Below are 72,089 nucleotides of genomic sequence, written 5' to 3' on the forward strand. Positions count from 1 at the left end.
GACGTAGATGAAGGAAGCAATGGCGGCGAGTTCGAGTGAGCTTAGGGTCCAGAATGGAGGTCGAGTTTGGGAGGAGCTCCAGTTTGGGGTGAGTTCAGAATGAAGGAGTCGAGCGAGACTATGATTAGGGTTTTCTGTTTCAGTTTTGGGATCGGGCTTTAATTTTTCTAAGTGTGAAAGTTTTAAGTTTTAGTCCCCGCTCCTTCATTTCACTTAAAAGACTTAGCGCTTTTTGCAAAAGTAGGTTCCCGCAATTTTCAAACAAAACTTTTAACACCGGTCATTTTAAGACCCGATGTTAATGATATACATTTAAATCGGTATTTTCGTAAAACGATGTTAGATTACTTTTTTACATCGTGTGCAAGTCTGACCGATTTAAAACATGCGATGTCTATGAACAGATTTCTAGTAGTGAGACGGCTTTTCGTACACCATATGGAAATTTTTACTATACAGTCATGCCATTTGGCTTGAAGAACGCTGGCGCTACCTATCAAAGGGCAATGACGGCAGTGTTCCATGACATGATGGGAAAAGAAGTGGAGGATTACGTCGACGATCTGGTGGTGAAATCTAAGACTAGAAGTGAGCATTGGGGTACCTTGAGGAAAGTACTACAAATATGCAGAGAATATAAGCTGAAGATGAATCCAAAAAAATGTGGATTTGGGGTGTCTTCGGCGAGGTTTCTTGGTTTCGTGGTACATAGTAGAGGCATTGATGTTGATCCCAGCAAGGTCCGGGCCATTGCATCTCATCCACCACCCTCGAATCAGAAAGAATTGAAGAGTTTCCTAGGAAGATTGTCTTACATAAGACGCTTCATACCTGGTTTGGCTGCTGTAATCCAAGCATTCACACCCCTGTTGAAAAAGGGGAACAAATTTACGTGGGACGCTGAATGCAAGGAGGCTTACTTAAAGGTTCAGCAGCTTATCACCAAGCTCCCAACCATGAAAGCACCAATTCCAGGCGTCCCCTTAAAACTGTATTTGGCCTCCACCAATGCAGCAGTGGGAGCATTATTAGCACAGGACAGTGAAGCTGGGGAAGAATTTCCTATTTACAATGTGAGCAAGCTTTTGAGAGGGGCTGAAACACGCTACCCTAAGGCAGAAAGGCTTTGTTTAGCACTTGTCTATGCAGCACAAAGATTACGTCACTATTTTTTGGCCCACAAGCTTCAACTTATGGTGAAGACTGATTTGGTCAGATATTTGCTGACGAAACTAGTGCTATCAGGGCGGTTAGCAAGATGGCTGCTCCAGTTGTCTGAGTTCGACATTGTATGTACGACACCGAGGGCTATCAAGGGGCAGGCCGTCATCGACATGATCACCCTCTTCCCAGAAGAAGGAGGATTCGATGTTTCTCATGACATACTTGGAGAGTTACCTGGGATGACAGCAGTGGTTGAAGAAGAGGAGCCTTGGACCCTTCACTTCGACGGGTCAGCCACGGCTAACGGAGGAGGAGCTGGAATTGTACTTGTGGACCCTAAGGGGCATGCCAAGCCCCTTTCATTCAAGCTAAACTTCTCATGCACTAATAATGTGGCAGAGTATGAAGCTTTTATTGCTGGGCTTGCAACTGCACATGAATTGAGAGTCAAGAAAATCAGAGTCATCGGAGATTCAAACTTAGTCATCAGCCAATTGAAGGGAGATTTTGCGGTGAAAGAAGTGACCTTGGCACCCTATAGAACTTTGGCAGAAAGGTTAATCAAGAAGTTTGAGCAGATAACTCTTGAGCACATTCCCGGCAGCACTAACAGATATGCGGACGCTTTGGCTACCCTTGGTTCCAAGCTTTCATTCACAAGGGAGCAACCCAACATCACGGTAATTCAAAATAACAAGCCATGTGTAGAAGCTATGATTTTCTCAAGCCCATCAAGTGAGAAAGATTGGCGAGAAGGTGTCAAGGGCGAGATGGCTCAGTTAGACAAGGAAGATAGACTCAGAACACTAGGAGATTATAGTTTGATATTTGGGGAATTATACAAGCGCCTTCCTGGAGGAGTTTTAGCCCGCTGTGTAGATGAAGAAGAAGCTTGAAGGAGATTGCAAGAAGTACATGAGGCCATTTGTGGGGTTGAGCAGGTGGTCAGCCTATACCGGAGACTGCAACGTAGGGGTTATTATTGGCCAAACATGAAGAAACAAGCAGCAGAGACGCAACTCTCATGTTCTAAGTGCTCCTCAACTTTGTCAGAGCAGGAAGGGTTCACAGCAGCAATTACTGAAGACTGGAGGTCGCCGTACTTGGAATACCTCATAAGTGAAACGCTGCCGGAAGACCGTAAGCACGCATACAAGGTCAAGAAGACGGTGAAAAGGTATTTTGTGGATGGAAGCACGCTGTATAGAAAAGGATTTAATGGTGAGCCATTAAGGTGTCTTGGGGCTACTGAATATCAGCAGGTTCTACAAGAAGTGCATGCTGGGGAATGTGGAGAACATCAAGGAAGAAAGAAGCTTTACCGGCAGCTACTAGATTTGGGATACTACTGGCCCAACATGCGTGAAGATGCCTATAACACAGTCAAGAAGTGTCACACATGCCAAGCACATGGAAACTTGAGTCACAAGCCATCAACATTGTTACAAGACATGAAAACACCTTGGCCATTTCACACTTGGTGGTTGGACTTGGTAGGAACCATTCACCCACCTTCTGGGGGCTTCATATGGATTCTCACAGCAACTGAGTCTTTCACCAAGTGGGTAGAGGCAGTTCCACTTCGTAAGGCCACGGGAGCTGCAATTTCGAACTTCATAAGGGAGAACATTGTTTGCAGGTTTGGTATTCCTTACAAAATTGTGTCTGACAATGGAACACCATTTGTCAATCAAGAAGTAAGCAAGACACTCAAGGGATATGGAATCAAGCACAGAAGGTCAACACCTTATTATCCTCAAGGAAACGGCCAAGCTGAAGCCACAAACAAGACGCTCGTCAGAATCTTAAGTAAAATGGTACACGAATACAAGGGAGGATGGAGCACTCATCTACCGGATGCCTTGTGGGCTTATCGTACCTCACCTAGGAGTGCTACCGGGTTTTCCCCATATTCTCTAGTCTATGGGTCCGAAGCAGTTTTACCAGTGGAGCTTATGGTCCCGACGGCTAGAGTGCTAGCTGTTAATGATCTGGAGTGGGATAATGAATCCTGTACTAAGTGGAGAACAATGGACCTTGAAGCCGCGGATGAAAGGCGAAGACAAGCAGAAGCAAGGGCAGAAGCGTATTGGCAAAGGGTGACTAAAGCTTACAATAGAACAGTCAAAGAAAGAAGCTTCAAAGAAGGAGACTTAGTTCTCAGAACCGTTGACTGGGTAAGAAGACAGATGCTTGGCCCTTCTAAATTTGCAGCTCAGTGGGAAGGACCATTTGACGTTAAGGAGTCTCACAGCAGCGGTTATTATCGCCTCATTCATGCTAACAGCGGTAGGCTGACTGATCCTATCAATGGCAAATGGCTCAAGCCTTACTACTGCTAGACCTTGATACACGAAGGTCTCTATCTTATAGTCTAGTTTCCTTTCAAAAAAAAAAAAAATGTATATGCCTCTATCAATCTCTGTAATCACTTGCAAGGCACATCTTCTGTTTTGGCAGAAGCTTTTGTAAGGCACATCACCATGGCGCTGATGCCTAAATTTGTATTAAGAAGCTTGCAATGAGAAATGAAGGGGTGTTTCCAAACATATTGCCTTACCTTGTTTGCCAAAACTAAGATACTCTAATTGAAGGCTTCGCGAATCTATACAAGGGGGCTAGTGTGAACCTAAAAGAAAAGGAAAAGAAGGAAGGGTCAACACTAGTCTGGAATCCCAGCAGTAAGGCGATTCCGGCAGTAAACGAAATGCTATTCATTCAGCTGCAACCTTCTCAAAAAAAAAAAAAAAAAAAGAAGTAACGAGCATGCAAATAAAGATAAGCATTCATACATGCTGCAAAAGTTTAGTCCTACTGAGTGAGCTTCATACTCGAACGCCCAACTAAAAGCAAAAGCTGCATTCCTATTTCAAAACAGCATAAACCCAAATCCTAATACAGGTAATAAGAGAAACGACTGCCATCCTTCCAAGAAGATTCTAGTACGCACTCCATGGCAGGCACGGAAACATCACGCAGACTGGAACTCAGATCATCTTGAGCCTTGCGCAACTCTCCCTCAAGACGTGCAAGCTCCTTCTTGGTTTGCGAAACCATCTCCTGCAGACCTTGAACTTTAACATACTGGTTCTCTGATCCTTCAGACCTCATCATATAACCAAAGAAATGCTTTGCACCTTGTTTTAAGAAATCCAACAGGAAGCCAATGTTAAGACCTGCCCCCATGAAATCACGACAGGAGTCTCTCCAAATGAGGAATACTTCTCCATCTCTTATCTGGCAAACTTCCATGCTGAACAACATCATGCCAAATTCCTTAATCAACTCACACTTCTTCCTTGAAGTATAATCTCGATCAATCAAACTAAAGATATCTCCACCACTATATCTCTCAGCAAATCTAGTCAAGGGACCCACCAACTCTGAAGGAATTTTCATACCAGCAAAAGCAGCGATGTCTCCGCTCAACATTGGTGTAACATCAGCCATGCTTAAAGCAGACTCCTCTTTAGAAGCAAATCGAACCATGAAGTTGTCCATATGGGTCGCCCACTCACTAGTTGACCCTTTGGCTGGCAAGTTTGGGCCAAGGCTTTGAGTGTGAATGGCAGTCACCTTATCAATCCCTGGAATGTGCTTATCAGACTCAACTAAGGCATGACCAACCTCGTTGGTACTCTTACCAACTTCTGGAGGATGACCCTGCTCCTAAAAAAAAAAAAAAGGAGAGGAAGGAAATCGTAAGAAAAGGAAGATATCTGATTCTGCAAAATATTACACGCCTTTCACATTTCACATCATCAAAGGGGCAAAACTCATGTAACAGCAGCAGTATCAAAACAGTATCATCACTAACTACAGCGACTGGGAAAAGCATAAACACTTCAATATCATGCTGCATGATTATAAAAAAAAAAATAAAAAAGAATAATATGTCCTTAAAATACTCAAGCACACTTCGCAAGCGAGATAAAAAAAAACACAGACGCATGAGTAACGCAACGTACCACAAGTGATCTCCCGACCTATTACTCTAAGCAAATAATCAGAATCATAGCAAAAGGTGCATCTCATGCCAATTTTGCTCTCTTTCTTTTCTATTTTATTACATACGCATTGTTTTACTTGAAAACTTACTCATCCTACTTGCAAATTTATTTAATACTCATGACTCTTCATACCACACTTTTACTTTCTCATGAATACTACTCCTACTGCTGTCCCCGGCAGCAAATAACCCCTTTGAGCTTTCAGTTATACGTTCCCTCTATTCTTTTCATCACTCTTATGCCATTTTCCACACAAAGCTGCAGGCATTTTATCATCATTCTTAACACAAAAGTCATGCTTACCGCACTACATGATACACACTTCACATAACTAATACACACGTTATCAACTTGCATATTATGTCATTTAGTTTTACTGCTGTTAATTGTTTGACTGCATAATCTCATTATCTTGTTTCATGAATAATTTAGCAAACAAACACAATACTTTTACAATAACAAAATACATGGCGATTTGGAACCACCACGTATTGCATTCTTTTTAAACACCCTTTTTGTTGATCAGTAAATACACTTACGCATACTGCAATACGGATACACGCACATAAACTTATTTTAACCATCCAATCTCCATGTCAATATTACACATTTACCTACTCTTTCATACTATTATCTTAAGCCAAAGATTCGATGAGCATGCATGAAAGTGGCAGCAGGCAGGTGAAAAGCAAAAAAAAAAAAAACTCCAATTTAAAAAACACATCAGCATGCTAATGCAAAAAAAAAAAAAAATTTAATCCAAGCTTTCAGTTGCAAGTAAATGAGCTACCTGATCATTACCCTCACTCTCACCCGGAATATGTTGCAAAGGCTCAAATCCCGCATCAACCTAAGAAGAATGTACTTTGTGAACCAAAGAATCTCCATGCATGTGACAAATACAACAAAGAGGAAAAGAAATAGCTGGGGCATACCTAATTATCATTGCTCACACTGCCGTTTTTTAAGGGCTGCGGGAAAGCAACGTCATCAAAAAAAAAAAGAGAAGAAGACGATCTGGGCAATAAAAAAAAAAGAGCAGTAGATGAGTAAAAAGGATGTTGCGCACTTGCTTATCACCATCACTCATGCCTTCATCTTCTACGGCCTTATCGCCGTTACTCATGCCTTCATCTTCTACGGCCTTATCGCCGTTACTCATGCCTTCATCTTCGATAGCCTACAAAAGAGAAGCAGTTTTAGCTTCCTAAAAAAAAAAAAAAGAAAAAAAAAAAAGGGAGAAAAAGGAAGAAAAAGAAGCAACCTGATTGTCACTATCTTGGCTAACCATGGGGAGCATTTTAGGCAGATGATCAGAAGCCCCTTTTGAAGGATTAGTATGATCTTCTTTAGAAGAATCAGCTGGACCCCCTCGAGAACCCTCTCCATGATCAGAATCAGATAACTCAAGATAAGCTGGAGGACCACGAGGCGAAGGAGAACTCTTGGATTTCACACGGTTGCTTCGACGGAGAGGGACATCAAAATCTACACCAGCCTCCCTCTTCACCCTTTTCTTCACTTCGAAATTGGTAGCATTTGCTTGCTCTGTAAGGGAAGTACCACCTGCTCGGGGTGTTGAAGATCTTTTCTTCTTGACCTCCTTGTTCTTTTGAAGCGAAATGCTTGGGGGGATCATCAGCTTGACCCCGTGTTGGGTCGTATGCATAAACTTGTCAAAATCCACCTTGGGCTTGAAACGCCGAACAGGCTTCTGAGTGTTGTGCTCCCTCGCATCACCTTTATCACTTATTTTCTTATCGCACTTCTTTTCCTCTCCCTTCACCCTCTTAGCTTCAGAACCCTTTAAATAGCCGACAACCTTTCTGGTGCCATCGCTGTACACTTCGGTATACGTGAGGTTATGCTTCTCGGCATAAGTCAGTACAGCCTTGGGGCTAGCCAACCTGCTGCTGGTAATAGGTCCCAACTGTAGCTGAGGACCGCCGGCTTCCACAAAAAGCCTGAACCTGCACAACACTCCCCTCCAATAACAACTATAAGCAGGGGAGGCGTTAGCATTCGCGGCATCCCCTGGCAACTGAGATGGGAAGTCCGCAATTCTGCCAGAAAAGTCGAGTACACATCTACGCTCCATATGAGAAAAGCTTGTGATCTTAGAGTTAAGAGAGCGAGGTGGAGGTGAGGGAACGTCCTGAAGGCAACCAAGTTGTCGCATCACTCTGTCAGGAGAATAAACAACAGGGAAGATGTCCAAGTCTTCCTTATCCTCACTAATGGACGGGATGAAGTTTGGGCAGACAGTCATGTACAGTTCAACCCGACCTAGAGCTGTAGTACACTGCTCTTCTCTACCAGAAAACGAAAAAGTCTCGAACTCAGAAGACTGGAGATAGGGCTGCCAGATGAAATTATTTACGTTGTCTAACATGCTCGGAGCAAACACAGTCTTATCTTGTCTCCTTTTGAACCAACGGCACAGCAGAGGAAGTACCGGCGGCAAATACTCAGTCTGTGCTTGCTTGCTGCCTTCCTTGTCATTATTATACAATTCCAAAGAGAGACTCATGGTTAGAGGCTCCATCTTTAATCCTTTAAACCGTTCCCAGATGAATACTTGCAGAAAGGTGGTAGAGACCAATGTAGTGACTCCACACCGACCAACGCTCTCCAACTCGTCAACAACAATATAGTCAAGCATACGATAAACGTGACCAAGGAACATTGGTCCCAAAGGAAACCTACTGCCGGCTGCTATTGCAATTGCCAAGGGAAATAAGCGCTCTTCAACATACTCATAAGAGAACTCAATGAAGACAAACTTCGTCAGCCACAGGGATAGCATCGCTTCCAGACGGCAACCAGAATCAAAGCCTTTACCTGGGACAAATACCCCATTTTCGGTAACACCCCAAAAATGCTTCACCCAATTCGAGAAACGGCGCTTGCTTCCTTTAATACTGGAAGCCCCTTCCACAAGAACCTGCAACTTCTCTGAGTCAAAATCAAAGCCAAGAGGGTTGACGGACCAGTAATGGGAAGCCTCATAATGTTCAAGACATCCTCCAAGGTAGGGGTAAACTCTCCCCACTCGCAAACAAAGGTATGTGTGTGAGGATTCCACCTTCGAACTACATGACGGAGAGACTCCACATCCCTGTTGATATCACAACGGGCAGAGATGAATACGGAAGAAAGAACAGCAGCAGCTGAAAGTCTGATTCTCGTAGCCTCATCTCCTAGTTCATAGTCAACCCATTGCGGCCATCCCGTAACTAAACCACAGGGATACTCAAAGTTGATGGGAACTGCCGGATAATCCCCCCTCTCAATCAGTAGCCTGGAAATCTGCTCAAGACTGACATCTCTGGAAGTTTCATAATTGCCTCTAAACTCCTTCTTAAGGCCATCCTCAAGCATGAAATGGTGATCAACTAAACTACACACCTCAGGAGCCATGATGAGATTAGAAGAATACGGGGACCTGCACATGCAATAAGGTGTCTCTTAACAAGAGAAAGAAAGTATAAGCCATTGAATCACAGCACGCTATTCGCAAACAATCGGCCTTGAATCAACTAACCATTACAGATCAAGTAGGAAGCCGAGCTAAAAAAAAAAAAAAGAATGGTGAATGAAAGACGCAAAGCCAACGCATTCAATCCAAGCTAACAGGCACAATCTATGTGAAAAACTAAACTATGCGATACCAGGCTACATCATGCTCCATTGCAATCACAGCAGTAAGACTCCACGCATAATGAGCATAACGCAAAAAAAAAAAAAAAACAACAACAGCAATCCAAGCCACTCCATGCTCAGCCAATTCATAATCATACACCAAGCAAAGGGCTAAACTAGAAGTTTTGAATCCACATAGCCCCAACCAAGCTAATAAGCACGATGGACTAGGCAAACTAACAGCAAATCCCATCATAATTAATGGCAATCACAGTAGAAAAAAAAACCACGCACATGGCAAAAGATCAAGTTGCTCATACTGAATCAATATATTGTTGTATCAGGGGACTAATCAGAAACCAAGACTATTGAGTGCATGCAGCCAAGCCAAGCCAGGAAAAAAAATAATAATAATAATAATAAGCAAGCTAGGATGCGGAAGGGGGAGAAATACTTACAGATCAAAGCACGCGGTAACAGATCAAGCGCAATATGATCTCGACAGCAGATTAATATAGTCGAAGCCACAAACAATTGCAATAGCAGAGTCGATAACACCAGAATATGACATGCAACGAATCAATCACGGCAGCGAAACAACAATATCACACCAGCAATAGGCAATCACATTTGCAACCTGATATCGCATTGGCCAAATATGAGATCACAGCAACGGCGGGTTTTGAAAAAAAAAAAAGAGAAAGAAGAGAAGGAAGAAGAAAAGAGACAAAGATGGCAAAGGGTGAAGATGGTCAAGCAAAAGAGGATGCGACCTGGTAGGCTTACCAAACGTAGGAGAAAAATCACAGATCGTCTACTTAGTGAGTGCGGTGAGCTCGCTCCGTTCCTTGAGAGAATAAGGGAGCAGGAATGGATTCTCTCAAGCCAATTAGACTTAAAAGAAGATGAGGTTCTTTCCTTAGACCAAGAAACTGACTCCTGGAGAAAAGCGCCTCGTTCGAATCAAAACATGGGAGAAAACGAGGAGAAATGGAAACGACCTGCACGCCAATGCTGTTTTCCTAGAGGAAAAAGTAGCTAAAAAGTAGGATTCTTCTTTTCTAACTAGGAGTCCAATGACGGTGAAGGTCTACCGCCACGTGGGAAGCCTAATAAGTCATGAATCGTATCAATAAGATACGGGGGTAGATACAACTTAAAAAAAAAAAAAAAAAAAAAAAAAAAAAAGGGGAGGAGGATTATACAATCACTCGGTAAGTCTCCAAATTTTTGATTATGTAGCCCGTAACATGGTCGCACGAGCTACAAAATCAAGGGGGCTAATGTTGATACCCAAATTTCCACAAGTTCGAATTTGACTAAGTGACAGGCAAAAGGAACGAGTCATCAACCTCATTGGGTCTTCAAGCAAGCCCATTCTTCGGAGAGAGAATTCTTTATTCAACAAGCGATACGAGATGCCTAAACATTCAAACGATTGACAGGGATTTCTAAATCGACCAACACGCTTATTTATCACGCGATACACGTAGGCCCAAGCTACGTTTGGGGCTCATATGGTGGGATATGGTGTGGAAGGTAACGGATCATGCGAGGCCCATTATTGTGATAAGGCCCGTCGGTAATTTTGGACTTGGGAACCAAAATTCACGCTTCAAGGGCCAATATCCTAACGTGGGCTAGAAGAGAGATGAAAGCAAACCCAACAAAACTTAGAGCCCATTAGAGTCTTACCCAAAGTCCATTACATTAGGACCCGTAGCCCAAGAAGCACGTTGGAGTCGTCTTCTCCAAAACAGGAATGTCGTTCCGTCGAGTTGCTGCTGGGATGGCTACTCCATCCTTTTCGGGTAAGAACTCCAACTCTATACAAAAGCCCACCAATTCTCATCCTCCAAAATCCTGCCCCAATTTCCGATAATACTTAGAAGTTTACGATCACAGTTTACAATACCACAAATCAAGGGATTATGATCTCTCAAAAATCACGGCAGCACAAAATCTGGGATTTCCGTCGCCACCCTATGCCTGCATCACCGGTCTTTACCCACACGGCCAAAGCAGGTTTTCACTCTTTTGATTTCATAGGGAAAACAAGAGCTGAAGGTCTTAGAATGATCCCATCGAAACTAAGAATACTCTTTCAAAACCTCTGGTTCTCGATACAAACCCTTTCCCTCAATCGCCGCTATAAAAGGCGAGTTTGTTGCCGTAGAAAACCAAGCCACAACAGCCCAGAAATACAAGCAAGAGATCAAGCTTCATCTCTGATAATCTAGCCACCAATATTCAAACAGCTTTAACCCAAAACCCAGAATTATGTTGTTGCCGGAACTCTCTCTCTCTCTGCTAAACTCTCATGCATCCAGCTCCCACACCTTTCCTGCCTATGAGTCATGTTCTTATAAACTCAGGCTTAAATCGCTACCAAGTAGCTGCTGTTATCATCAGGCTAAGTAGCTGCTGTTATCATCAGGCTAAGTAGCTGCTGTTATCGTCAAGCCAAGTAGCTGCTGTTATCATCAGGCTAAGTAGCTGCTGTTATCGTCAAGCCAAGTAGCTGCTGTTACGTTTAACAGGTTACAACGAAGTTGTTCTTGGGACAACCATTGAACGACTTTGGGCCTAGTCTCGCACAACTAGGAGGGTCTTGCTGCAAAAAGTCAAAGTCACGAAATCACCCCTCACAATCTTCTACCCACACTGTTCTAAAGATGGTCATTCAGTTTTCAATCTTGCTTGGCATGCACTTGATGCAATTGTGTAGTGCCTTTGCTATCCTTGTGTTCACTCGCATTCTGAAGCATTGAGAAATAGACAAAATGTTGGTTAGTAACAATTATACACTACAAAGAAAAAAATAACAATTAAGAAACAAAATAAGTTCAATGCATCATCAGATGTCCAATCAAAGTCCTTTGGCCGTCACAGTAACAATTAAACAATACTCGCTCCTACTTATAATTTCAGACAGATGGAATATCATGAATGCAGTCTGCATACCATTTTAGGGAGATTTCTGAGTTGGGAACCAGCCTATGAATCAAGCCTTCCCAAGAATAACCATATTAATAATAGAAAGTGTACTTTTTAAGTGAGCTTAGGAACTTTAACGATGAAAGCATAAGAAATGGGTGTTGTATAGGGAGGCTGGGGCAAGAAGGGAATCCTTCCCTGTTTTGACAAAACCTCTTTGGTTTTGGCAAAGGAAGAAGGCCAAAGTGCTTCGCAGTTGCAGTGTGGTTGGCTGTAATTTTGGTGATCTGGATGACTGGATGCAAAGAAATAGAACGATCTTTGAAGCCTATTAATGTACAGGGTGAGCTCTTTGAGCTTCCGTTTCAGGGGATAAAAACTATAGCTTCTCTTGTATTATGGTATTATGCTAGATTGGAAAGAAGCAGTAGTATAAGCACATAATTACAAAAAAAAGAGAAAAATGAGAGCCCAATATGGGCAAAAGATGAAATGTTAAGATTGCAATCATATTTGCAAGAGGAATACCTGAGTTACTTTTTTAAGGAATACAATATCCAACGTGTGGATCCTAGAAGGAGCCTAGAGGGGGGGGGGGGTGAATAGGCTCACAGCCAATTTTTTTCGTTCAAAAACCTTTCTCAGGGATTGTAACAGGGTGATCAATCCTGAGAACTGATAATGAACAGATTGTATTGTAAATTCAACAAACCAACTAAAGCAATAAAGAACACATGTTTTGTTGACGCAGTAAAACCCTATCAAGGGAAAACATCTGCGTGGCCTTTACTCTTGAAAGACCAAAACCAAGTCACTAATGAAACAGATTACAAGTTTACAACACTTGGATTGCACTGACGCGGCAATCCTCCTAGACTAACTCACTAGACTGTTGTAATCACTCCTTGCTAATTGTTTACACAAGTGAACAACTCAGAAATCTCAACTATGACACAAGCTATGAACGCAGCAAGTTCGACTTGGAGATTTCACCTTTGAAGCTTACAATTCCCAACTGAACTCATGGGATGCAAGAGATGAATATGCATGAATGGTTTTGTGTTTTTCAAATTGTTTTCAACATGGAATATAACGTCACGAACCTGAATTTATCGATTTACTAGTCATTTGGACGGTAAACGACCTTTACTTTCACTTTTACTGTCATTTCGGTACTTTTAGGGATTCCTAAAATATGACTTTCTGTTCGGGTCAAAATTTGAGAAAATTTTCTTCATGAAAGTCGTAGAGGACGTTAAACCGAGTTCGTAGACATGTGGCACGTTAAAATCGGAGTTTGTATGCGAAAGTTTTGGGTATTTTCGTTTTGATGGCATTTTAGTCATTTCACCTTGTCCCTAACTTCATTAAATCAGCCATCTTCTTCTACTATTCATGTATTCACGTTCAGAACCAGAAAGGAAGGAAGAGAGAGAGAAAGAGAAGGAGAAAGAGAAAGAAAGAAGGAAAGAAAGAAAGAAAGAAAGGGAGATCCGTCCAAACCGTCGATATTTTGGAGAAACCTCAAGGTATAAAGTTGTTCTTTACCTCATAATCTTTCTCTTGAGTATAATTTTGCATATATATTGGAGGATTTTAGAGATTGAAAATCCGGCACTATTCACAAATTGGGGTTTACTGTTTTCTTAATTGTTGAGGTAGTTCTAGTTGTTTTCTGAACTTGGTGTAGTTGAGAAAAATGCTAGGAAGGTTGAGATGAAGCTGCTGCCAAAATTTGGTGACCATCGGAGATGTTGGCCTCCGCGTGAACAGTGGCGCCGCGTGAATAGTGCAGCGCGTGATTAGTGACTTAAACTCTGTTTTTATCTAATTAAATCACCTAATTGAGGTAGAGTTTGTATATGTGATTTTGGTGAAGATTGGAGGAGTTTTGAATCTATTATAAATTTCTGAAATTTAGAATTTCGATTATCGATTTTCGAGAATCCGACCGTCGGATTTCTCTCGAATTTGCCCTAGAACTTGTAAATTAATGGAATGTTGTTAGTGGTAAAGTTTGGGTTGGATCGGAGAAGGAAATAGAGATGTTGGCTTGAGAGGATTGATTTTGGGATTCGTATTTAATTGCCGAACCGTTATTCATGAATTATATTTATGTACAGGGCGACGTACCGAGCTATTGCTCGACGAAGAAACTCGTACGCTTGATCGCCTAAATAGTACTGTGAGTGGACTTTTGTTTTCAAAGAATGATGCATGCATTTATTTTTCCGAAATGATGATTGGTTTATTTAATTATTTATCGTTCTATTTATTAAGTATAATATTTGGCTTTGGACTATACTTTTGGGCATTGTTTTTCCGTATGAGTTTCGGAATTTAATTTTATTATACTCGGATTTGGATTTAAGATTTATTTTTCGGGAGTCTGATTTGATTTTCGGGAATTGATTAATCTATCTTGAGTATGAGTTGGGAAATGAATTTGTGAGTTATGTGATGATCGATGAAGATTTTTCTGAGGAGAACTCCAGAAATTTTATTACATCTTATTCGGCGATTTTGAGATTTTTCTACCATAATATCGTACTTGAGGTTTTCGGAAGGATTCTCTCCTATTTGATTATGTTTTCGAGAATATTTTGACGTGCGGGGTCACGTCATTGGAATATATATATTTTCTCGTGAGAGATTGGGGAAGCCTTTCGGATTTTATGGATTTTGAATGTTTTCCTTCACCATACCGGGGTCCAATTACTAGGTCTCCTCCTCACTTACTTTGTGTTTGTGAGTGGCAGTCGAGGTTTCTCCTCCTCACGTGAGTGGTAGTCGAGGTTATTAGTCTCCTCCTCACACAATCTATGTGTGGGTGGCAGTCGAGGTTAGGGGTTCCCTTACCGTATGGTGACATCCCTTCCCCATATCCTTTTATTTGTTACTTGACTAGCGGGGCTAGTCCGATTCTTTTAGCCAGCGGGGACTGGTATGTTTTCACGAGACTCCGAGTTTTAAACACATACGTTTTATAAACGTTGCATGCATCGAAGTTTTATGAATTTAAATTCATGGGAAAGTAATACAGCTTCTTTTCTTTAAAATTATTCATTTGTTTGTTTATTTTTGTCCACTCACTCTAACATGTTTTTCAATTACTTTCCCCTGGGCCATTCGGTTTCAAATGCCCAGTTTGCAGGCAAAATTAGTTGAGGTCGGGCGTACACTGGAGTTGAGGCATAGTCAACAGCATGGCTTCCGCGTTTTTCTCTTTGTTTTAGGTTTTCCTTGACTACCCTTGCTATTAGAGTTGCTCTGATCACCTGAGGAATTAATGTTATTTAAGTTGTGATTTGTGTTATGTGAATTGGGATGATGTTGATTTGGGGAGCAGGGTGGCTCCAAGAGAATAAGGATGGATGGTTTAGAAGTGTAAATGTTTTTCTACAGGTTTTGGGTAGTCCATTTTAGAGGAAGTTCTGCCAAATTTTTGGTAGAATTTCTTCTAAGGTGGGCCCCGCAGGGCTACTTCGGATTTCGGGGTAAAATCCGGGGCGGGTCCTGTCATGGAACAAGACATTTTGAAAAACACAAAACCAAAGAGATAAACTCTTGATAAACAAAGGGACTGAAACACAAAAGTATTTTCAATCACCGAAATGGAACAGAGAACACATATATATAGAGGAAGAAGAGAAGGGACAGTTCACTCAAAGAACCCTTAATCTCAATTGGAGTAGGTAAACCCATACCCATAATTTCAGATTGCCCATGTAAACCCATGCTCCTAATTTCAATTGGGAATACCAATTCAAGAACCCAAAACACTCAAGCTCCATAATCAAAACTGACACAAGAAGGGAACCCATGAAAAACCCATGGTTTAGTGAAAGAGATGCCATGCATGAGCTTACCGGAGCCAAGATGAAGATGGGTCTTCTTTTGATCTTCAAGATTTAAGCTTGATCTTGGACAAGACAACAAGGCAGCAAACTGAGATGAGGTTGCAAGTTGAAATTGAACTATATTCTTCAAAGATGGTCTTTGGCTTTCGAGAGCAAGGCAGCCACACAAAAGAAACAATTGCAATTATACAATTATGCTAAGATGGGGAAGCTGACAGCAAAACTGATCTTTCAGTCTTCACATGGGTCTTTGACAGCAAGACAACAAAGTCAACTACAACAAATGTATTTAAACATGTATGGGCTTGGGCTGCAACCTTGGGCTTCTTAAGGAGTAGAGATTTGTGAAGAAGGAATGCCAACACTATACTAACAATCTCCCCCTTTGGCATTCCTAAACAAAACACTACTTTGCAACACAAGACTAGCCTAATACTTAGACAGCAGCTGCAAACCGAGCCTGAAACAATTGAACAAGAAATACCAAGTGAAGCATGGGCAATTAAGGCACAAGAAAAACAATGCAGCTAAGCAAATCATTTTAAGATCACATGAAGCATTAGCAATAAGGAGCAGCCACAAAGGCACCTAATACTTCTCCTCCTTTTTGTCTAGGAATGACAAAGGGAAAAAGCTATCAACAAGAACAGAAAACATCCATTCAAGAGTACAAAATCTGCAGAAAAATGCAAATGGCCAACTTGGATAACATTTTTGAACTAACAACCTTCAATTTTGAAGAACACAAAGAAGACCACATGTATCAATGAATACTCCCCCTCAATATATGCAGCGGATTATTGAGAATTTAAAAATGCAAGCAAGCAAGGATGAAGGACATAGTCAATCCTAGATTTTTCTTGACAAGTCAGGCAAAGAGCCACAGAGGATTGCAAAGCACATTTGAATCCCTCCAGATCCCACAAAGAAACACAAGACAATTTGACAGTTCCTTTTTGTAAACACAGCTCAAAGATGACTTGTAGCATTTCATGATTCTTGAATTGTTGAGAAACTTGAGCTAAAACATCCAAGGGATAAGAATTGATACCCAAGAGATTACAAAGGAATGAGATGAAATCCTATTTGAGTTTATTGATCCTTATCACTCCAGATTTTTTTTTTTTCATTTATTTAGCTCATAATCATTGGCTTTGTTAAGCTTGAGCTTTCCGAAGTAAACCATATTTTTGACCCATGTAACAAGTCTTATGTCAATGGCTCTCAAACCAGTTGGTTTTAAGGCATTAAGTGTAACAAGGACACTCCTAAGGACATATCAACTCGAGTCAAAAAGAGGATATTAAACAAGAAAATACCACCGGGGTGACCAAACCATTCCATTTTCTTCCCAATCCTCATATCGTTCACCACGACCGAGGCCCGTTTACTTTGGGAATAGCCTGGCCAAGCTTCTCTAAACATTTTCATGAAGAAGCATAAACTACTCATCTCAAACCATCATAAAAACTGAGCACAAAATAAAACCCCACAAGAGATTTTGGTGCAAGAGTTTAAGATAATAGATTTTTCAAACAAAAATGAGCAGTGAACAATAGAAAGCTGATGCAAAGAGTCTTGAGAACTTTGAGTGACCAAGGAAGAAGAAATGATGAACAAACTATCCTCTGATCTTAGATCAAGACATGATCAGTATTTTCCAGGATTGAAACAATGCATGCAATCCCCAAAGGAAATTAAACACTTATTTTTCACAACCTATATTAAATGCAGCACACAAAATATACAACACACAACTTGCGTATATGAGTGAGAATATTCAGGCAGTAGGACATACACCAATAGACTTCCTAAGAGACTCAAAACGAAGGTTGTCTAAGGGTTTTGTAAACAAATCAGCCAATTGATTTTCAGTGGGAATGAATTCCAACTCAAGGATATTTGCATCAACAAGATCACGAATGAAATGATATCGAATATCAATATGCTTTGTGCGTGAGTGCTGAACAGGATTCTTAGAGATGTTAATGGCACTAGTGTTGTCACAAAAGATTGACAACTTACCTTGAGGGAAACCATAGTCATTCAACATTTGTTTCATCCATAACATTTGGGTGTAACAACTACCAGCTGCAATGTACTCGGCTTCGGCAGTTGAGAGAGACACACAGTTTTACTTCTTGCTATGCCATGAAACAAGATTGTTTCCCACAAGGAAACATCCACCCGAGGTGCTTCTTTGATCATCCACATTTCCTGCCCAATCTGAGTCAGTATAACCTGCAATCTCAACATTGGAATCAAAGGTGTACACCACCCCATAGTTAGAAGTTCCAGAAACATATCTAATGATGCATTTAACAGCCTTTAGATGTGATTCCTTAGGATTAGCTTGATATCTAGCACAAACACCAACACTAAAAGAAATATCGGGTCTACTAGCAGTAAGGTACAACAAGCTTCCTATCATGCTTCTATACAAGGTTTGATCAACACTAATTCCAGTCAAATCCACATCAAGTTTTGAACTAGTTCCCATGGGATTTCGGACAGCAGTAGCAGCATCCAAACCAAACTTTTTCACAAGGTCATTGGCATATTTGGTTTGAGAGATGTAGAGACCATCACTCCTTTGTTGGACTTGCAGACCAAGAAAATAATTCAATTTGCCACACAAACTCATTTCAAACTCATTTTTCATGATATTAGTGAATTCTTCAATCAATGAATCTGAAGTTGAACCAAAAACAATGTCATCCACATAGACTTGAGCAAGAATTAAATGATGAGAAGTTCTTTTTACAAACAAAGTTTTGTCAATTGAACCTCTAACATAGCCTTTATCCAAAAGATGAGAGGAAAGTCTCTCATACCAAGCTCTAGGTGCTTGTTTCAGCCCATAGAGAGCTTTCTTAAGTCTATACACATGGTTGGGATGGATAGGATCTATGAATCCTGCAGGTTGTTCAACATACACTTCTTCTTGAAGAACACCATTTAAAAACGCACTTTTCACATCCATTTGATAAAGAGTAAACCTCAAATGACATGCAATGGCAAAGAGAAGACGAACAGATTCAAGCCTTGCAACGGGGGCAAAGGTTTCATCAAAATCAAGACCTTCAACTTGAGAATACCCTTGAGCAACAAGCCTTGCTTTGTTGCGGGTAATCTGACCCTTTTCATCAGATTTGTTTTTGAAAATCCATTTTGTTCCAATGACATTTGAAGTGTCCGGTCTAGGAACCAAATACCACACATCATTTCTAGCAAATTGACTCAATTCATCTTGCATGGCATTTATCCAATTAACATCACACAAAGCTTCTTTAGCATTTTTAGGTTCTATAACAGAAACAAAACCATAAAATGTAATGATGCTAATATCTTCTTGATGCTTTGCAATGAAGCATGAAAGAATAGAGAGATTGCTTACAACCCTTCTTGCTTGTCTCCTTGTTTTTAAACCATCATTCAAATCACCAATGATGTTAGAAGAGGAATGATCCTTGTGCACTTGCTGCTGTCCAGTTCTGTAAACAGGCTGGATTGCAGAGGTATCATCAATCCCTACTGAAGCTTCCTCATCTTCTTGGCCTTCAACAACAACTTCATCATTCTTTTCCTTATCGAAAAGTACCTGATCAAAACTTATACAAGGAGTATGTGAGAGCACAATTGAGTCATCAATAGAGACATTAATGGTTTCCATCACAGAACAAGTTCTCTTGTTATACACCCTATAAGCTCTACTATTCAATGAGTAACCAAGAAAGACTCCTTTGTCACTTTTAGCATCAAATTTGGCAAGATATTCTCTATCCCTATAGATGTAACAAGGGCTACCAAACACTCTCAAATGGCTCACATTTGGTTTCTTTCCTTTCAAAATCTCATAAGGAGTTTTTTCAGTTCCCGGTCTAAAGATGACTCTATTGATGGTATAGCAAGCATTGCTAATCACTTCTGCCCAAAAAGTATGAGCAAGACCAGCAGAGTTTAACATAACTCTTCCCATTTCAATTAAAACCCTGTTTTTCCTTTCCACAACACCATTTTGTTGAGGAGTTATGGGAGCCGAGAACTCATGCTTAATTCCCATATCATTACAAAACTCATCAAATGAAGCATTTTCAAATTCAGTTCCATGATCAGTTCTAAGTCTTACAATGCATTTATTTGAAGAGTATTGCTCATTTGAAATCATTTTGCACAAGTTTTGAAAGTTGTCAAAAGCATCAGATTTTTCACTCAAGAATTTCACCCAAGTGAACCTAGAAAAATCATCGACTAGAACAAGCAAGTACTTCTTACCACCTAAGCTTTTGGTTTGAACCGGTCCAACCAGATCCATATGCATTAAATCCAAAGGATGTGAAGTAGACATAGAATTAATGATCCTATGTGAGGAACGAGTTTGCTTACCAAGCTTGCAACCCTCACACATACCGGTTGGTTTCCCACTCAATTTGGGCAAACCTCTTACCCCTTCTTTGGTGGAGAGCTTTACCAAGTCTTGGTAGTTCACATGGCAGAGCCGTCTATGCCAAAGATTGAGAGTATCTTCAGTCGAGGAGGAACTAAGACAAATCTGAGAAGAAGCAGAATCATTAGCATTAACACAATAACAATGATCTTTAGACCGTAGTCCACTCATAACACTCTTACCCTTACCATTAAGAACAAGACATCTCAGCTTATTGAATCTAACCTCTTCAAAGTCATCACTCAATTGACTCACACTAATAAGATTAGCTTGGAGTCCTTCAACATACAACACATTTTTTAAATTTGGGATACCTGGAGCAGTTACAATCCCTTTTCCCACAACCTTTGCTTTCTTTCCGTCACCAAAAGTGACAGAACCACTGATAGCCTCATCATAGAAGGATGAGAACCAGTTTTTATCACCTGTCATGTGCCTAGGGCACCCACTATCCAAATACCAAGTATCAGCTCTTCTAGACAAAAGAGCAGTAAGAGCAACCAAACATGTAGCAATGGAGTCATTTTCTTCAACGTGTGAGAAACAACAAGAGGATAGAAGACACATTTCAGAAGGTTCAAAATCAGTTCCACAAATGTCAAAGGGCTTAAAATCAACAGAGGCAAGTGGATGAAATGACTTATTTTTCTTTGCCCAAACAACTTTTTCTTTTCTCGGGATTGCAACAAGTTTAGCAATCCTTCCAAATTCTTTCAAAGATTTTTCCAAAGTTGACTGTAAAGAAAGAAACAAAGAGTTTTCATGAGACTTTGTAGACTTTTGAGGACCATTTCTGAGTTTATGACACCTTGGTCTAATGTGTCCAGAGATACCACAATGGTGACAAATGGGAATGAATCTTTTGGATGACTTAGGGACACTTTCTTTAGGCAACAATTTACTTTTCACAAAAATAGTTGGCCTTTTTGAGGAGCTTTCTCCAGAATGGAAACCAAGACCCTTTTTATCCCTATCAACTTTGCCCATTCCAATCATTTTGGAAACTTTTCTTGAGAATCACGGAAAGATTTTTCAAGAGAGATTTTTTCAGAAGTTAGAGAATTGACTAACCTGATTTGAGCATTCAAGTTCTCTTGCAGAGTCTCCACTTGACTTACCAAGGCATTTCTTTCAAATTCCCACTTCTTCTTGCAGGATTGCAACTTCTCTGCTATCCCAGTTTTTTCTTTTTCACAAGAAGCAAGTTGATCCTTCAATTCCTCAGTCTTTCCAATCATTATTTTTGAGGCTTTGTACAGCTGCTGGAACTTGTTAGTGGCTACCTCCTCAGAGTGCTCATCATCATCAGATTCATTTGAGGACTCATTTTGGGTGGTAGCAACAAGAGCAACATTCTCCTCTTCATGGTCGGACTGAGTTTCCGATTCACTATCACTCCAAGAGGTTTTAAAAGCTCTATTTGATTAAGACTTAAATTTTTTGTTTGCACAATGAGCAGCAAGATGACCATATCCTTGACACTCAAAACATTTTGGTTTTTCACCAAAAGACTTCTTTTGAAAAAACTTTGAGGACTTTGAGTATTTGTCATTTGAAACATCATCATTTTGATTTCTTTTGGAAGAAGTAGAACTAGAAAAATTTCTAGAGCTAGAAGAGGGTGACCTTCCGGATTTAAGAAATTTTTTGAACTATTTTGTGAGAACAGCAAATTCTTCTAGATTAAAATCAGAAGGGTCTTCTTCTTTTTTCAAAGTGCTTAAAGCAATTGATTTTTCTTTCTGACCCTTTCTCCTTTTTGACTCAAAGGTTTTCATATTTCCCACAAGCTCATCTAATGAGTATGAATCAAGATCTTGAGCTTCCTCAATGGCAATTTGCTTAGCCTCAAAACTAGGAGGAAGAGCATGAAGAAACTTTTTCACAATTCTATGCTCTAAAATAGGATCACCCAACCCATGACATTGATTGGTAACATTGATGAGGCGACTATGGAAGTCATCAACAGATTCATCCTCTCTCATAGTCATTTCTTCAAATTCAAGCACAAGGCTTTGAAGTTTTTGTGCCTTCACCTTTTTGTTACCCTCATGAGTGGTTTGAAGTAATTCCCAAGAAGCTTTAGCAGTTGGACAATTTGTAATTCTTTTTCTTTCCTTATCCGACAAGGCAGCGAAAAGGCTATAGCGAGCTTTAGTATCACATTTGTGATCAGATTGCTCAGCAACAGTCCACTCACCTCTTGGTTTAGGAATAGGATTTGAAGTTTCAGTTTCCTTTTTAGTTGGTTCTATCCAACCCTTCTCTATAATGCTCCATAACTTATCCTCTTGAGATTGCAGGAAAGCCATCATCATTACTTTCCATTGAGAGTAATCTTTCCCATCAAAATATGGAGGAGAGTTAATGGAACTAAAGACTCTATCACGGTCCATTCTAGGAGGCCAGAGGAACACACTAACACAGGTTAGTGACCCGCTCTGATACCAATTGTGGATCCTAGAAGGAGCCTAGAGGGGGGGGGGGGTGAATAGGCTCACAGCTAATTTTTTTCGTTCAAAAACCTTTCTCAGGGATTGCAACAGGGTGATCAATCCTGAGAACTGATAATGAACAGATTGTATTGTAAATTCAACAAACCAACTAAAGCAATAAAGAACACATGTTTTGTTGATGCAGTAAAACCCTATCAAGGGAAAACATCTGCGTGGCCTTTACTATTGAAAGACCAAAACCAAGTCACTAATGAAACAGATTACAAGTTTACAACACTTGGATTGCACTGACGCGGCAATCCTCCTAGACTAACTCACTAGACTGTTGTAATCACTCCTTGCTAATTGTTTACACAAGTGAACAACTCAGAAATCTCAACTATGACACAAGCTATGAACGCAGCAAGTTCGACTTGGAGATTTCACCTTTGAAGCTTACAATTCCCAACTGAACTCATGGGATGCAAGAGATGAATATGCATGAATGGTTTTGTGTTTTTCAAATTGTTTTCAACATGGAACAAGACATTTTGAAAAACAGAAAACCAAAGAGATAAACTCTTGATAAACAAAGGGACTGAAACACAAAAGTATTTTCAATCACCGAAATGGAACAGAGAACACATATATATAGAGGAAGAAGAGAAGGGACAGTTCACTCAAAGAACCCTTAATCTCAATTGGAGTAGGTAAACCCATACCCATAATTTCAGATTGCCCATGTAAACCCATGCTCCTAATTTCAATTGGGAATACCAATTCAAGAACCCAAAACACTCAAGCTCCATAATCAAAACTGACACAAGAAGGGAACCCATGAAAAACCCATGGTTTAGTGAAAGAGATGCCATGCATGAGCTTACCGGAGCCAAGATGAAGATGGGTCTTCTTTTGATCTTCAAGATTTAAGCTTGATCTTGGACAAGACAACAAGGCAGCAAACTGAGATGAGGTTGCAAGTTGAAATTGAACTATATTCTTCAAAGATGGTCTTTGGCTTTCGAGAGCAAGGCAGCCACACAAAAGAAACAATTGCAATTATACAATTATGCTAAGATGGGGAAGCTGACAGCAAAACTGATCTTCCAGTCTTCACATGGGTCTTTGACAGCAAGACAACAAAGTCAACTACAACAAATGTATTTAAACATGTATGGGCTTGGGCTGCAACCTTGGGCTTCTTAAGGAGTAGAGATTTGTGAAGAAGGAATGCCAACACTATACTAACACAACGGTGCATAGAGAGTGTTCTCACACACAATTTTTCCATCTCGAGAAGCCAAGACTACACCTCCAGAACTGAAAAATCAGAAATAACCATCAGCGAGTTCTATCATTTATGTTCTTTCAATCAGAACAGGAATTGTTTGAGAAGCTAGATATTAGCAAGCCAAATCAAATCCAGGCCTAAATGCAAGCTGCTTGAAAAATAATTGGAAACAAACAGAAATGCCAGTTGCAACTCACAGTCCTAATTCTATTATAATTGCAGCTAGAAGGCCCGCAACTTGGTACAAAATTAAGGCAGACCAAGAAACAAACCCGGAATTAACATGGGGATTTTGATGGGTGGGAGCAGGTGGAAGATAGACAGTGTGGTCAACTATGATCTCTGGTGCATGAACATCTCTTTTCTCCGCATATTCCTGTGCTGCTGCTTACAGAACAGACTCCACCTGATGCAGTTCATCTTTCCGACAATGCAACAAAATAGCAGGCTCTTTTAGACTGAGCAAACTATGCAAAAAAAAATAAATCATAAGTTTTGAGTAAAATAATAATGACTAATTTATCCATGAAAGCATGCATGAAGTTGGAGAAAATTAGAAATCATCCAGACTTGTCATTGAAATGATATGAAACATCACCATGAATAATACTTCAAACTCGAGTAATTGTTTCCATAAGAAAGTTATATGGATTCACAATATCAAATGTATTTTGGGATCAACTAGTAAACGCATTCAATTATGTAACAAACCAAGAACTTATTCTTGTTAGCAGGAAACGATTTGCTGAATACAATAGGATAATTCTTTACATATATTACCCAAAGTAGAAGGAACTCAAAGTCGAGCACTACTACCAAAACAGAAACCAAAGTCATGGTGAAGAAAAATAGGGAATGCAAGATACTGATACTGAAAGTGAATTCAATATATTCAGTGAAAAGGTGCAGGAGGAGTGTGAATTAGCTAAAAGATTAATGCAACAGAATCATATTTATTAAGTGGATACAAAATTATCTAAATTTATGTTCTGGAGAACTTAAAATTTCTAATGAAAGTTTAGAAGGCAGATATTAACCTGTGAGAGGAACAAAGATAAACCGAAGTATCAACAAAGATGCCAAGAATAGAATGGATCAGCAAATTTACAGATTCTCACCCTAACGTCCCTGTGTGAGAAGAACCTTCCCAAGTTATGGATTATCAATCTCATACCTTCAACCTATAAATAAAACAGAAACAACTTAAATTTATGAATTGATTTCACAAAATCAATATACACATAGAAGATTGCTTCTCAGATGAAATCACATTTGTATATATTAAATTGACTTGATTGCTGTCGAAGAACCTAAAAGCCTCCTTTAGATAGGAAAACAACAAAAGCCAAGGATGTCATAAGTTCATTGATAAACAGGTTTCTCAGAAAATGAGCAAAAGAATACATAAAATAAACAATAGCAGATCACTAATAAAGGTATTTCTACAGAAATTATGTATTTCTAAGAACTCCACAAGTGCGCAGTGAGTCAATACGATTTCAATAAAAGTTGCCAAACAGATTTATTGTGCTCTGTCATTGTTCTTTTCTTTTTCTTTTTCTTTTTAATCAATCTCTGTCATTGTTCATCCAGATTGGTTTTTCTAAATATCAAGGGAAACACAACAAAGTAAACATTATATCAAGCAGAGGCTACAGAGCACGAATTTGCTCTCCTTTGCAACACATACTTTTAGTAATGTCCCTAAAAAGTAATATGCGCATATTACTTCGTGATTACAAATTTCACAAACACAGAAACAGCAGAAATCAAAATTCAAAATCAAGTTTTTGATTCAAAACTCAATCTGCAAGTGTACCTGGTGAACTATATATATATATATGCAAATGATCAGGACAGTTGATGCATGCCCTGAAACTGAAAAGTGGATGATTGCAGACTAAATTTCCCTCAATTCAAAACACAAAGGGGTTGCCTCACAAAGTAAAAACCAAAAACAAAATCAATGTCTGCAGTAATCATGTTTGATGTTTGTATGTGATTGTGTAAATCTGTAATCAACACCAAAATGATAAGAGCGAAAGCAAAAGTCATTAATGACTTATGCACCTTTTCTAAGTCTACATGTTGGATGAGCACAGAGATTGCATTCTCAGTGTGATCTAATGCTTTGCTTCCTCCTGCCAGGCCGCTGCTGCTGCGACCTCTTAAGGTTTAAATTCCAAGAAGTCAATCCCTGCATTGAATTCATAATTTCTAAGCTGCAGTTCGGAATGCTACTGATGTGAAATTAGAAAACCAGGGCACAGACCAGAAAACACAAAAGGCTGAAAGAGATATAGAAAGGGAAGATTTTGAAACATGTACCTGCTCAAAGGTTAGAAACATGATCACATTCCAAGATCCTAGGCGTCCAAAATTTGGGATGAAACCCTTATAAAAGGCCAAAGGTCCCCGCAAAACAACAAATCTGTAAATAACAATATTCTTATTGTGAGCCTCTGCAATTAACAAAGAGGTATATTGCATGGTGAGAAAATCAGAGTTAGAAGATGAAACCCTATTCCTGTCCAAACATAGATACAATGGCATATATAATAATTACATGGAAACTAAATCACATGCATCTTATGTTTGGATCAACAATTGAGATGTAAAAGCTTTCAAATTAACATCTCACCCACAAAGATACATAAATATTCAATTCGGACAACTTCTGAACTTTATAAATATATAAGGAAGTTTAGAATATGCTAAAGGTATGGGAAGGATTCGTTCATACATGATTCTTCAAAGTTTTAACAAAGCAATCAATCATGCTTTTGTAAGAAAAAGAATCTCCCATTATTCTTGACTTAACCTGAGAAAAGATGAAGAGTAAAAATAAATTATAAGTTAATCTGAGGTCGTATGCATCTAAGAATAAATTCAAATGGACCGGTATATGAAATCAAGTAACCATCATACTTCACTGAGTGATCATATATTAGTCATCCAATTCATTCAACAGTGTCCCATCTCAATTTCATAAAGTGCATAAGGGCTTCACCTTGACAACAGCTGACGAAAGAAGAATGAAAATCGCAGGAGGTTGATCCTCTACATCAGCCCTATCTACATGAAAATCGAGATTAAACAAATTAAAAGACAATTCTAAATCAAAAACTAAGTTTTGACGAACAATGGAATTGAAATTGAATAAGAAAGTTGGTCGATTACAGGCATGAGTTGAAAAGCTGACCTCCAACTGCATTCCTCCTCTGTCATATTTCAAAAGCTCCAAAATTTCTTCGCTCTCACAGTCTCAGCTTCTAGAACCGATTCCCTTTCATCCTCTCCCTCTCTCACTCTTTCTCAAAGGAGCAAACTGTCCTCCAGAGCAAACACACAGAGGTTAATCAACACCACTCGGGGCCACAGGTTGCCAACACCTGTCCATGGCAGTAGAGTAACCCCTAAAAAATGAGAGGGCAAAATCAACAACTCTTTTACGTAATTGGTGAACTTCTTTTTTCTAACCAAGTTTCTATCAACGGATATATTTAAAAGCCATATCGCTGTTCTATCATTCATAAAAGACGTGCAGAATTGCTAAGCCCTACATTGATATCAACAAATCAGAACTTATACTTAGCAAAGCATAAAAAATAGTATTTCCTTTCAAGCCTTGTTATCAATTGTACATTCCCTAAAACTAATAAGAAATTCTTGCTCCCATTCTGAAAGTTAAGAGAATTTCCACTACTCCTTATTTCCTTACATAATAAAGTTAATTATTCCCTTAACTACATAATTTCAAACCAGATGCAGTTAGTATTTCAGTTCCCCTCAGGCCTAAATGATTCAGTTACAGACTCCAGCAAAGTTCAAAGTCTCCAAATTAGGAAAGCATTAACCGATGGTTACTAATTACTTACTTGATCTACTCGTAGTACAGCGCAGGCAGCATCTGAAGCATACTTAAGAGCAAAGAACCTGTAACAAACAGCCCAAGAATCAGACCGAAAATTAAAAAATTAAAAAAAAAAGGGAGAAATAAGATGGGTTTTAGTATTTTTCTTCCCAAAAGTAACCAATAGATTATAAACAGTAAGACCTGATGGGTATGATTTGAGATATTTCAAGGTGACTATTCATCAGTTCGGAAAATTCTAGTATATGTTGACGTATGTCATACATCAAGTTTTTTGAATATTTTAGACCGTTGGATTTAATTAAAAGTTGAATATATCTGACGGTCTGGAATATTCAATAGTGGTAACCTGCTTACCAGGTAACCTGTATCTACTTTTTTTTTTTTTTTTAATATTCCCAATTACATATCAAAAAAAAAAATTTAGAAAACCCTAAATTGAAAAAGAGGAGAAGACGAAGAAAAGAGGAAGAAACTCAGTCCAATTTTGTTCTTGTACGTACAAAACGAGAATTGTCCCGTTAGCCTGTGTAGCTGTCCTCTCCTTTCTGTTTCAAGTAAACACCACAACCAGGTATAGAAATAGAACTGATTGTCCTCTCCTTTCTGTTTCATATAAATTGGATGACGTGGTTCAGGGATTGATATTTTGTGTGATTTGAATTGGATGATGATGTGCAATAACAATTCTGAAAAGATAGTTCATAGTCCTCCTGCTTTCTATATCTATATTGATGGAATTCTCTATGTAACTTCAGATCTACTGCACAACTTCAGTTTTGAAAAGATAGTCCATTGTCCAATATCCTGTTTTGAATGTCTACAGCATTCCCCTTTAATTACTGATGGGAAATACAAGAAATGACGTGAGACAAACTTAGTTATTCACTGTTTCTATCTGTTAATCTAATCAGAAAAATAGTTGGTCACAGTCGATGTTGAAATCATGTATGGTCTTGTCAAACATGTTGAGAAGCTGTTACCAATCCAGATATTGGAGCAATGGACTTGTTTTTTTTGGGTGTTTAAGACAACTTTCCTTACATGAGTTCAAACATCAAGGTAGTTGGCTATTCGCATAAGCTTAGGACTAAGATTCTTGGAGAGAAAATCATAATCACATTTCTTTTGTCCATTGTTTAAAAAACTTGAGCACATGTGTTGAGAATTTGAGTTGAAACATCAAGGTAGTCGTATAGTTGCATAAGCTCGGGACTAGAGGGTTTGAAGAATGAATATCATTTCTTTGGCCATTGTTTATCCTGCTTGGAACGTGAGATTGATATATCCTTGATATGGGAGTCCTGTTAGGATCAAGCAGAAGCAAGCATGAACTTTAGTTCACCAAGATGTTAATCAACACTTAATCATTTTATGTGGTGGTTGTTTAACATTTCGAAATAATTATCTTTTGCAAGCAGGGACCCATCTAGACTTGCAGTAAAAAACTGAACTGAGTTTTGAAATTATATTAATTGTTAGAGATGGGTAATATTTTCGTACATATTGCTTTTATTTCATATAGTCTGGAGGAAAGAGGAACTTGTAGAAACTTTAGTTACTGCATTACATAATATATGAGATGAAGATCTCTTTTTCTTCTCTATTCAGGTCAATTTCCTTCTGATCAAGTCTCAGTAGAATTCATTGCTTCATGTCAGAATTATGACTTGCAGAGCTAACTAGAAATTCAGCAAGTGAAGCAATTTTCTGAACTTCATTGTTATATTTCTTATGGGTCTTTTGTTTCAGATGAGTGGAGCCACATTGTTCAATCTCTCTATTCTCACATCTGATATGTGGGCTGTGGTTGTTCGCATCTTTATCTACCACCAGGAGGTACCTTAATGATCTGACACTTTGTTAGAGTTTACAAAAACTGGAAGGCCATGGGATTTGATGTTAGAAACGACTACAAGAGATTAAGTACACGCAAAACAGGGAGAGTCACTTCATTGTGGTTGGTTTGTTCTGCTCAAGGGAAAAGAAGAGAAGAGTACATGAAAAAATAATTATGGATTGCAGGTCGAAAGAGAAAAAGAAAAAATTATGATCAAGAAGTAGGACTAAGAGTTGACATATTGAACAACTAACCCAAAAAAACTAATTGCAATTCCCTGCACCAAGAAAGCAACAACATTTAAAAAACACAAACTCGCAAGATTGAATATATGTTTTCTATTCATTGAAGTAGGGAATGAAATGTTTTCTCACCACTTAAACACTACAAACATAATTCTGTAAACTGTTCATCAAAAAAACATAATTCTGTAAACTTCTGCATTTGTTTTATTCATACCATCATTTGCCTACTCTCTGCAAGAAGAAACACAAAATCAAAGTATGAATTTTGAACCGATTCAAGCAAATTACTTAACCATTGACAAAGAATATTGATTAACCAAAAACTAAATCAGCAAGGCTCACACATAAGTGCAATCTATGCTAGAACAGATCGAATTGCAATGCAGAATTGCAATCTATATATCCAAAGAACAATTTCACATCCGAGCCGATAGTTGGGCTGCCGAACCCGAACGAAGACCCTCCTCCTCCGAGCCTTCCACCATTGAAAGCCCCAAATTCCAGTCCTCCTCCTCCTCCAGACATGACATCTCCACATCGCTGACACAAATCGAGCCTCTGGAAGAAAAAGAAGAAAAACTAGTAGTGAAGTAACCTTGAGACAAAACCAATCCTTATGATGAGGAGAATGTGATGGTGAAGAGAAAAACCAGAAGGGAATATTGGTGAACTAATGAGTCAGGGAGGGAACAAAACCCCAACGGAGTGGACATTACTGGAATTGGAGTTTGAATTAGTCGGCTTCTGCCTCCGAGGATGACTAAGAGAGACTGAAAATTTTAGGGTTTGGGAATTCTGATTTAGGGGTTTTGGGGCTTCTTCGATTAGATTTCTGTAAATTCAAAGACAAGAGAAACTAAGGATGGAGAGAATTGCAGCGGAGAAGTGATAGAGGAGCGATGTTCAGGTAGCCCCATCTGACACGCTAGAATTTCAACAATGGACCAAGAAGGAAGAAGGACACTGGAAGATAAAGGCAAATAGAGAACCCCAATCCTCAGTTCTCTCTCGAAAAAAAAAAAAAAAAACTTGAATAACCATGTTCGATATTCCAACCCGACTTATTGTAAAAAGTGGTAGTCAAGTTGTAATTAGTGTTAATATTTCACTATAACAAGTTTGAGAACCGTTTTACCAATAAAACAATGAATTGTAGTAAAAAGTGGTAATTTAGTTATAATAAGTGTAGAATAGCTGTAAATCTTATGTAATTATGATTCTTATTTATTTAGGTTATCATGTAATTATAGGAATGATTGTTTCCTATTAGGGTTAGACTACTCCTCTTGTCCTTGTATATATACCCTTTGTGGGATGAATAGAAAATATTATTGAAAACCCTAAATCAAAGTATTCTTTTCTACTTGATATCAAAGCAGGTTCAATCCTTTGAACTTGCCTGCATCCTTTGAATCCTGAATCCTGAATCCTGAATCCCAAAGCACACCACAAACCGCTGCGTACCACCACCATTAAAATCAAGTCATCCCTGAATTTTTTGAAACCCTAGAAAAACCAAACCTGAAAAAAAAAAAAAAAAACCCCAAATTCCTCCATGGCCGGACCTGCAATTGAAGGCGAACAGTCAAATCCCGAGAAGACAATGGTGTCAGCCTCACCGATCATCCATCACCACTACACCACCCAACAAGACAATTCTGCTTTCCCCACAAGTGTTGTCTTGAATGAATCCAACTACACCATATGGGCTCCTCTTATGCGAATGCGCATTGGAGCACGAGGGAAGGTTGGTTATCTGACCGGAGTAAAGGCTGAACCCGCCATGAATTCTGCAGAGTATGAAGCTTGGGCCACGGACAATGAAAATGTGAAAAGTTGGCTAATTGACTCCATGGAATCCTCTCTCATGAACCGGTATATTCGTCTTCCTACTGCGAAAGATATTTGGGAAGCTGTAGAGAAAACCTTTTATGATGATTCTGATGAAACCCAAATCTTTGAGTTGAATAAAAAGTGTTCTGAAGCAAAGCAGAATGGAAGGCCCATTCCGACCTACTACAATGAGTTAGTGGCAATGTTCCAGGAGATTGATCAAAGGGTGGCCTCTCAACATGATAATGTTGCAGCTGTCGTTCAAGAAACTTCAGCAATGTCCCGGATGCGTGTTCACTTGTTTTTGAGTGGACTTGACCCAGAGTATGATCAGGTGCGTGGAGAAATCCTACGCAAGGAGCCTAAATTCTCCTTGGAGCAGAGCTATGCTTACATTCGCAAGTTGCAATCAGAGAAACAAGCTATGGGGCGTTCGGTACCTACCGAATCTTCTGTTATAGCCGTTCAACGCCGACCAGGTCCTCTTCCAGGCTTCTCAGGTCCTTCTCCACGCCGTCCTCATGACAAACCAAACCCATACGCAAACAAAAAATGTGTTGTCTGTAGGGAAGTAGGTCATACCAAGGAGCGGTGCTATGAAGTGATTGGCTACCCTGATTGGTGGGACTTCACCAGGAAACCGCGAAAGAATCCGGGCAAGGCAGCTATTGCTACTACAGAGGAAGAGCATCTCGACAATGCCTCCGCTAATGTAGCGCAGTTAGGTATGAAGGGTAAGGCTACTTTGAATAATATATGGATAATTGATACAGGTGCATCTGATCATATGACCAATGACCCTAGTCTTGTGAAAAACATTAGACGTTCTTCTCAAAATATTGTCTCTACTGCTGATGGTACTCCAACTCCGGTCACCGGAGAAGGTTCTATTGTTGTATCTGATACCTTAACCCTTGAATCTGTCCTTGTTGTTCCCTCACTAGCTTATAATCTCCTATATGTTGGTCAAATTATTTTAGCACTTGCATGTATTGTGACCTTCTATCCATCTTTCTGTGTGTTTCAGGACATTCTGACTCGGCGGATTCTTGGTTATGGTGTTAGAAGGGGAAAATTATACTACCTGGATCTGACAGAGACTGGAGAAAACCAGAAGCATCTTTTGGGGCAAGCTAATCAGATTAATGGGGTAGAGAATGCAAAGGAAGCAGTATGGTTATGGCATCGCCGTTTAGGTCGTCTATCTTTTAGTTATCTTAAGAAGCTGCAACCTCATTTGTTTTCGGTTGTCAGTGATTTGGATTTCCATTGTGACATTTGTGAACTGGCCAAGACCCACCGTATTTCATATTCACCAAGTCTTAATAAAAGTCCTGTTCCTTTTATGAAAATTCACTCTGATGTCTGGGGTCCTGCAAAGATTCCTTCTCTTTCTGGAGCTCGGTATTTTGTAACGTTTATTGATGATTGCACTCGCATGACATGGGTGTCATTACTGAAGAATAAGAGTGATGTATTTGGAATGTTTACCGAATTTCACAAAATGGTGGCAACTCAGTATCAACAATCCATCAGAGTGTTTCAGTCTGACAATGGTGGAGAGTTTGTGAATGGCCCTATGATTGAGTTTTGCCGGTCACATGGAATTCGTCATCAAACCTCCAATTCTTATACTCCTCAACAGAATGGTTTAGCAGAACGGAAGAACAGGCAGTTGATGGAAGTTGTTCGTGCTTCCTTATTTGGCATGAATGTACCTCGGTCCTATTGGGGAGAAGCAGTAAAATCAGCAGCATATCTTATCAACCGTACTCCTTCACGGGTGATTGAGTTTCAGAATCCTCATCAGAAGCTTCATATACTTTTGACCATCCCTTCTATGCCTAATTTGGAGCCCCGGGTGTTTGGGTGCACAGCCTATGTTCATATTCCCAAGCCTCAACGCAACAAGCTTGATCCCCATGCCCGTAAGTGTATCTTTGTTGGTTATGCTGACTTCCAGAAGGGTTATCGATGTTATGATCCCCTTACTGGCACTTTACATGTCTCTCTTGATGTTGCTTTTCGTGAATCCGAGCCTTATTACTCAGGGGGAGCTTCTCAGTCTTCCCTTCAGGGGGAGAGAGGTTGTGAAGGGAATCCTCGTTCTATTATTGATTTTGATGTCTTTGAAGACTTGGAAAATTTGGAGGATACATTTGAGGGTAGAAATTTGGAAACAGAAAATGCAGTTGCCGAACAGAGCATTGTGAATTCCGAAATAGACAATGCGACTGCCGAACGAAGTGTTGCGAATTCCGAAACAGAAAATGTAACTGCCGAACAGAGTGTTGTGAATTCCGAGACAGAAGAGATGACTTTTCTGGATAGTTTGAATCAAAATCAAGACGTATCTGAAGCTCACACACAAGATATTCCCCCTTCTGCATCACCAACTGAAGATCCCGGTCAGAATGATCCTCCTCAGGTACCCCTAAACTTTAATGAATCTTCTGGGTTAGAAAGTGTCGAACCTAGGAAATCACAAAGGGTTACCAAGGGAATTCCTAAGAAACAATATGAACCAGATATCAAAGCCAAAGCTAAATACCCTATAGCTAATTTTATGTCTAACCATAGGATTTCTGGGTCACATGCACTTGTTATTGATCAATTATCTACTATATCTATTCCTAGTAACGTGCATGATGCATTGACGGATCCAAAATGGACAAAGGCGATGAATGAAGAATTGGAAGCTCTTCAAAAGAATGCAACATGGGAGCTAGTACCTATGCCGGTTGGAAAGAAGACTGTAGGGTGTCGTTGGGTATTTACTGTGAAGCTTAATGCAGATGGAACTATTAATAGATACAAGGCGAGGTTGGTTGCCAAAGGATACACACAACGTTATGGGATTGATTATGAGGAGACTTTTGCACCTGTGGCAAAGATCAATACTGTTCGGATTCTAATCTCACTTGCAGCAAACAAAGATTGGCCCTTGCACCAGTTTGATGTGAAGAATGCGTTTCTTAATGGGAATTTGGAGGAAGAAGTGTACATGGATGTGCCCCCAGGTGTTAAGAATTACCCAAGTGAAGTTGGCAAGGTGTGTAAATTGAAGAAGTCTTTGTATGGCCTGAAGCAATCTCCAAGAGCCTGGTTTGGGAGATTTTCAAAGTCCATGAGAGCCTTTGGGTACAGACAGAGCAATTCTGACCATACCTTGTTTATCAAGCGCAAGAATGGTAAGATTACAGCTCTTATTGTGTATGTTGATGACATGATTGTTACAGGGGATGATCCGAAAGAGATGAATGAGTTACAAAAGTATCTGTCAAAGGAGTTTGAAATGACGGATCTGGGGCAACTGAAGTATTTTCTGGGTATTGAAGTTGCGAGGTCTAAGAAGGGAATTTCACTGTCACAGATGAAGTATGTTCTTGACTTACTTACTGAAACGGGGATGCTGGACTGCAGTCCAATTGAGACACCCATTGAGATGAATCACAGACTTGCCATTTATCCTGATCAAATTCCAACTGATAAAGGAAGGTATCAACGTCTTGTAGGAAGGTTGATTTATCTTTCACATACTAGACCTGATATTGCTTATGCTGTGAGTGTTGTCAGTGCATTGTCCTAGTGAAGAACATATGGATGCAGTTTTTCGGATTTTGAGGTATTTGAAGATGGCGCCAAGTAAAGGATTACTGTTTGAGAAAAATGATGAATTGGAAGTTGGGGGATACACAGATGCAGATTGGGCTGGTGATAAAACTGACAGGCGTTCTACATCTGGGTACTTCACTTTTGTAGGAGGGAACCTTGTCACTTGGCGTAGCAAGAAACAGAAAGTTGTGGCCAGATCAAGTGCAGGAGCTGAATTTCGAGGTATGGCACATGGAGTCTGTGAAATGTTATGGATTCGTAATGTCCTGAAAGATCTAGGTTACAAGCTTAAACAACCTATGGATTTGCATTGTGATAATAAAGTTGCAATTGAGATTGCACATAATCCAGTTCAGCATGATAGGACAAAGCATGTGGAGGTTGACCGTCATTTTATTAAAGAAAATCTTGATAGAAAGGTTATTCGTTTTCCATTTGTAAACTCAGAAGAGCAGTTAGCTGATGTTCTTACTAAAGGAGTGTCCAGGAAGATATTCGACAGCTCAGTTGACAAGTTGGGCATGATAGATATCTATGCACCAACTTGAGGGAGTGTAGAATAGCTGTAAATCTTATGTAATTATGATTCTTATTTATTTAGGTTATCATGTAATTATAGGAATGATTGTTTCCTATTAGGGTTAGACTACTCCTCTTGTCCTTGTATATATACCCCTTTGTGGGATGAATAGAAAATATTATTGAAAACCCTAAATCAAAGTATTCTTTTCTACTATAAGTGTTAACACTTCATTATTACAAGTTTTCAGAACCACTTTACTAATAAAACAACGAGTGTGTTGCTATAATAGTAAAACTTCATATATTTAAGTAAATTTGCGGTGAGTCCTTTATGGTGTAATAAGGTTGTCTATCTTGTAACTATTGTCCTTTATGAGTTATTTACTTATTTAACGATGTTTTTTTCCTGATTTTACGACAATTGAGGTCCAAAGTAGTAACTAAGGTTGTATTTATGGTAATTCTTTAATATTACAAGTTTGAGAACCATTTGACCGATGAGATAACGAATTGTTGTAGAAGTAGTAATCAAGCTCTTATTTGTGGTAATTTTTTATATTACAAGTCTGAAACCCATTTTACTAATGTGACAACGAATTGTTGTCAAAGTGGTAAAACTTTATGTATATGTTGTAAATGAGGCACGAGTCCTTAATTGTGTATTAAAGTTCTATATTTTGTAATTTAATATTTTTCTTGTGTAAATCTCATCATCCATGAGATAATTACTCGTTTGACAATGCATTTTACTATAAATTACAACAATTGAGGTATAGCGTTGTAATTATGGTTGTTTTTATGATAATTACTTGAAATGCAATTCTATTTAAAAAAAAAACGATCATTTTACCACTGCTACAACAAATGTTTCGTTTATATGGTAAATAATCATATTAGACCTAAAACTTTTCAAGTCCTTATTCTTGTAATCCAGTTGTTCTTTTTGTAACTAGAGTCCTTTCTTTTGTAAATTATATCATCGATGAGACATTTTACAACAAACAACCACATTGGACGTATTTAGTGATAATTATAGTTGTAATCAGAGTAATTACTACATTTACGATCTTCATTACAAGTTTTTGAACGATTTACATATAAAACAATAAATGAGTACTTAGTATGGTAATTTTTTTTTTAGTACACATGTCAAATTATAAGTGGATAACCTGTTGACCTGTACAACAGGTTTCACTAACTAATTTAATTTAATATATATTTATTAAAAAGTTGATGTATGACAAACATCAACACACCTTAGACTTCCCACATCAGTTCCCACAATGAATCTTTACTCATTCAAAAGTAGTACAAATCCTTTCACATTGCCACTAATGTTAACAATCCTTAATTGAGAAACCATCCACCTTAGTAACTTGGTGATTTTACAATGGTTGGCTATGTGATTCTATTATCCTCAAGAAACTGACCAGTTATTGAAAACAAAAGATACATAGAAGTTACAAAATGGATATGTTGCTATAGACATCTACCAAAATGTCTAGGTGACTAAATGACTTGGCTCAAAGATGTATTGCACTACTCCACCAAATCATAGACTAAAAATAAAGCATTTTATTCAACAAAAGCAGCAGGAACAAATAGGCAACCCCAAAAAAGGGCATATTAACTAGAAAAGGAATATAAACAAATTCTAGACAATATTATCTACAATACTTACTCTTTAGAGCCATCAAGCAGCACAGATATAATCATTATAATAGTAGTAAATTCTGTAAAACCATAGTTACATGCTCACAACATATGCACAACAATCATAAAAGGATTAAGGCTTACCTTCTGCAATTACTGTCATGGATTCCATCTTATGCAACTGCTTAACTCAATCACTGAATGTAGTCTTCTGTTACTTACCAACTTGCTTCTCAATGGACAGAACTTATGCAATAGTCGTGGTAGTAATCAGGGACCAATTCATCTGTATATATATGAGACTTAAACCTCAAGAAGCTTCCCATTAAAGCATTCCTTGTCGGTTTAGGTTTCACGGTTAGATTCCTAATGTATCACAACTTGTAGCCTTTCTTGTAGACTAAGCAATGGATTACTATCCTTAATGAATTGATATATACACTACTTCATTAAGTCACTAGTATTGATTCACTGTTTGTATCCATGTTAAACTAGGATTGATATTAAGCTAATCATCAATTACTTTATGATGATATGTGTTATGTCCATATTTGATCTTACAATCTCCCCCTTGGACTCACACATATCATGCTCGATGATTTGCACCAGAGAACATCAAAACCTACTTAACTTACTGAAGTGCGCGCCAGATAACAAACTCAAATCAAAAATCCATTCCAACATGGTCAGACCACAGTTACTTATGCAGAGCAAGAAACAGTATACATTTTAACAAAAATGCAGAGTTTCAAAACCACTAACACAAGCTTCTGCAATCCACATATGTTCAACCAGAAGTTATACAATATATGTTAATGTGTATCAACAAGTAAACATATATTAGGTCCTACTTTATGTTTCTAAAACCAGAAACTCAAGCAAACTCACTGAACACTGATGGCTTAAAAATATTGCTTGAACCTTAACATCATGCTTCACATGATTTAAGCCATTTGATAGCAAGTATAACTTTAAACACAAAATCGATAATTTTCAGAACATTCAACAAAAACTGCAGCAATAACCAAAATCTGAAAATACCTCAAAATTTATTAATAATAAAATCTGTCATTACAAATAAGTTGTGATAAATAAAGTCAAAAGATCACAACTAAAAATACAAGAACTCAAAAACCTTAGAAATTTAAATTGCTCCAACTGGATTAACTCTCTACTGAACCTAAACATCTAGATTAGCTAAAACTCCAATGCTGGCTGTATGCTTCTGGAATGCTGCTACTGACAAGGCCTTGGTGAAGGGGTCTGCTAGCTGCGAATTCGTGTCAATGCTCAAAACAGCTATCTCACCATGCTTAACCCTTTCTCTAACACTGTAATACTTTAAATCAATGTGTTTAGAATTATTTGACCTTTTACTGTTCTTACTGAAGAAAACAGCTGCTTCATTATCACAATAAATCACAAGTGTGCCTGCCACAATGTGACTTAACACTTTGGTCTGCATCAAGAAATTCCTGATCCAAAGTCCTTCACACACAGTTTCATATACTGCAATAAATTCAGCTTGCATGGTGGAGGTTGAAACTAGTGTTTGCTTCATGGTTTTCCAAGCAACTGCACCTCCTGCTAGCATGTACACATATCCACAAGTTGACTTCTTGGAGTCTGGATAGTTCCCTGCGAAATCAGAATCTGAAAATCCAACGAGTTTCAGATCCTCCACTTGCCTATAAACTAGCATATGACTTTTAGTTTTCTGCAGGTATCTCAACACTTTCTTCCCAGCTACCCAATGTTCATGGCCTGGATTAGACTGGAATCTCGATAAAATCCCTACTGCAAAAGACAAGTCTGGCCTAGTGCAGACTTGTGCATACATGAGACTTCCTACAAGTCTAGCATAAGGCTTTGACTCCATAATTTCTTTCTCAACATCACTATTAGGACTCTGCTTCTTGGTTAACTTATCACCTTTGGACATGGGAACTTCTCCAGCTGCACACTTTTCCATACCAAATCTCTTTAAAACTTTGGTAATATAATTCTGTTGAGACAAACCAAGTAGTCTCTATGCTCTATCTCTTTTAATCTCAATACCTAGTACATAGGATGCTTCTCCTAAGTCTTTCATGTCAAAATTATTTGACAGAAAGCTCTTAGTGTCTTTAAGCAGTTTAATGTTACTGCTAGCCAAAAGTATATCATCCAAATAGAGAATTAGGAAAATAAAATTGTTCCCAACTGTCTTCAAGTAAACACACTCATCAACAAGATTTTTTGTAAATCCAAAAGTAGAAATCACAGAATCAAATTTCTTGTACCACTGTCTAGAAGCTTGTTTTAGGCCATAAATTGATTTTCTTAACCTGCATACTAAGTTTTCACTTCCAGCTTGCACAAAACCTTCTGGCTGCCTCATATAAATCACTTCATCTAGTTCACCATTCAAGAAGGCTGTTTTAACATCCATTTGGTGCAGCTCCATATCAAAATGAGCCACTAAAGCCATGATTATCCTAAACGAGTCTTTTGTAGAAACTGGAGAAAAAGTCTCAGTAAAATCAATGCCCTCCTTCTGTGTAAAACCCTTGGCAACTAATCTTGCTTTATGTCTCTCTACATTGCCATTTGCATCTCTTTTGGTTTTGAAAACCCATTTACAACCTATAGGTTTCTGATTAGGGTCAGGTTCAACTAATTCCCAAACTGCATTTTGGCTCATGGAATCAATTTCTGCTTCCATTGCTAGCTGCCATTGGTGAGATTCATTACTTTCAATAGCCTGGTTAAATGTAGTTGGATCATTGTCCTCTGCACAGTCCATTTCAATTTCTCCTTCTTGTAGATAAACAATGTAGTCACTATCTCCCCCCCCCCCCCCATAAGTTGGTTTTCTTGCTCTCTGTGATCTTCTAGGCTGAGGGTTGACAGGGACTTGATCAGTTACTGGGTCAGTTACTTGACCAGTGACAGTTACTTGGTTAGTTACTTGACCAGTGACATGGTCAGTTACTTGTCCAGCGACAGTTACTTGGTCAGTGACTTGACCAGTGACAGGTACTTGACCAGTTACATGGTCAATTACATGACCAGGTACAGTTACTTGGTCAGTTACATGGTCAGCGACATAACCAGTTACATGACCGGTTACTTGATCAGGGACAGTTACGTGGTCAGTTACTCGACCAGTGACTCGATCAGTTACATCTTGTTCTAAAGGCAATACAACACTTATATTCTCATCCGACACAATTTCCTCAAAATCTGAGGTTAAATCCTCAAGGTTTGTATTGTGAACTTTTTCACTTAGAAACTTTACTTGATGTGTTTCAAAAATTCTAGGTGAATGATGAGCAGAATATAATTTATAGCCTTTAGATTTATCTGGATAACCTATAAAATAGCAACTAACTGTCTTAGGATCAAGTTTATTCAAGCTTGGATTATAAATCCTAGCTTCTGCATGACCTCCCCAAACATGGCAGTGATGAAGACTAGGTTTTCTGCCACACCAAAGCTCAAAAGCAGTATTTTCTATGGCTTTGCTAGGTGTTCTGTTGCAAATATAATTTGCAGTTTTTAAAGCCTCACCCCACAGAAATTTAGGCAAACCTGTTGTACACATCATACATCTAACCATGTTCAAAAGAGTCCTATTCTTTCTCTCTGCAACACCATTCTGTTGTGGGTTATAGGGTGTTGTATATTGAGCTTTAATTCCATTGTCTTGCAAAAACAAGGCAAATGGACCATTTTGTTGGCCGGATTCAGTGTACTTGCCATAGAACTCACCCCCTCTATCTGATCTCACTGTTTTGATTTTCTTTTCTAGTTGATTTTCTACCTCAGACTTAAAGATTTTAAAGGCTTTCAATGCTTGTGCCTTTTCTAAAAGTAGATAAATATAACTGTATCTAGAAAAGTCATCAATGAATGTGATAAAATACACATTCCCACAGATAGTTTGATGCCTAAATGGTCCACATATATCAGTGTGTATGAGTTCTAATAAATTTTGGCTTCTATATGCAGTCTTCTTTCTAGTATTAGTTATTTTTCCCTTAAAGCATTCAACACAGTCTGTTAGATCAGAAAAATCAAGTTCATTTAGGATGTTGTTTTTCACCAAATTTTTCAGTCTCTCTTTTGAAACATGGCCGAGTCTTCTATGCCATAAAAATGCAGACTTTTCATTTAGTTTGGTTCTTTTAACACCTGTTAAAGTGCTAGTACTGTTGGTGTTATTTTCAACAAGTAAAATTTCTTGTTGAGCCATTGAACAATTTAACTGTAAATAATCATTCATAATAACACCAGAATCAATTTGAACAGAATTTTTAGAAATAAAAATTCCATTGCTATCCATAACAAGTCTACAACCAGATTTTACTAAAAGAGAAATTGAAACCAAATTCCTTCTCATGGAAGGTACATAAAAAACATTGTCCAGAACTAATAATTTTCCTAATCCTAAATCGAGCTTTAAGGTTCCAATAGCCTTGACTGCCACTCTCATGCCATTGCCTACACACAGGTTCACTTCATCACTTTTTGGGATTCTCCTCCTTATGAATCCCTGCAAAGAATTAGTAATATGAATAGGTGAGCCTGAATCTATCCACCAAGACTGTGGTTCAACATTTATAAGATTAATTTCTAAGGAAAAAACTGTATTAGAAAAAATCTTACCCTTTTTTGGCTAACCAGTTCTTATAGCCAGTGCAATCCTTTTTCATGTGTCCTACTCTTTTGCAAAAGTAGCACTTGAACCTGAATGGCCTGTTTTCCTTGGCCACTGCAGCTGTTGAACTCTTAGTTATGGCTTTGGTAGGCTTGAGCTTATTCTGGGGCTTTTTTCTTTTAGGCTTCTCAATGAGGTTAATGGTTGTAGCAGGTTCCTTTTCTTCCTTGATCCTAGATTCCTCATCCACACAGATGGATATAAGTTCATCTAAAGTCCAGTTTCCCTTTTGAGAGTTGTAACTGGTCCTAAGATGACTAAAACTATTAGGCAAGGAATGTAGTGCATAATGCACTACCTGCTCATCCCTAACCCCCCCATCAAGAGTTCTCTGAGTCTGCCATTTATATTGATCATCTTCATAATATGCTCTCTAACTCCCCCTGAACACATGTACTTCAAATCATGAAACTCCTTAGTCAGCCTAGCTGCTTCTGCTTTTTCACTTTCTTTAAACTTAGCACCTATGTGTTCCAGAAAATCTGATGCTAGCTCAGGCTCTTCAATACTTCCCCTGACAGTCTTAGACATAGAGGTTCGAATGAGGTTCTTAGCCATTCTATTGGATCTATGCCACTTCTTGTAAAGATCAGTTTCCTTCTTAGTGCTCTTTTCAGTTAACTCTTCAGGTTTGTCCTCAATGAAGCAATAGTCTATGTTTTCATGCATTCCCATGTAGTTTTCCACAGAGTCTAGCCAAGCTCTATAGTTTGTTCCAGTTAACATCAAGACACTGTTCAAGTTCATGTAAGAGTTACCTAAGGAGCAAAACAAAATTCGAGTGAGTTCTCAGTTTGTAAAGAAAATATGTTTAAGTTTTCTGTGTTTTATTTAGCTTTAAGTAACCAAAACAAGAACATACAGAAAACCTAAACAACCATACTTGCATTCATGTCAGTCCATAACAAAAACAATATTAAGCATCACTTTTGAGCAGAAACTTAATATCCTGGAGTTCTTTATCAATATGCCATGTTCAATGAAAACAAGTTATCCAAAGAAATTTATCCACATCTTTAGACAGAAGAAAAATTTCTAAGTATCCGTATTTATTTTCATCTAGCATGCATACTGCTGTTTTGTATTCTAAAACCATACTTTACCACTTCTTTGGAAGATAAAACTGAAGCATAGTTTTAAAACACAAAACACAATTTCAGTTTTGTTACTCGATCAGGTACAGTTACTTGGTCAGTTGCTTGGTCAGTTACTTGACCAGTTACACGTACCTGATCAATGTTTTCTGCCAACATCAATGAAGGATGCTTTGTGCATCATAATCACTTATGCCAACAGAAAACCACAAAACATATGAGCTCTTTTACTTTACATTCTATCCAGATTCATCATTGTAAGAAAATTAAGCTCTTGTATCTGTCAACTTTAACGTGTAAACAAAATCTGGGAGATTTCTATTTCTGTTCTTCATACAATTTTACACAATCACAGATACAATACCATATCATCAATCAATTCAACATGCATATTCAAGCATAACCAAAATTGATTCGATTCCAAGAAACCACAGAACAATCAAGAAATTGTAAATTTCATCCGGTCACCATCTACTCTAGCCTAACGCACGCCGGGAATGCAACTAGGGTTCTTGAGCACAATCAAAAATTCAATTATCATGCTATGAACCGAAAACAATTTTCACAGAAAAACCTGTTTTTGCTTTTTCCCCAATTTGCTGCTTAAGAAATCATAGCGGAAGCGTGAATTTTATAATTAACCAGATGCAGCAGTCGACTTAAGTAACTTACCTTGATCAGGTACCTGACCAATTACTTGGTCAGTTACCTGGTCAGTTACTTACTTGGTCAGATACCTGACCAGTTACATGACCAGTGACTTGGTCAGTAACCTGATCAATTACTTGACCCGTAAAGCAAAAAACTCTTAAAAAATTTTATGTTTGTTTTGCAAAACCCTAAAACGATTTTTCATATTTGTGAGCCTATGCTCTGATACCAATTGTAAAACCATAGTTACATGCTCACAACATATGCACAACAATCATAAAAGGATTAAGGCTTACCTTCTGCAATTACTGTCATGGATTCCATCTTATGCAACTGCTTAACTCAATCACTGAATGTAGTCTTCTGTTACTTACCAACTTGCTTCTCAATGGACAGAACTTATGCAATAGTCGTGGTAGTAATCAGGGACCAATTCATCTGTATATATATGAGACTTAAACCTCAAGAAGCTTCCCATTAAAGCATTCCTTGTCGGTTTAGGTTTCACGGTTAGATTCCTAATGTATCACAACTTGTAGCCTTTCTTGTAGACTAAGCAATGGATTACTATCCTTAATGAATTGATATATACACTACTTCATTAAGTCACTAGTATTGATTCACTGTTTGTATCCATGTTAAACTAGGATTGATATTAAGCTAATCATCAATTACTTTATGATGATATGTGTTATGTCCATATTTGATCTTACAAATTCGTAACAAATTTTTAAGAGAAAAGCTTACTTAGTAACATGAAGGTCCCAAAATTATAAAGTTGATACATCTTTGCAAACATTTCCCTCCAAGTCAATGCCAACTTTGGTTTTCCCAGCTGCATGTTCAGCATATACGTAAGATATTATCTCCATTGAATTAAGCCCCGCATTTTCAGCAAGAGTTTTCGGCACCATCTAAAAACTTTGGGAAAATTTTGCTATAGCATACTGATCCAATCTGCAAATTCATTGTTGCTTAATTGCTTTAGTAGGTTATTTCACTACCACTGAATCAAGACTTATGAGACGACAAAAGAATTCAAGATAAGTACACCTCCAGATTCTACTATATGCTTTGAAGGTCTCTACCAAGACAATGCTGGAGGTGGTAAAATCTAGAAGAACTAATTATTCCATTTAGCATTACATATCTCAACTACACTTATTTGAACAAGAAGCCCATGATATCTATCTTATCTTCTTGTTTTAGTGCTATGAAATTGTTCCTTTAAATAGTCAGAACTAAAGCTAATGTTCTCTCTAGGTTGTAATTGGCATGTTGCTTCTTTAGGACATTACTGAAGTTCCAGCAAGTTAATTCGACTGTGGTACCACTGCACATTTGATAGATTTTCTTGTACGAATATGGTTTGTTACACAAATACATGGCTATTTCTGTACCAGTATAGATGTATTAGTTTTAATTATTTCTGCCCAACTATAATGATACTTTTCCAAGGATTAACCAGAAACCTTTAGGACACTAGGAATGGCACACATTAATAGTGGCCAAATTGCATAGGTGTTAGTCACTAAAATATGAAATTCATTTGTCAAACGATCAACCTGTTCAGGTGTCATTCCACTATAGCAAAACATGCCAACCTGTTTGCAAGACCAGAAACATTGTGCATAAGATGAGCCATATATAGACACAGAAAATCTAACACCTATGAGAGAATAATTAAACAATATGTTGGAAGCGTTGAAGATTTCAAAATGGATGGTTAGTTAGAGTTTGTAGCCAGTTAGGATTTCTTTTGTTACAAGTTTGTTAATAACTCCTGTTTATGAGGAGCTCGTTCTAGTTAGATAAGTTTTGACTCTTTCCTCAGCTAGCTTACCACGATCTTAGGGTTAGTTGAAGACGTGGGCTGTTCTTTGTTATTCTGTTTCTTGTAATGGCTTTATAAGCCGAAGTTCTTTCAATTATTCAATAAGAATCATCCATTAAAATATCTGAGTTTATTTTGTTTGGAGTTAGTGTCTCAACATTATGGTATCAGAGCCCCTCACAGGGCCTGATTGGGAGAGTTAGAGTCTGAGTGTGAGAGAAACACTTAGGGTTTGAGAGAGAGCCAGTCATGGCATCAGAAAACAACAGCTTTGTTCAACCTGCCATACCTAGATTCGATGGTCATTATGATCGTTGGTCTATGTTGATGGAAAATCTATTGAGGTCGAAAGAATATTGGAGCTTAGTGGAGAGTGGAATTCCAACTATAGCTGATAAAGATGAACCAACAGGAGGGCAGCGCAAGGCTATTGAAGATGCAAGGTTGAAGGATCTTGAGGTGAAAAATTATCTTTTTCAAGCCATTGACAGAGGCATCATGGAGACGATTCTCAATCGAGACACAACCAAGGATATATGGGATTCAATGAAACAGAAATATCAAGGGTCCACGAAAGTGAAGAGAGCTCAATTGCAAGCTCTTCGAAGGGAGTTTGAAGATGAGAGATGGAGAGACAGTAGATGAATATTTCTCTCGGACCTTAGCCATTGCCAACAAAATGAAGGAACATGGGGAACGAATGGAGCAGTTGGTGATTGTGGAGAAAATATTAAGGTCTATGATTGGTAAATTCGATTATGTTGTGGTTGCCATAGAGGAATCCAACGACCTCAACACAATGACTATTGATGAGCTCCAAATAGCGTCCATCATGGTGATTGCGCCCTAGGTGATGCTGCAATCACTGACTTTGCTTCAAATAGCGTTTCAAACGCTCAAGCCCAACCAAAATCCTCATTGGTTGCTTTTAAAGCCTCTCGCTCGTCCGTTCCTTAGGGAAATTAGGACTGAGACCGTCCTATGCAAAGGATATGAAAATACTCATTCTATTCTAGAATCCTGTGGACTGATTCAACTAATTTGCGGACGCTTAAATATTTCATGATGTTGGTTGACACGCAAACACGCTGGTCACGTGTTATGCCATTGTCCACTTGTAAATGCTGCTTATACTACACTCCTAGCAAATATCATATGACAACGGGCTCACTCCCCGGATCATCTTATTCAATCAATTAGATTTGACAATGCTAGAGAGTTTACATCGAAGACTTTCGATGGATATTGCAATGAGACTGATGTTGGACATCATATTCTCATGTACACACCCAAATGGTCTCGCGGAAATGACTACGATGGTAGTCAGGACATTGGTAATGTGCACCAATCTCCTTATATCCGCTTAGGGTGATGCAATATCTCATGCAGTTATGCTAATTCGTCTACGACCTACCGCCACTCAATGTATCTCTGCGTTACAGCTAGTGACTGGGTACAAGTATTTCGTACTTACGCACATTTGAGTGAGCCATTTATGTGCCAATTATGCCACCACAGCGCACTATGATAGGTTCTTATAGACGAATGAGCAACTATGTTGGATTTGAGATTTCAACAATCGTCCGCCACTTAAGTCCGCCACTTAATGTCCTTGCTAGGCGATCTCTTGACCACATGTCTTGCGGATTGTCACTTTGATTAGACAGTCTTCCCATCGTTAGGGGGAGATAAGAACACGAATGATCAGCAGGAACGACAGGAATTGTCGTGGTCTGTCCCCGCTATGTCTCATCTCGATCCCCACTAAAGTGACGAGATCACACATATTTTCTGCAAACATGCCTGCAAGGATGGACGTCTCTACTAGAGGACGTAGCGCCACCCTACATGGAGGTAGGCATGGAGCCAACGCTAAAGAAAGTGTCACTCTGGCGTTACAGGCCATGGCCCCAGCTAGGATGCATGGGAGGCCCGTGGGTTCGAAGGATACCTTGGCACAACCCAATCCTTTAATCATCGATACTCAAAATCCATCTCATAAGAATCTTCTGGATTAAGGTTACCGTTGGGGGACGCCTCAATGTCAGAACCTATTCCTAAGAATATAGAGCTCTTTGAAAATTACACTAGTGTACATGAGACGTGGGATATAAACTCCATCATAATTGATGATGCAGTTGCGCATTTCGTTGCGCATGAGTTTGTTGAGTCCAATAATATCGAACCACGCTCCGTTGATGAATGAATGCCAAAGTAGAGAAATTTGGCCTAAATGGAAATATGCAATCCAAGTTAAGTTGGATTCTCTAACGAAGATGAAGGTTTTTGAGCCAGTGATGCCAACACCTCCTAACATAAAACCTATTGATTAATAGGTCTTCGTTAGAAAGCATGATGAGAAAAAGAGATGGCATGCAATCTCGCTTTATGGCGCAAGGCTTCTCACAAAACGCCTTGGAATCGACTACGATGAGACATATTCTCTCGTAATGGATGTCATTCCACTCCACTACCCTGTCAGTTTGGTAGTTTCCGAATAACTGATTATGCAGCTTACGAATGTGGTCACTACGTATCTCTATGGGGATTTAGATACGGAATATACATGAAGGTTCATGGTGGACTTCATTTACCCAAATCAAGTGGCTCTAGACCACGGAGAGCGTTTGCAATAAGGTTGAAACGCTCACTAAAGTGACTACTTGATTGGAAAAGGATATGCCCGCGCTTTTCCATAACAAGTTTCGGATTCTATCGCGGTTCATGTTGGACATGATTTTCATTGGAAGCCCTTAAAGAGTTAAGGAAAACCGCTGGACACTTGAAATCCGATTTTGAGATGAACGATTTTGGGAGAACACGATTATGTCTCAGTTTGGAACTTGAGCATCGTGTTGATAGATGCTTAGGCATTTTGACATGGTCAAACCTTCAAGCACCCCCATGATCGTTCGTAGTCTTGATCCTGAAAATGATCCTCTTCGTCTGAAGGATGATGACGAAGATGTGCTAGAGGCAGAAGTACCTTACTTGAGTACAATAGGCTCATTATTATACTTAGCTCAATGCACAAAACCAGATATCTCATTTGCCATGAACTTGTTAGCTAGAGATATAGCTCTGCGCCAACGCGACGCCATTGGATTGGTGTAAAAAATATCTTTCGGTACTTGAGATGTACAATTGATATGGGCCTGTTCTATCCTTACAGAGAGATGATGGATTCGGACCCATCACACACCAGGAACGCCGCCAACACTGGCCTGCGTCCACTATCCCCATCCCAAAACGACATGTGTTTTGGAAGGTTTTGCTGATGTTGGGTATCTCTCTGACCCACACAAAGGTCATGCCCAAACTGGTTAAGTGTTCACCATGGGTAAGACCGCGATATCTTGGAGGTCTACAGAATAGACCCTAGCCGCTATATCTTCGAACAATGCAGAGATTATTGCTCTTCACGAAGTGGTTCGTGAATTTATATGGATTGGATCCATAGTTACGCATGTTCGAACAATTGTGGTTTGAAGTCTACCACAGATGAGCCTACGAGCATATAGGATAATGCTGCTTGTTTTGAACAAATGAAGCAAGGCTATATCAAAAGCGACAACACCAAGTATAATCAGCAACAACAGACTCTCCTCAAGATCAAAGTGAACTAGGTTCAATTTGAGGACAGTGTGGCAGGCTTGCTCACTAAGTCATTGCCTAAATTCCACTTTCGAGAAACATGTTGGTAGCATCATTTGCGGAAGTTATCCGAATTCCCATGACCATAGTCATCGGGGGGAGATGCAGACATCAGGGGGAGATATCTACATGTATGCTCTCGAAACGTGAATGGTGTGTTGTGCTCTTTTTCCCCTTCGACCGAAGTTATTTTTGTCCTACATGGTTTTTGTTACTCGGCAAAGTTTTTAATGAGGCAACGAGAGGAGCACCACATTTGGGCGACACAAGGGGGAGTGTTCAAGTAAATCCAAAATATGTGTCTGGCCCAAACTCTAGGCTACTTAACCTAGTTGTAATAGGGTTTAGAATTAGAGATATTCTCGGAGATATTCATAGATATCCGATTAATTGCACGATTATATTTCCTTGTACAACTCTGATTCTATGTCTTGTAATCCTCTATATAAAGAGGCCCCTATTATCAATGAAAGCACGACTCAATTCTCTCCTAATTTCAGTTTTTCTTAAACATGTAGTACATATTAGAAGCAAACATATATATGAAAGGACAATGACATATTTGCCCTGTTTCCTGATATACAAATCCCTAGCAGCTAGGAGAAGAGAAGATTTTCAGTGTCATGATGGTTGAAAATTAACTAACATGAACCGTAAGATACGTGTCTGACAGGAGTGACAGCCTCTTTAACTCTCGGGTCACTTCTTCCATTGTTGGTCTTTCTGCACTACTCAACTTGAGGCATTGCTTTGCGAGTTCTGCGACTGCTCTAACTTGTTCTTTGTTTTGTTCCTTAACTGGTGGAGCAAGAATCTGAAACAGGCCATTTTGTTGATCCATGGACAAAAGGAAATGACAAGTTATGATTCGTTGATTTTCTGGTCTATTAAAGGATATGGGCTTCTCTCCAGTTAAAATTTCTACCAAAACGACTCCAAAGATGTAGACATCACTCTTATCTGTCAATTGGCCTGTAACGAAATACTCTGGGTCCAGATAACCGAGTGTCCTCTGCACCAATGTACTTATCTGGGACTCATTGCTAGGGACTAAACTTGGAGGTCCAAAACCAGCAACTTTGGCCAAGCAATCAGTTAGTAAAATGTTGGAAGATTTGACATTTCCATGAATGATTGATGAAGAATGCAAATAAGCAAGACCTGGTGCAGATTCTGATGCTATCTTCATAAGGATATCCCCATGTGGCATTGCAACTTTCCCATTTTTCCAATCATGAATGTAATCGAAAAGGGTCCCGTTAAAGGTGAATTCATAAACCAAAATGGGAGCTTCAGTCTCTAAGCAGCAGCCCAAGAACTTGATCACATTTTGATGGTTGATATGGGCAAGAGTGATAATCTCATTTATAAAACACTTGATTTGGCCCTCCTCCACTAGTACCTTTTCTTTTGCAAAAATGATCTCCATCACAAGCTCCTCGGCTGTGAAAATTTTTGAGCATCCTGCTCCAGGTCCATGAGAATTAGCAATATGCTGCTCTAACAATAACCCTCCATTTTTTTTGAACAACTTGAATTTAGGATGAATGAAGAGTTTTTCTTCACACTAGAATAAACATACCCAAGATCACGTACAAAAGCAGAGAAAGAGAGGAGTAACAACCTGCAAGGTAAATTGCTTTGAGTTATATCTATATATATACACCTTAATTTGCTAAGAAGTGGTATATTTAGCAAAGTAACTAATGGGAACTAGGGTAGAGAAATACCTAAAAGGAAAGGGATCGGACTTGCAAATACGTAGGGGGAGCCAAAAAAAAACACCGGCCCAACCATGATTTCCTGATCGTTTCGGTATAGATCGTATAATTCCATACCGATATGAGCAAGCATTGAAGGTCCAAGGAAGTGGACAAACACCATAGTAACAGTACTCGGGTACTTCCTTCCACTCCTGTTCCTCGATAGCTTAAGGAGATAAAATTTGTCAACAGAGTTTATATATGCATACAGCTGAGCAATACAGACTTCTATAATCTACTGATTCTATGTAAAATAAAATCTGCAGTTTCGGCTGATTATCAATGATCAGATATATAAGTAGACTTGCAAAAGCCTAGATATATACTAGCAGCTGGCAATCCATTGTAAATCAATGACAAAAGTGGAAAATATGATCTCATAATAAGAAAGAATGAAATGATATATAGCGACTGACCTTGGCATACATCAGTGGGATAAAGTGTCTTTGTTTCATAGTTATAGGCATATGCATATAACCCAAAGCCATAGCCATATTCATTGCCATAAGCATCCCCTTGGATGCTGCACCAATACTCTAAACCGGCTAAACTCAAAGCTTTCTCAAAACAGAAGTTAATATTAGTAGCATTGTTATTGCTTTGCCTAAAGTCAACCCCGTCGCTTAGATAAAATTCTTTTGCACTTTTTATGTCAAATGGGAAGGGAATTCTGAGGCTGGAGTTGGCTGATAATGCATTCGCTGTGAACAAAAACAATATGGAAGCAGCTAAGCTAAACCAACAATAGATCATGTTGTGCAAGAAATATATGACCTCCTATCACAATTATGCTTTTCGATCTCTCTCAGCTATGAACTGCAGTAGTTATGGCTGGTTTGTATATAACGTACTAATCTGGTCAAATATTGGAGACAAGCTATGGTACCTACCATTATAAGAACAAAAATTTGAACAAAAATTTACAAATATTTGAACCAAAATTACAACATTGAGAACAAAATTTATCATATTCATTTACACTATTTACAACATTGAGAACAAAAATTACAACATTGACAACGAATTTGTTCAAAACTTGTAAAAGTGTCGTAAGAGGTGTAATTACCATTATTAGAACAAAAGATTACACAAAGTAGGACTCAAATTACAATTTTGAGAACAAATTTGTTCTCACTTTGTAAGTGTGGGTATGGGATACATACCAGCACACTAGAATTTCCCCAAATGTTGTGTACGGAAATAGTGTTGTTCCTTCCCATTTTCTTCCTTTCACGTGAAGATAGTTGAACTAGAGCCTCTTATTTAATTTAAGGTCACCTCTGGGTTTATCTATAATTTCTGGAACAATTCCTCTTGTCCCGTTATATCAAAGTCTCTGTTTCCTTCATCTCCTATCCTAATTCATATATATAGCTTCTTTGGCACGGAACTCATATGTAATTAATTGACAGACTTTCGGCGTTGGTCTTCTGTAGTTGTTGTGGATCATATATATTTATAATTCAATTTTTTTTTTCTTTTTTTTTCAAAGAGGATCAAAGGATTTCCCTCCTACCCCCATGGTGACTCGAACCCAGGACCTGGATCTTAGGTAGTGGGTGCTCTAACCACTGAGCTAACACCACTTCGTCTTTTATAATTCAATTTAGTGTGTCTAACTCTATATATTATGATTATCATTTATCAAATATTTAGGTTGGAGTGCCTGTCTAAAAGTGAAGGAGGTTTAGGTTTCAAGAATCTGCATGCTCATAATTTATCTCTGCTTGCAAAACAGGGATGGAGATTAATCACTAATCCTAATTCCTTGTTGTCTCGTTTGCTCAAGGCTAGGTATTTTCCGAATGGTTCTTTTTTGGATGCAGATATGGGGGATTCCCCCTCGTATGCATGGAGAAGCATTATGGAAGCTAGAACTGTCCTTCAGGCTGGATTACTTTGGCAGGTTGGTAATGGCTCCTCTATTCATGTTTGGAGTGATCAGTGGATTCCAACTGTTTCTCCTCATCAACTCTGTAAACCGGCTGCTTGTAATATTGAGCTAGTCTCTTCCTTGATTGATGCGGATACCAAAAGTTGGAGGGTTGATGTTTTGCAACGTCTATTCTCTCAAGAAGTTGTTGATGCTATCTTGTGTGTTCCTCTCAGTCATAGAAATAGAAGCGATCGTTTGAGCTGGAAGCTTGGGAATAAGGGTACGTTTTCTTCTAAAACTGCCTACTATGTAGCTCGGGAGGTGGTGATGGGGGATGTCTTTGCTTCCTCCTCTATTGGTGATCCTTTTCGTATTCTCTGGAAGTCACTTTGGAAAGCTAAGATCCCTGGGAAGGTCTCTATATGTATCTGGCGAGCTTGTCACAATGTGTTACCAACTAGAGAGAGTTTGAGTAAGAAGGGTTACACTGGTGATATGGGATGCCTGCTTTGCCGTCACCAGGTTGAGAGTGTTGGCCATGTATTATGTGGGTGCCCTACTGCGCAGGAAATCCTTACTGCTCCTCCTTTTTCAATTCAGGTTCCTATTACTCATTCTTTTATTTTTAAGGAATGGTTACTTGAGCAAGCATCTACTCTTTCTTATGAAAATTTTTCTAAGCTGTTGATGCTTTTATGGGGTCTTTGGAAGAATAGGAATGATAAATTGTGGAATGATAATGCTAAAAACGCTTCTACTATTGTTGCTTGTACTATAGCTTGGTATGAAGAGTTCCTTCAAGCTAATCGGGATACGATTATGGTAATCGATAAGAGGACGAAAGCTAGAGCACATTGGTCCCCTCCCATGAGTGGCTTATTGTGCATGAATGTTGATGGTGCTTATGTCTCTTCTCTACAACATGGAGGCATTGGAGGTGTTCTGCGTAATGAGAAGGGTGAGTTCATTGCAGGCTTTGCTTATAGAGTGACTAATGTGTCCTCTGCCTACCATGCTGAGTTGCTTGCTATTAAATCTGGGCTGGAGCTTATTCAAGCGCTGGGTGTGTCTAATGTTGCTATAATGAGTGATTGCTCAGAGGCAGTGAAGGCTGTGACTGCAGAGGATCATGACTTCTCTACTTTGGGAATCATTGTTGAAGAAATTCAGGAATTGCTAGGTGATTTGCTTTCTATAGGTGTTCATCATACTTATAGGACCGCTAATCATGTTGCTCATAGACTAGCAGGATTTGGTTTTGATTCTGACATTCATATGGAATGGTTTTCTCAAGCTCCAGAGTGTGTCCTGGATGCCCTACAGTACGATTGTAATCGTATAATTCATTAATACAATTTCATCTTTTCCTCAAAAAAAAAATATTTAGGTTGGAGTGCAAATAGCAGAAACATACATTGGATTGAAATTGAAGAAAATTGCTAGTAATTAGATTAATAATGAACATATAGAGGAAGATGTAACAAGGTAACTGTCTGAGCTATATGAGATAGCTGGGTAGGTGTGGTTCAACTCAACATTTTCAACTTCCTGGCCACTTCTTCCATAGCAGGTCTTTCTGCACTACTCAAACTGAGGCATCTCTTTGCAAGCTCAGCTACTGCTCTGACTTGTTCTCTGTGTCCCTGTTTTATGACTTGTGACCCAACAATCTGATCAAACAGACCACTTTGTAACTCCATGGACGATACAAAATGGGAAGACATGATTCTTTGACTTTCTGGTCTACCAAATGATATTGGCTTCTCTCCTGTTACAATCTCTAACAAAACCATTCCAAAGCTGTAAACATCGCTCTTATCTGTCAATTGGCCTTAATGAAAATACTCCGGGTCTAGATAGCCTAGTGTCCTCCGAACCAATGTGCTTATCTGTGATTCATTACTAGGGACTAACCTCGAAGGTCCAAAACCGATGACTTTGGCCACAAAATAATGAGTTAACAATATGTTGGAAGACTTGACATTTCCATGGATGATTGATGCAGAATGCAGATAAGCAAGGGCAGCTGCTGATTCTGAGGCTATCTTTAGAAGGGTATCCCAAGGCAATGAACTCTTCCCATTCGTATGATAAATGTAGTAAAAAAGGGTCCCATTAGAGGCCAGTTCATAGACCAGTATGGGAGCTTCAGTCTCCAGACAGCAGCCCAACAACTTGACGACATTTTGATGGTTGATTTGGGTAAGACTGATAATCTCATTTATGAAATGCTCAACTCCATAATCTTCTGGACCAAATATGTGACTCTTCTTCTGACAGTTGATGGTCATTAATTTCTAGCTCAGATGTAAAAATTGTTGTACATCCTCTGGTTGAAGCATTAATATGCTGCTCTAATAATAACCCTCCATTTTTCTGGAAGAACTTGGATTTGTGCTTAACCAACTTCTGTGTCTTCACACTGGAATAAATCCCAGTGATCCCAAACAAAAGAAATAAGCAACAAAAGCCAAGACCTGCAAGTTTTCAGTAAGTTAGTTATCTATGCATCTCTGCTAAAAATTCTAAATCATAAAAAAAACCATGATAATCATCGATGTGTTATGGTTTAGGCCAAACTACCTACTTACCTAGAGTAAAATTTGCCCGAAAGACTTCTGTTGTGTTTTAAATGATTACTCGCAAGTGCATGAATCGATTGTAGTATAGTTAGTGCAAGCACGAGGTCGTTCCAACAAGGATTGAAACTTGAATTGATTCTAACTCAAATAACCAATTGAACACAAAAATAAACAAACATTGGGGAAGATTGTGATGATTGAAATTATAACTAAACAACTAAGAATAGAAACAAAAGAATTGAGAGAAGGGTTTTTTTAGAAGGTTAACAAAATATGAGAGTTGAATGCTAAGACTTTGAATCCACCACCTAGTACTTCTACTCTATTGCTAGCTGACAACCATTGAATTCCCTAGATTTTAGGCTAATGATTCCCGTACATAAGCCTTATTGATCCCGGACATATGCCAAAGTTCTTCTAACTTATGAATTCCAACTTATTGATCCTGTATAGAACTCACGTAGCCAAACTATAATTCACTCCACTTAATGATCAAGTTCAAGCAAACATGTTCAACTCCATTAAGCAAAAGAGAACTAGGAAATCATGCAAACAAGAATATCGACTATGATCAAGCACTTGTATCCTTAATTCACAACTCTTTAATCACAAGATTAATTATCTTTTAGCACCCTAGAAAACATCTACTCATTGATCAAGCATCATGTTCTCCAACCAAATAACTCATAAACAAAACCTAGGTCGTATTGATCCCGAGCAAAGATTTTGAATAAAAGTTCTATTGAAACGGTGATTAAGAGTTTAGCATAGCAATCTATAAATTAAATAGCAAACCAACTAAACAAATAGAATAGTCATACTAGGGGCTTCATCTCAGCCCTAGCTTAGAAGTTTAGCAAAAAGAAACAATAAAAATAACTAAGAAAAACATAGTAAAGGAGGAATAAAGATGGAGGTGACTCCTCTTGCTCTTGTTGCGTCTCAATCTGCTCTCCAGGCCGCCTCTTCTGTCTAGACGTCCTCTTTTTCTGCCTTGTATGTCTCTTTTTAATTCCTACTTGACTTGGGCTTCTTAAGTCTTCTAGTCCAACTTGGAATAGATTTCTTATCTCTAAAGAAACACAAGGTTATTATAGTCAACGCAAGAAATTACTCCAATTATGTCAGATACGTTCAGTCTTGTTCCATTCGAGTGCTAAGATCAACCGACTTGGGCCTCACAAGTCAGATTCCGAAAAGATATGCAAAATCCGTCAGAATCTGCCTTCCCGAACTAGGTTCACTTAAATCATCATAACTTCCTCCAAAAGAATGCGAATCCACTTCTGTAAAATTCCTCAGAAAGCTAACATCCGTATCTTTCCAATGGTATATGGCTTGCCTGATAATTCCTTGTGAGAAGGTACAGTTTAATCCTCAAAGTTGACGCACAGCAGAGACAATTCTGGACGCTTAGGATAGCAAGCACCCTTTCAATCCTGCGTTTGACTTTAAGCTCCAAATCATTCTTTTCTCCAATTTAACCTACAAAACACAAAGACAAAGTAAATGACTCAAAGATGACAAGTTCTAAACCTAGAATCCTACATTTAAGGGTATAAAAATGTATGAAATTATGAACCTATCAACTTCGCTGTTTGGAAGGTAACCTCTACCACTTTTCATGTGGTATGCCAATTTATATTGTGTGCCAACTTCGATGAGTGAACGTACAGATCGTTTATCACAGTTGTGAAAGACAGCTAGTTTTTCATAGTATGGCTGTCGCAGACTACTGATGTTTGCTACCATGGACAAAGGAAAGATGAGGCTGGACTTGGATGGTGTACCAGTAACACAAAGTCTCATGGTAAACCAAAAATACATGGATAATAAAGTTATGTTTACTATACTCTCTGCCTCCTTGGGAAAAAAGTTCCTGATGCCTCTTGGAATGGAGGAATGGCCACAGCCAATACCAGAACAAGCCCCATCCTCCTGATCAGCCAGAGAGCTATTGATGTTCAAAGTTAATGGTTCATAACCTATAAAACCAAATGGTTCATAACCTATGACTATAAAGTTATTTGCATTAGTGTTGGAGGTTGTAACCACCTGGCGGCCATCTGTCAAAGTCATTGCAGCTTGGACCTTGTTAGAGTGCAACATCTTTGCTTCAGCTCCAGTGTAGCAGAGGTAATTACTATAAGTGTAAAAGGAGTTATTTACGCGTACCTTGGTAGATGAAGAAGCTTGTATCTCTGCCTCAAGATTAGTGCCACTACATAATTTGTCAAGCCAGTGGTTACCTAGAGAAGATCCACTTCCTTCTCCAATAGTGCCGAAATTAAAAGGAATTGTGAGATTGAGATCTCCACATTCTTTTTGGTTGGTATTGGCTTGTAATGGAATTGTTGTAAACAAAAGCAAGATAGAAGCTAAGTTAAACCAAGAGAGCATGTTGTGGAATTGCTGTAAACAAAAGCAAGATCGAAGCTAAGGTAAACCAAGAGAGCATGTTGTGCAAGATATGCCCTAGTCCCAGAATCAAGCTCTCCTATTATTTTCCTTTGAACATTCTAACTCAATCTGATTTTTTTTTTGGTCTGACTAACACAATCTACTTATGTTGAAGATCAAGTACGCAATGTGTAGGTGTAAATGTCAGTTGAGAAGAAAAGGAACTTGACCACAATCTTAAACAGATATAACCACAATCTCTCTCTAGAAGTGAGGAGTTGAGGGTTTTGATGGGGTCGGCCACGAGCCCACGACTAATCAAAGCTATTGAGTTGGCTTGGGTTCGGGACTGGAAGCATGTTTGGCTAGAAGTTGATTCATCTCTTGTTCTCACATTCCTTCGCTCTCCTCATATGGTGCCTTGGCAACTTCGAGTGGAGTGGGGTAATTGTCTTCATTGGATTTCTCAGATGCACTTTCGTTCTTCACACATTTATAGAGAGGGTAATCAAGTTGCTGATGCTTTAGCTAATTTTGGTGATTCTTTGTCTGATATGATTTGGTGGGATTCGATTCCTCAATTTGCAATTTCTTTTTGTGCCTGAGACCGTTTAGGTCTTCCTAATTTTTGTTTTAGCTAGTTTGTAGTGCTTTAGTTGTTCTTGAAGAGGCATGTCTCTTCAACCTTTCGAGCGGTAAGGTTGTTGTCTTCCCCTTTGTAAGTAAATTGGGCTATTACCATTCAATACATGATTTCCCATGGTCATAAGGAAAACATATGATGCAGTGGATTGTGAGAATAATTCTCCTGGCTTCTCGGTGGCTCAAGGAAACAAAGAGAAAGATTGCAGAATCGGAAAATGGAGAGAAGATCAAGGAGAATCGCCTCACTGATCTTGAGTTAAATATGGTATTCATTTCATATCATTTTGCATGATTTTAAATTGATATCGGTTAGATTGATTCAAATATTCTCATCTGCATTAAAGAGTTTTCAACATGCATATCAATTTGAGATATTGACTGACTTTGGTTAGGAAAGGTTTGATTGCATATTCAAAATAGTTTTAAAAACCTTTCCATGTTTAATTTTTTGGTGACAAGAAAAGATTTGATTGATGGGGAGTTGTACTCCTCTATAAAAGGTTTGAAACTGCATCTTAGCATGTAGAGTTTTCGAGACAAATAAGTTGCAGTGTGTGTTGCATAGTCCTCACAAAACATTTTCATGAAAAACTCTCCATGATTAATTATTGTGTGTGTATTCTTTGTTGTATTGCATGAGATCAGTGAGAAAAGAAATCGAGAAAGGGCAGATTGCTTTGCTACCATAGATCAGGTTATTCTTATGTAGAATAGGCAGTACAAGGTGTAAACAAGTTAGTTGATTTGCTTGTAATGTGGTTGTGTTAAATACCACAACTTGTTTCTTGTAAAAACCTGATTTCATAGTGGATTGCTTTCTGTGTGTGGGCTATATAAACAGCCTCGCAATGATGTTTCCTCAGTGGTGAGGTTTACACTGCGTTAGCAAGTCTTGGTGTTGTGAGTTGTAGTTTTGGTTAAATCTGTTCAAGCAATGTATTGTTACCAAAACCTGTTCCATGTAGTATTTTCATTTGGCATCAGAGCGGGTTCTAGAACTTTCTAGTGATCCCGAAAATGATGGAACATTCACGTGATAGGGCTGCTGGTGGATCTGTAAATAGTCTTCCATGGTTTGATGGCGTATGTGAAAAATATACTAAGTGGAAGATATACATGAAATCATATCTCTATGCTCAAGATGAACATGTGTGGAACATTGTTGAAAATGGCTGGACTGTACCGGTGATAAAAGCAAAAGGAGAAAGCTCTTCCATTGCCACTCCCAAACCGAGGAAGGACTGGACTGAGGAAGAAGTTCGTGATCTGCAAGCAGATTTCAAGGCTAAGAACAACATTTTCACAGCCCTATCTGAACGGGAAAAACTGAGGATCAGTCATTGTGATACTGCCAAGTAGGCATGGGATCTTCTACAGACTACATATGAAGGAAATAAAAAGGTATGTGCACAAAAATTACAAGCACTGATCTTTGAGTTCGAAACCATGACTATGGGAGATGATGAAACCGTTGATGACTTCCATGGTAGAATTCTTAAAATTTTCGGTCAGTGTCGTAGTCTGGGAGCACCTTTTGATGAAGATAAAATTGTCAAAAAGATTCTCAGGGCCTTGCCAGAAAAGTTTCATTCAAAAGTTACTAGTATAGAGGACTCATATGATATTGATGAGTATCCACTCGATGAGCTCATCGGCAATCTCAAAACTTATGAGATGAGGTTAAAATCTGAGAAGAAAAATAAGGGTGTAGCCTTCAAGACAGTAAAAGGAGTAGAAAAAGAAGAAGAAACACTAGATCTGGCTCTATTGACAAAGGAATTCAAAAGATTTCTCAAAAGCAAGAACTCCTCTAGAAATCCCAATGCTTCTAGGAAAAACACTTATGGCGAAAGCAGTAGCAGCAGTGACTATAATAGCAAGAATGCAAAAGGAAGCTTCAAGGGAACCCAATCAGGAAAACCTAACTGCTATGAGTGTGGTGGCTATGGTCATATCTCTACTGACTGTGGAAATAGGAAGCATGGAAACAACAACAACAAGTCTCTTCTTTCAACTTGGAGTGATGATGAGGCTCAACAAGTGGAAAATTTGGCTCTTGTATTGTTAATGTTCAAAGTCTGGCGGTAGCCAAACCTTCGTTTAACGCCGGTCCGGTGGGCGGACCGCTACTCTGTGGATTTGGTGATCTCCGCTAGCTGTCAAATGAAAGACAGGGCGTCAGAGGGAGACCGCGTTGGGCGGTCTTCACTTCTCTGATGCCTAAGTCAGTCCATACATATAGACAGCATAACAATAAATGAGTAGTAAATGCGTAATTAATGAGGAGAGATGAGAGAACCTTTTATAGGTGAGGAGGAGGCTAATCTTCTCCTTGTTTTCGATGTGGGACTGATGTGCTTCAGTCCCCAGCTTCAGGAGCTTCTGATGCTATCTTGGCATGGCGCGTGGCGGCCCGTCGGCGGTGATCTGAGGGTGATCCGAGGCTCAGGCTGTAGCTCGCCTGGCAGTGTATCTGTATGTTATTCCTTTGGCGGGAATTAGTACCTCTGGTGGTACAATGAGCGTAGCCCATTATAGCTAATTATGCTTGTAAATGTACATGTATCATCACTTCTACCTGATTCTGACAGTGATGAGGCATTTTCTGATGATGAAACCAATATCTGCTGCAAACAACTCTACAAAGCTTCAAAGGCCACATTACTAAGAAACTTGAGAAAGTGAATTACCTTGGCGGTAGTTATTGCCGTCAGTGGCTCTGCTTCTATCCACTTGCTGTTGTAGTCGATAGCAACAATGATGTATTTGAACTGGCCCTGGTATCAACGTGCCGATGCTGGGCCGACTACGCCTGGTGCTGCGTGATTGCTCGCTCGGCGCTGGATTGGCGGTGGCTTCCAGCGTTCTCTTTAGTTCATCAAAACGTGACATCAGCGTAGCCACTTGTCTTTGGGCCTCGGCCTTTTCTCTGCGCTCCTCTTAACGCTCTCTGTTTGCCTTGTGAAGGTCCGCCAGTGCCAGCTCGTACATAGTGGTGAGATCTTGACCCGGTGGGTGGCTGCTGCTTGGATTTACCTCACCGCCAGGGTTGGCTGGGGTATTGAATAGTGCGCGGTTAACGCCTACCGCTGGGTCGGAGGGTTGGGGAATGGCGGATTGGTCCGCCTGTTCTTCAGTGTTTCCCCCGCTACCGTTAGTCATGGTGATTGTGGTGGGATGACCTTTTGTTTAAGGGTTCCCACAGACGGCGTCAATGTTAATGCTCAAAGTCTGGCGGTAGCCAAACCTTCGTTTAACGCTGGTCCGGTGAGCGGACCGCTACTCTGTGGATTTGGTGATCTCCGCTAGCTGTCAAATGAAAGACAGGGCGTCAAAGGGAGACCGCGTTGGGCGGTCTTCACTTCTCCAATGCCTAAGTCAGTCCATACATATAGACAGCATAACAATAAATGAGTAGTAAATGCGTAATTAATGAGGAGAGATGAGAGAACCTTTTATAGGTGAGGAGGAGGCTGATCTTCTCCTTGTTTTCGATGTGGGACTGATGTGCTTCAGTCCCCAGCTTCAGGAGCTTCTGATGCTCTCTTGGCACGGCGCGTGGTGGCGCGTCGGCGATGATCTGGGGGTGATCCTAGGCTCAGGCTGTAGCTCGCCTAGCAGTGTATCTGTATGTTATTCCTTTGGTGGGAATTAGTACCTCTGGCGGTACAATGAGCGTAGCCCATTATAGCTAATTATGCTTGTAAATGTACATGTATGTACAAGTCCCCCAAGTCCCCAGTCAAGGAGGGCAATCTTGGTTGGGGAGTTGTTCAGCGGTTTGAAGCGTTATCTTCCGCTAGACTTGCAACAGCATAATTAGCGTCAGTGCGTTGTCAACCATGGATTTACTGAGCAAACGCTTTATACCCTTTCGGGTGGGCCCCTGCTAGGCCCTCCAGGGAGTCCCCCACTCCCCGGCTAAGATAGACCTCCGAATGGTCGGCAAATTGTTTGTTGAGGGGGAGCTGCACGGAGCAGAGGGTGTTGGGTAGCGAGCCCAATCTTTAGTACCCAAGTGACAGGGGTCAACGTGCTTGATCAGGGCCGTCGTAGACTGTTGACAAGTCACCGTGTCCCGTAGGGACGGTCTGACCGTAACGCCGCCTGGCGTCGTTGTCAGAGTGAGGCGTGGCCTCGGGATCCGCCGCTGGCGGATATCCCCCCGCTGACTGTAGCAGGAGGCAGCGTCCAGTAGACGTGCTTGGCGGTATTTTATTGAGCGATATTGCGCTGAACAAAGTACGCAGCTTGCAAGATGAAAAGGGGGTTCCGCTAGAGGTGTGTAACGGAAGACGCCCCGCTTGCAGGATGACAAGGGAGAAGTTCCGCTGGCGGAATTTCGCTCAGCGGAGACTTCGTTACTTGGAAGGTGACAAGGGAGAAGTTTCGCTGGAGGGGTTTCGCTGAGCGGAGACTTCGTCACTTGGAAGGTGACAAGGGAGAAGTTCCGCTGGCGGGGTTTCGCTCAGCGGAGACTTTGTCACTTGGAAGGTGATAAAGGAGAAGTTTCGCTGGCAGGGTTTCGCTCAGCGGAGACTTCGTCACTTGGAAGGTGACAAGGGAGAAGTTCCGCTGGCGGGGTTTCGCTCAGCGGAGACTTCGTCACTTGGAAGGTGACAAGGGAAAAGTTCCGCTGGCGGGGTTTCGCTCAGCGGAGACTTCGTCACTTGGAAGGTGACAAGGGAAAGTTCAGCTGGCGGGGTTTCGCTCAGCGGAGTCTTCGGACGGTTGGTGATTTCTTCCCAAGTGGTTACTTCCATTAGACGCTTCGTCTGATGGTGGTTGACACGTGGCCAACTCCTAGAGGGTTAGCGTCTGGAGGCGTGTCTCCTAAGCCTGGCAGTCTTCTCGCCATTAATGCGAGTAATTATGGATTCCGTAACCGAGGCGACGCCTCGGTTAATCCGGAGAGTAAGTGGAGATGTGGGACACGTGTACGGCTGGTGTGCGATGTCGTTTTTCAGTGGACGGTTTAGAATTCGTTGATGTTGACATAAAAGGGGAGGAACTCAGCGAGATTTGACACTTTGCTAAGGCTTCAAACTCTACTCGTCGTCTTCACGCTTTGCTCGTCCGAGACTCAAGAAAGAGGCTGCTGGAATTTGGTGGAGATATCGTTCCCGGAAAAACGAAGATTTTCCCCATCGAAGACTATTGTTCACCATCACACCGGTGTTTTCGCCACTAAGGTTGGTATTTTGATTCTTTTCCCTGTTTCATTGGATCTGTTAGTTTCTGGGTTTCGTTGTTTCTGTTTTTGGGGTGCTTTCTGCTCTTCTCTGGTGTGCTCTGAGGGTGTGAAGTGAGATTTGGGGGTGGGTTATGGTGTTTGGCAGAGGGTTGGTGTTTAGGGATTTGCTAGATGGTTGAATCTGGGTTGAGTGTGTTTGCTCTTGTTTTGGCATTTTCTGGGTAACTGTTCTTGATGTTCTTTGCTATAACTGATGTAGGCGTAGGCTAGATCGTGTTTGAGCTAACTGATTTGGGTTTTAGGGTTTGGGATGGCTAACTTCTTAGAGATTTCGAGCAGTGAGGATTCTGGGTCTGACGTGTCGTTCAGCGTGGCAGATAGAATATTTATTGACTCGTTGCGTCCGTCTGCCCATGCAGGAACCTCATTGCCAGAACCGCTAGAGGTTGAACCGCTACAAACCATACCTTGGGAAGTAGCCATGGGTCGTGCCTCATGTCCAGAGAGTTCTAGGGCAAGGAGGCCGCCGCTGCCAAAAATAGGCGTGATGAGCGGTTGGCAAGTAACAGCGCTGCCAGTGGCTCCGCTGACGGGGGAGAGGTGGCAGGGGAGGATGCTGAGTCAGCGTGGGTCCTCCAGGACGGCACCCCTGTTGACGAGGCAGGAGGGCGGATGACTGTTGCCGTCGTCAACCGGGTGAAGCGGATGTTCCGGTTGCCAGGTTCGGTGAAGCTGCGTCCGCTGACGGTGGACGAGAAGGCATCGATTCTTCCAGAGGGGTTTGCCGCCGTGCACGAGGCGATATTCCACCAAGGAGTGACACTCCCGCTGTTGCCAAATCTTCAAATCTTGGTGTGCGAGTTTGGCCTTGCTTTTGGGCAAATTTGTCCCAATATGTGGCGGTTAATGTTGGCGCTGAACTCACTATGGCGGTTGTCCGGTTGTGAGGGACCAACTGTGGCGGAAGTGCTGCACTTCTACGAGCTGGTGTATGTGAAGCGCCAAGGTTGAAGAGGGCAGGTGAATTTGAGTCGCCGCCAGGGAGCACCCAAGCTGATCGAGAACCTAAGGGATTCCATGTCCTACTGGCGGGGGACCTTCTGTGTTGCCACGGCGGGGTGGGAATATCAAGCTGGGTCCTACGAGGGGGAGCCGACGTTTAGGATTAAGTCGGAGTTTCAATATATCCGAGGTTGTTTACCGGTCTCCGCTGAACATAGCTTGTGGTTTCTCTTATGCATAGCCTTGTATTTCTACTAACGATTACTGTTTGTTTGTGCAACGGGCTTGCGCTATAACCTGACTCGTGAAGAAGAGTGTTGCGTGGCACGCATCAGAGGCTGTTGGCGGAATCGTAACTTGCTGGATTTTCGCCTTCTTACCGGTTGGGAGTTGTTGGTCGATCAACGACTGACTCGTGCCGTTGGTAAGAAATCTCCGCCACATTGTACTTTCGATCAGAGTGCCTCAGGCTGACTGGTTTGTTGTTTTTTTTTTTTTAGAAACTCTGCCAGGTAACAAAGCGAGCCGCGACGCTTGTGATAAGGCTATGGACCGTGCAGAGATCGACAACTTCCTGGAGATCATGTATGCCTCCGGGCTGGCGGCTCAGCAGACGGTCGTGAACCTGGAAACACTGGCACTGAGCCCGTCCGAGGTTCCAGTGGTGCTACCTATGCCGCACCACTCCCACCTTGGTGGTGACGGCCAGCCAGTCGTTCAGGCGGGGGCCAATGTGGATGGCGGGAAAAAGGGATCTGCTACCGCCGCGCTGCAGAAAGAGAGGGTGCTTGCCAACAGGCGCGGCCCACATAAGGAGAAAACGGTGTCGCCGGCAGAGACCGTCACCGTTGCAAGGGAGGAGCCGTCGGCGAGGGGATCGAGGCCTGCCGCTGGGAACACAAGGGTGCTCCAGCGAAGGCGCCATGATTCCCCTGATGAGGAAGAGGGGGACGATGTGCAAACCATTGGGGCCCGCCAGCAGAAGAGGGCTCGATAAGCTCCGCCCAAGGCTCCCGTGGTCGAGGAGAGAGAGGCGCCCGCGAGTGACCTGGACTCGTTCGCCGCGTACGCAGAGTTCATGACCAATGGTGAGCGGGAATTTCTTTACCACCTCTGCGAGCGGTTAGGGTTTGGCGGCCTAGCGGGGATTTCGCGCCCAACGGCTATTGACCAGTCGCCCTTTAGCTCGGCCTTCGGTCACTTGTCGGTTGGGCTATATGAAATGTTCCTGGCGGCATCGAAGCAGCCCTGGGTTGAGCGGGAGCTCAGGGAGGAGATCCAGGGTCTTCAGAGAGAGCTGGCGGAGGCAAAGGACAGGTTGGCGGAGGTGGAACGGCGCCTGACAAAGGCGGACTGTGATGCCGCAGATGCCCGCGGCAAGCTGGCGGTGGCCGTCAAGCGGGACTTGGAGCGGAATGCCCATGTCTCCAAGCTGGAGCAAGACATGGCCCTGCTGCAGGAGCGGGTGGCCGCCAAGGATAAGAAGATTGATATCCTGCAGCGGGAGTCCGCCGCCAGACAAGCCGAGGTGAAGAGGCTAGAGGGTGAGGTCGCCCGTCTGAGAGCTGAAGGGAGCTGTGCTGCGACCGCCGCTGTTGAGGCATTCAAACAATCGGCGGATTACAAGAATGCAATAACTGAGGCGGCGAAGGCTGGGGCCCTAGCCAATGTGGAGATGCTGAAGCAGAAGGGCGCTATCGACTGGGTGAAGGCGTCCCAGCCCAACGTGCCGCCAGCTAAGAATGCCCCGCCGGCGAAGGTTGTGGTTCCCGCCCAAGCTAAAGGCGCTCGCTCGGGAAGCGGAGAAAGTGGCGCACACCCGGCGGATGGCTCCCAGCGGACTCCTCCTCCTACCCAGTCGGAGGTGTCATGTGCTGGTTTCCTGGTGGCTCATACTCGGGCGGATGCTACCATAGAGACTCCAAGTCCCACCGCCCGAGGGTCTGACCAAACAAGCCGCGCACACCCGCCGCCGCACGCTGAAGGTGAAGATGCTGAGGCCAACCCCTGATGGATGTTGGAACTCCTTTTTGTAGCCGCTGAGGCGTAAATTCCTCTCTTTTTTTTTTTTTCTTTTTTTTTTTTGTAATGAACACTTTTGGGTGGGGAGTCCCAACCCTTTATATGGAATGAAGTTTTGAAATTTGGTGTTTGTCATGATATTCTTGTACCGCTAGGGTTTTGAGTTAGAGTTTTCTTTTGCCAATCAATGAAACATTAAAGGAATTAAGATTGGTCTAAGTGCACCGTGTAGCGGACGTGGTCCGCTGACGATTGCTGGCGTTGCCAGTTGCCCTCGGTGCTAGACTTGGTAACAATGGTTTGAATAATTCCTCGTTTCATTGATAGTTGATTGATCAGCGTTTACAAAAGTGGGGTAGTACCCGTTGGGTAGCTTCCCTTAGCTAAATATTGAACAAAAATTTAGCTAAGTCAAGATGCTCCTGGGTAGCGGCATGACTATTTGTAGTAATACCGAAGGTGTTCGGTATTCCAAGGGTGGGTCGTTGTGACGCCATCCTTGCCCATTAAGTAGAAGGTGCCTGGGCTAACGACTTCCACAATTTTGTATGGACCTTCCCAAGTTGGGCGGAGTTTTGTTGGCGGTGGAATGACTTCCTTCATTACCCAGTCCCCCAATTGGAGGTTCCGGGCTTTGACCCTGGCGTTGTAGAAACGCGATACCCTCTGTTTGTTTTGCAAGTTGTGCAAATGGGCCTTGTGTCGTTTTTCCTCTAGGAGGTCCTTGTCCAGGTTGACGTCGTCGCTGTTGATCTATGGGCAGTAGCCTTCAACTCTAGCGGTAGGTTGAGTTACCTCAATAGGTAGGACAGCCTCTGTTCCGAACATCATACAAAAAGGGGTTTCACCGGTGGCGGAAGTTGGAGTTGTCCTGATGGCTTGTAGAACTTCTGGAAGCTTCTCCGCCCACAAACCCTTGGCATTGTCGAGTTTCTTTTTTAGCAACTTTTTGATTATCTTGTTTGCTGCTTCGACCTGGCCGTTGGTTTGGGGGTGGGCGACAGACGCAAAACCCAACTTGGTGCCAAGGTTGGCGGTGAAAGATATGAGTTCTTTGTTGTTGAACTGTGTGCCGTTGTCTGTAATGATTGTATGTGGGACACCATAGCGGCAGTAAATGTTCTTCCAGAGGAAGTGAATTACCTTGGCGGTAGTTATTGCCGTCAGTGGCTCTGCCTCTATCCACTTGCTGTTGTAGTCGATAGCAACAATGATGTATTTGAACTGGCCCTGGTATCCACGTGCCGGTGATGGGCCGACTACGCCTGGTGCTGCGTGATTGCTCGCTCTGCGCTGGATTGGCGGTGGCTTCCAGCGTCCTCTTTAGTTCATCAAAACGTGACATCAGCGTAGCCACTTGTCTTTGGGCCTCGGCCTTTTCTCTGCGCTCCTCTTCACACTCTCTGTTTGCCTTGTGAAGGTCCGCCAGTGCCAGCTCGTACATAGTGGTGAGATCTTGACCCGGTGGGCGGCTGCTGCTTGGATTTGCCTCACCGCTGGGGTTGGCTGGGGTGTTGAATAGTGTGCGATTAACGCCTACTGCTGGGTCGGAGGGTTGGGGAATGGCAGATTGGTCCGCCTGCTCTTCAGCGTTTCCCCCGCTACCGTTAGTCATGGTGATTGTGGTGGAATGACCTTTTGTTCAAGGGTTCCCACAGACGGCGCCAATGTTAATGCTCAAAGTCTGGCGGTAGCCAAACCTTCGTTTAACGCGGGTCCGGTGGGCGGACCGCTACTCTGTGGATTTGGTGATCTCCGCTAGCTGTCAAATGAAAGACAAGGCGTCAAAGGGAGACCGCGTTGGGCGGTCTTCACTTCTCCGATGCCTAAGTCAGTCCATACATATAGACAGCATAACAATAAATGAGTAGTAAATGCGTAATTAATGAGGAGAGATGAGAGAACCTTTTATAAGTGAGGAGGAGGCTGATCTTCTCCTTGTTTTCGATGTGGGACTGATGTGCTTCAGTCCCCAGCTTCAGGAGCTTCTTATGCTATCTTGGCACGGCGCGTAGCGGCGCGTCGGCGGTGATCTGGGGGTGATCCGAGGCTCAGGCTGTAGCTCGCCTGGCAGTGTATCTGTATGTTATTCCTTTGGAGGGAATTAGTACCTCTGGCGGTACAATGAGTGTAGCCCATTATAGCTAATTATGCTTGTAAATGTACATGTATCATCACTTCTACCTGATTCTGACAGTGACGAGGCATTTTCTGATGATGAAACCAATTTCCGCTGCAAACAATTCTACAAAGCTTCAAATGCCACATTACTAAGAAACTTGAGCTTAGAAAAGGAAGTTGAATTTCTAAGAACTGAAAAGGAAAAGGTGGAGCACATGTTGGAGACTTTACAATCTACATGGGAACAGGAAAGAAGCAAACTTGTAAATGAGATGGCTAACTCATCAAGTGACCAGGGCTCATCAACTTGGAAGGCTGAAAAGGCTGAGTATCTCAATAAAATCAAAATGCTGGACCTGGATGTAAGGGGACAACAAGTCCTAAACCTGGAGTTATTGACCAAAAATGAGTCCCTGCACGTTGAGCTAAAATCGACTCAAGAAAAATTCACCAGGTTTGAGGTCAGCTCCAGCACTATGTCCAAATTACTTGGGGCAGGAAGAGCACCACATGACACCTTTGGGCTAGGATACATTGGAGAGAATTCCAAAAGTACAAAGTTCGTAAGAGCATCAGGATCACCCGTTGAAAAGGAAGAAGTCTCATATGATGATCAAGTCACAATACAGAGAAACGTGAAAGAAGGTCAGCCAACACACACTCATCAGGTAAAAGTTGACCAAGCATCTTCCACGGGTCAAAACAGGTATCCTAACTCTAAAACTTTTATTCCAACTTGTCATCAATGTGGTCAGATAGGCCATATCAGACCTAGGTGTAAAGAGAGATTGTCAACTTCACAGGTTTCTCAAGAAAAATGTACTGTTGAATCTTTACAATGTGAACATAGAGAACAGAAGGAACTCCTTAATAAATTAACTGAAATGTTCTCTCAGAAAGACTTTCAAACTAGAAAAGGAAAGCCTATCTGGACCAAGAAAATTACAAGTAAATGTCTTTTAGCCCTTACTAAAGAAACTGATGATCCATCTTCTTTGACTAGTGCTAGTCCAGGTCAGCAAACTACTCATATTGAGGCCACATGCCTGGTAGCTCTAACCGCCTTGGCTGACAAGCGACGAGATTTCTGGTATGTAGACAGTGGTTGTTCCAGACACATGACTGGAGACAAAGCCTGGTTTACCTCCTTTGAGGATGAAAACACGACTGGTTCGGTCACGTTTGGAGATGGACGAAAAGCAAGTATCCTAGCTCGGGGCACGGTAAACACTCCAGGGATACCAAATCTCAAAAATGTTCGATATGTTGAAGGCTTAACTGCAAATCTAATCAGTGTCAACCATTTGGCTAATGACTATGAAGATGTGTGGTTCAACAAACACAGGTGTTTGGTGATGAATCAGAAAGGAGAAAGTGTCATGGGAGGTAAGGGATCTTTTGATAACTGCTATCATATTCGAGCTAATGAAACGTTCAACCTGCAGTCCTGTCTTTCTGTAAGATCCACAGAGGAGACATTTGAGCTTTGGCACAGAAGAATGGGACACGTGAACTATCAAGATTTGCTTAAGCTTCCTCCAAGCAATGTGTTAGGGGTCTACCTAATCTAAATGGTAAAACAGACAAGATTTGTGGTGATTGTAAAATTGGAAAGCAAACCAAGGTACCTCACAAGGTGGTAAACTCGGCAACGACCACAAAGGTACTGGAACTGTTACATATGGATCTGATGGGACCAGCTCAATCTGAGAACATTGGAGGTAAGAGCTATATACTAGTTGTTGTGGATGATTTCTCTTGATATACTTGGGTTAATTTCTTAAAAGACAAAACTGAAACATTTGAGTCATTTAAGAATCTAAGTCAAAAATTGATAATTGAAAAGAAATCATTTGATACTAGCATAGTCAGGGTAAGATCAGATAATGGTACAGAATTTAAAAATACTTCCTTGCTAACTATTTTTGTGAGCTTGGTGTATCTCATGAGTTCTCAGCTCCAATCACACCACAGCAAAACGGCATTGTGGAAAGGAAAAATAGAGTTCTGCTGGACATGGCTCGTGCTATGTTACATGCTGCAGGATTAAGTACAAACTTTTGGGCTGAGGCTATAAGCACTGCATGTTATACAATTAATCGAGTGTTCTTGAGACCAGGTACTGATCAGACAGCATATGAAATATGGAAAGGAAAGAAGCCAAATGTAGGACATTTTCATGTTTTTGGAAGTCCCTGCTACATTTTACGAGACAGAGAGCATCTCGGGAAGTTTGATGCTAGAAGTGATGATGGTGTATTTCTGGGGTATTTTATGAATAGTAGGGCTTATAGAGTCTATAACAAACGAACTCGTGTTGTTATGGAGTCTATTAATGTCTCCATTGCTGATCAATGTATGAAACAGGAAGAACCATTTGCAGATACATCATCCACCACCACCTCAGTCACTTCAACATCAAGCAATGAAGTCCTGAATGATGAAGAGGAGAAGATCGACAACATCTTTGAACCAGCTCCCACCATGAGAAGAGGTTTCAAGCAAGTTCAAAAAGACCATTCTAATCAGGATATCATTGGTCATGTATCTGATAGACTAATAACAAGGAGGCAAGCTGCCGCACAGGTAAGTCAGGATGAGGTAAGTCAAGGGAATGCATTCTTATGCTTTATCACTAAAAATCTTCTCTGTATGAATGTCATATCTCATTTTGGTTTTGTGTCTTTAATTGAACCAAAAAATGTGAAGGAAGCCTTATTGGATGATCAATGGATTAGTGCTATGCAGGAAGAATTAAATCAGTTCACTAGGAATGATGTGTGGTACTTAGTACCCAAACCTAGTAATTGCAATGTCATAGGGACTAAATGGATTTTCAAAAATAAAAGTGATGAAAAAAGGAATGTCATAAGAAACAAAGCTAGGCTGGTTGCACAAGGATATTCACAGGTCGAGGGTCTTGATTTTGATGAAACTTTTGCTCCTATTGCACGATTGGAATCTGTGAGATTACTTTTGTCTGTGGCGTGTCATCTCAGGTTCAAATTGTTTCAAATGGATGTCAAAACGGCATTTCTAAATGGCATTTTACAGGAGGAAGTATTTGTGGAACAGCCACAGGGTTTTAAAGATCCACATCACTCAGACCATGTGTACCGACTCAAGAAAGCTCTGTATGGGCTGAAAAAGGCTCCTTGTGCTTGGTATGAAAGGCTTTCTA

General features: G+C 40.5%; 4 protein-coding genes and 3 long non-coding RNA genes across 8 annotated transcripts in view; 2 read left to right on the forward strand and 5 right to left on the reverse strand.

The window, feature by feature from the left end:
- The window catches only part of LOC133737441 (uncharacterized), a 1,918-nt gene extending 1,770 nt beyond the window's left edge, over positions 1-148 (reverse strand). For both annotated transcript variants that reach the window (XR_009859851.1, XR_009859852.1), the window contains exon 1: positions 1-148. This exon is cut by the window's left edge and continues 523 nt beyond it. This is a non-coding gene — a long non-coding RNA (uncharacterized LOC133737441).
- Positions 149-506: 358 nt separating this feature from the next.
- LOC133728012 (uncharacterized) lies at positions 507-2,060 on the forward strand. Its single transcript, XM_062155436.1, has one exon. It carries the CDS (start codon positions 507-509, stop codon positions 2,058-2,060), a length of 1,554 nt encoding a protein of 517 aa, XP_062011420.1.
- Positions 2,061-13,169: 11,109 nt separating this feature from the next.
- On the forward strand, positions 13,170-15,062 carry LOC133737449 (uncharacterized). Its single transcript, XR_009859853.1, has 3 exons — positions 13,170-13,282; positions 13,877-13,938; positions 14,901-15,062. It is a non-coding gene; the product is annotated as an uncharacterized LOC133737449 (long non-coding RNA).
- A 5,990-nt stretch (positions 15,063-21,052) lies between these two features.
- On the reverse strand, positions 21,053-22,456 carry LOC133728032 (uncharacterized). The gene is made up of 2 exons (XM_062155457.1): positions 21,714-22,456; positions 21,053-21,449 (listed from the first exon to the last, which is right to left on the reverse strand). Exons 1-2 carry the CDS (start codon positions 22,454-22,456, stop codon positions 21,053-21,055), a joined length of 1,140 nt encoding a protein of 379 aa, XP_062011441.1.
- A 292-nt stretch (positions 22,457-22,748) lies between these two features.
- On the reverse strand, positions 22,749-44,767 carry LOC133724913 (uncharacterized). The gene is made up of 10 exons (XR_009854106.1): positions 44,563-44,767; positions 27,665-27,722; positions 26,989-27,202; positions 26,797-26,861; positions 26,530-26,607; positions 26,115-26,217; positions 25,857-25,983; positions 24,905-24,967; positions 24,059-24,253; positions 22,749-23,815 (listed from the first exon to the last, which is right to left on the reverse strand). It is a non-coding gene; the product is annotated as an uncharacterized LOC133724913 (long non-coding RNA).
- Positions 44,768-49,940: 5,173 nt separating this feature from the next.
- On the reverse strand, positions 49,941-51,819 carry LOC133728033 (putative wall-associated receptor kinase-like 16). Its single transcript, XM_062155460.1, has 2 exons — positions 51,483-51,819; positions 49,941-50,767 (listed from the first exon to the last, which is right to left on the reverse strand). The coding sequence occupies exons 1-2, from the start codon at positions 51,817-51,819 to the stop codon at positions 49,941-49,943; spliced, it is 1,164 nt and encodes a 387-aa protein (XP_062011444.1).
- A 2,649-nt stretch (positions 51,820-54,468) lies between these two features.
- Positions 54,469-55,233, reverse strand: LOC133728049 (wall-associated receptor kinase 17-like). Its single transcript, XM_062155472.1, has 2 exons — positions 54,857-55,233; positions 54,469-54,742 (listed from the first exon to the last, which is right to left on the reverse strand). The coding sequence occupies exons 1-2, from the start codon at positions 55,231-55,233 to the stop codon at positions 54,469-54,471; spliced, it is 651 nt and encodes a 216-aa protein (XP_062011456.1).
- Between the last annotated feature and the right edge of the window lie 16,856 nt (positions 55,234-72,089).

This window comes from Rosa rugosa, chromosome 1, assembly GCF_958449725.1.
Source record: "Rosa rugosa chromosome 1, drRosRugo1.1, whole genome shotgun sequence".
Taxonomy (NCBI): domain Eukaryota; kingdom Viridiplantae; phylum Streptophyta; class Magnoliopsida; order Rosales; family Rosaceae; genus Rosa; species Rosa rugosa.

Excerpts from the sequence above, each read along its gene's own strand:
- LOC133728012 (XM_062155436.1), top strand. The coding sequence starts at position 507 with ATGACGGCAGTGTTCCATGACATGATGGGAAAAGAAGTGGAGGATTAC.
- LOC133728033 (XM_062155460.1), bottom strand. The coding sequence starts at position 51,819 with ATGATCTATTGTTGGTTTAGCTTAGCTGCTTCCATATTGTTTTTGTTC. Across the intron at positions 50,768-51,482 it reads TCCCACTGATGTATGCCAAG|GATGCTCAAAAATTTTCACA; the intron begins GTCAGTCGCTAT and ends GACCTGGAGCAG.
- LOC133728032 (XM_062155457.1), bottom strand. The coding sequence starts at position 22,456 with ATGGACCGTGATAGAGTCTTTAGTTCCATTAACTCTCCTCCATATTTT. Across the intron at positions 21,450-21,713 it reads TTTGCTGTTCTCACAAAATA|TGAATCGGAAACTCAGTCCG; the intron begins GTTCAAAAAATT and ends TTGGAGTGATAG.
- LOC133728049 (XM_062155472.1), bottom strand. The coding sequence starts at position 55,233 with ATGACCATCAACTGTCAGAAGAAGAGTCACATATTTGGTCCAGAAGAT. Across the intron at positions 54,743-54,856 it reads ATCGGTTTTGGACCTTCGAG|CTTTGGAATGGTTTTGTTAG; the intron begins GTTAGTCCCTAG and ends CGATGTTTACAG.